Below are 51,365 nucleotides of genomic sequence, written 5' to 3' on the forward strand. Positions count from 1 at the left end.
ACTCATGAGATGATGCTTGAAGATGAGGTGGACCTTGATAAAGTTGAAGAGACACCAAAGGAAAAGGAGAAGAAGAAAAATATTGGAGTTGCTCTCAAATCCATAAAAGATGAGAGTGATTCTAATAATGATGATGATGACGAGGAAATGGCATTGTTTGCCAAACGGTTCAGAAAAATGATGAGACCTTACCAAGGAAGAAAATTCAAACGAAACGAAGGCCTAAAAAATGAACCAAAAGAGAAGGATCCAATCATTTGCTATGAATGCAAAAAGCCGGGGCATGTCAAATATGATTGCCCACAATTGAAGAAAAAGGGTCAATCAAAGAATAAGCACAAGGCTCATGTGGCTACATGGAGCGATGAAGAAAGTTCCGATGAAGAGGAACAAGAAGTAGCAAACTTGTGCTTGATGGCATTCGGGGAATATTCTAAGGTAACCTCTAACTCATCCGATTTTGATGATTTATCTTATGATGAGTTATTTGAGGAGTACAATGGTTTGGCTTCGGATTATGAGAAATTGTTTTTAAAATATAAAAATGATGTTTCAAAATTGAAAAATGAAAACAAACTCATATCCAAAACCAACAACGATCTTGAAAGTAAAATCAAAGATTTGCAAATCAAACTAAAAGAGTTTGAAAAGAAAAATTTAGATTTGCAAAATTTACTTTCAAAGATCAATGATGATCATCAAAAGAAAATTGATGATCTTAAAACTTCTTTTGATAAAGTTGGAACAAAACATTTTAAAAAATGTGGAAATTCAAAATCCAATTTTGTTAGAAAAAGTTTTAGAAACTACAATCATAGAGGTCCCCAAAGAACCTCTAATGGAAAAATCATTAGAAGTATGTGGGTTCCTAAAGAACTCATTACTACTAATGATAAAAATATCCTACACAAATGGATACCTAAAGGGACTAGGATTTTGGAAACTAATGAATATGGACCCAAAAGAATTTGGGTACCAAAAATCAAAAATTAATCTATGTTTGTAGGGAAAGGAGCATTGCTACAAGGCACGGGAAACAAATTCAAATTCATGGTACCTTGATAGTGGATGCTCTAGACATATGACCGGAGACAAAAGCCGGTTCATTGAGCTTAACGCCTAAAATGGAGGAGAAGTGACTTTTGGAGACAATTCAAAAGGTCACATTGAAGGTATTGGTACAATAGGTAATACATCTTCCATACAAATTAAGAATGTTTTATATGTGAATGGATTAAAGCATAATCTATTGAGTATTAGTCAATTATGCGATAAAGGATTCAATGTCTTATTTGAAATTAATGGTTGTAAAGTCATTGACATTGCATCTAATCGGATTATGCTTGTTGGTCATAGAATATGAAACATTTACATGGTGCATTTAGATTCTATTGATATGACTAATTTATGCCTAGTTGCTAAGGATGAGCATGATAGTTGGTTATGGCATAGGAGACTAGGTCATGCTAGTATGAGTGTTTTGCAACGGTTAATTCAAGGAGACTTAGTAAGAGGGTTGCCTAAGCTTAAATTTGATAATGATAAAATCTGTGATGCTTGTGCTAAAGGAAAACAAAAACGAGTTTCTTTTAAATCTATTAATGATGTATCAACTAGTAGAGTATTACAATTGATCCATTTAGATCTTTTTGGGCCAACTAGAACTACTAGCTTGGGAGGAAAACAATATGCATTTGTCTTGGTAGATGACTATTCTAGATACACTTGGGTTCTATTCTTAAGTACTAAAGATGAAGCATTAGAAAATTTCATCACATTTTTAAAAATAATCCAAAATGAAAAAGGTTACTCTATCACTAGTGTTAGAAGTGATCATGGAACTGAATTTGAAAATATTGGATTTATTGAGTTTTGTAATTCTAATGGTATTAGCCATAATTTTTCAGCACCTAGAACCCCTCAACAAAATGGAGTTGTTGAGAGAAAAAATCGAACTTTAGAAGAAATGGCTAGAACCATGCTTTGTGAAAATAATTTGCCAAAATATTTTTGGGCGGAAGCGATAAATACCGCTTGTTATGTTGTAAATCGAGTAATGATTAGGCCAATTTTAAAGAAAACTCCATATGAAATTCTCAAAAATAAAAAGCCTAACATTAGCTATTTTTATCCTTTTTGATGTAAATGTTCTGTTTTAAACAACGGTAAAGAACCTTGGCAAATTTGATGCTAAAAGTGATGAAGGAATTTTTCTGGGTTATTCCTTAAATTCTAAAGCTTATCGTGTATTTAATAAAAGAACTTTAGTTGTAGAAGAGTCTATACATGTTGTTTTCGATGATAATCCCCTTCCGAGGAAGGATTCTTCTGTTAATGATGATGTAGGTATTGTACAAGCAAATGACGTTAGACATAACGTTGGAGAATCATCATCAAAGGAAGAAACAAAAGATGAGGAAACTCATGATCCCCTCGAGAATCCAACCAGTGAAGAAAGGGAAGTATCTTTTCCAAGAGAGTACAACTATGTCAAGGATGGTGAAATTATAAGTGATCCATCAAAAGGGATAACTACTCGATCTTCTCTTAGAAATATCTGTAATTATGTTGCATTTATTTCATGCATAGAACCTAAGAACATCAAAGAAGCATTAAAAGATGAACATTGGATTATGGCTATGCAAGAAGAATTAAATCAATTTGAGAGAAGTAAAGTATGGACATTAGTTGAAAGGCCTAGTAATAAATCTACTGTAGGTACTAGATGGGTTATTAGAAATAAACTTGATGAAAGTGGTAATATAGTGAGGAACAAGGCTAGACTTGTTGCTCAAGGCTATACTCAAGAAGAGGGTATAGACTATGATGAAACATACGCTCCCGTAGCTAGGATGGAAGCAATTAGAATGTTATTAGCATTTGCATGTTTCAATGAATTTAAATTATATCAAATGGATTTTAAAAGTGCATTTTTAAATGGTTTTATAAAAGAAGAAGTGTACGTGGAACAACCTCCAGGTTTTGAAGATTCAAATTTTCCGGATCATGTTTTAAAATTGACAAAAGCTCTTTATGGTTTAAAACAAGCTCCTAGAGCTTGGTATGAAAGATTGTCAAATTTTTTAATTGAAAAAGGTTTTTTAAAAGGAAAGGTTGACACTACATTGTTTTTAAAGAGAAAAGGTAAAGATTTATTAGTAGTTCAAATTTATGTTGATGATATAATATTTGGTTCTACTAATGATGTTCTTTGCCAAGAATTTTCTAAGCTAATGCAAAGTGAGTTTGAGATGAGCATGATGGGGGAGCTCTCATTTTTCTTGGGACTCCAAATCAAGAAAAGAAAAGATGGCATCTTCATTAATCAAGCTAAGTACGTCAAAGATATGCTCAAGAAGTTTGGACTAGAAAATGGGAAACCTCATAACACTCCAATGAGCTCCTCAACAAAGCTTGACTTAGATGAAGGAGGTAAATGTGTAGATATTAAATTATATAGGTCAATGATTGGCTCTTTGCTTTATCTAACCGCAAGTAGACTGGATATTATGTTTAGTGTTTGCTTGTGTGCTAGGTTTCAATCATGTCCTAAAGAATCACATTTACTAGCTGTTAAGAGAATCTTTAGATACCTTAAGGACACTTTTAGTTTAGGACTTTGGTATCCTAGAGACTCTAGCTTTAGCTTGCATGCATTTTCTGATGTGGATTATGGAGGATGCAAATTAGATAGGAAAAGCACCTCCGGTACTTGCCAATTCCTTGGAAATATGCTGATTTCTTGGTTTTCAAAGAAATAAAATTGTGTTGCATTATATACCACTGAAGCGGAATACATTTCAGCCGGTAGTTGTTGTGCACAAGTTTTATGGATGAAACAACAACTTTTTGATTATGGAATTGAAGTAGGTACAATTTCTATCAAGTGTGACAATACTAGTGCTATTTGTCTCACTAAAAATCCCATCCAACACTCTAGAACTAAGCACATTGAAATAAGACATCACTTCATTAGAGACCATGTCACTAAGGAAGATGTAGTTTTAGAATATGTTGATACTTTGCATCAATTAGCGGATATCTTTACAAAACCCTTAGACAAGGAAAGGTTTTGGACACTTAGAAGAGAATTAGGTTTAACTAACCTATCTTCACTTAGTGTTTAAAATAATTTAGCACTTTTAATAAATACTGAAAAATGCTTATAATAATAATTTTTGATTGCATTCTTGCTATTAGTTAGGGGGAGTTTATGATTCTTAGTAAAAATTAATTTTATGTTCAAATAATGTTTAAAGATTAATTTAATTGTTTGAACATAATTATTTTCAATATATGAGTTGCCTATACCACTAGAGAAGATTAATTTAGCATTTTATGTGCTTAAAAGTCAGATTTTAGCATTTTGGTGCAGAGGGAATCGATCCCCCCATGAGGGAACCGATTCCCCCTTTGAAGGGGAACCGATTCCCCCCACAGGGGAATCGATACCCCCCTGGGGTTCTGTTAAAATCAGACAGAACCCTTCAAAACACGCAAAAACCCTCCTTTTCTTCTTCTTCCGCCGTTCTTCATCTCTAAATCTCTCAAATCTCTATTTTTACCTCAAATCAACGATATTAATCGGAATTTGCTTCAAATATCATCTTCTAAACCTGTTGAAATCATTAAAATCGTGCAAACAACATCTAAATCCCCTCAATCTTCATCTTTCAAGGTAAATTTTTCTAAACTCTCTATTTCATTGTTTTTGAACATAGGATTAGTTTTAATTAGTTCTAGGTTGAAATAGTGATCGGGCATTGATTATTTAGTGATTAGAAACTAGATGTTACAACTAATTTCATCAAAAAAACACAAGAATTTTCCAAAATTTTTAATTTTTCGAAATAAAAAAAAAAGTTAATTTTCAAATTATTGTGTTTTGATTAAATTATGTTGTTGTTATAAAAACTATACATATATTGTTTCTCAAAACCATATTTTTCAAAAGTTTTTCAAAAACTTTGCCCATTAGAATTGATTTAGAGAACCTTGAAATATTGAGGACTCATTTGAGTTTTGGGATTAATTGAATTGCATACATTTGTTTTTAAATTTGCAGGTTATTCAATCTATTCCGATTTCCTTCACCATGTCTAATCCTAAACGTGCTAGGTCTTCATCTAGTCGTTCACACCGACAACCAAATCCACCTTCAAATCCTCCACCTATTCCAATTTCTAATCCTAATCCTATTGATCCTAATTTGACTATCCAAAATTCGTGTTTCAATCATCCTGGTCCTAGAAATCATCGTTTTTGGTATTATCAATATTTCGACTCTTACAAAATCCGGGAAGAACGTATTCCTTCTCGTCAAGCTATGTTAGCTATCAATTTTAAATATCTTCCTCTTTTACAAGAGTGGAAATTTGATAAACTCTTTGACCTTGAACCCATCGTTTACCATCAACTTGTTCGTATTTTCTATTCTAATGTTGTTTGTGTTAAAGACCAAACTGAAACCGAAACCATAGGAATTCGTTCCTACCTTCTAGGACAATTCTTATATATTGACTCGGCTTACATAGCCAATACATTCGGATTAGATAATGAAGGGATTTCAAATGAAAAACAGGTTTTAGGATCTCGTTATAAAAGAAGGGATAGTGTAAGTGTCCTAGACCTTCATGAACGTTTTCTTCATCTAATGATTTCTTAGTGGTTTCGACCATCTGGAGGTCGTTATTCTACTCTTAGAGCCTTAGATCTTTGGTGGTTACATTGTTTCGAAAACAATATTAAAATCAACCTACCTCAGATTATTTTTGCTGAAATTGTTGAAACCGTAAATCTTGTTCCTAAAAAAAAACTTTGTTCATCTCTTGTTTATGGTTGTATTTTGAGTAATCTGTTTTCCAAAGCTGGGCTTAGAGTCAGTCTAGATGTTGTTTTTCCTCTTAAGAAACAAATTAACCTTCTTTCCTTAACGAGAGCGGGATGGATTAAGGATAAGGAAACCGGGGAATGGGTTCGATCTTCTGCAACTACTCCGGGAGCTAGTTCTTCACGAGCTCCACCCGAAGCTGACGAAGATCTCGAGCTTGAGCAACTAATGCGAGACATCGATGAAGCTAAAGCTGAACCTGAGCAGGCCGAGGAGCAGCCCGAAGAGCAAGCACAACAATCGACTTAAATGCCTCCATATTTTCAATCTTTTATGGAGACATTTGATTACCGATATGCGACCATGGATTCACGCTTTATTTCTATAGAGTCCCATTTATCCACAATGGGAGCTCAACAATTAGAAATTCTTCGGGAAATGCGTGCAAATAATGAAGCAACCAACGCACATATTAATGACCTCACTAACGAAATGGCCGCTATGCGAGCTCGTTTTCCTCCTCCCGATCCTCCTACGGATGTTTGATTCTATGTTTTACTTTGTTTTCCAAACTTATTGTTTTAACATTTTGAATATTTTGGGATGTTTGAATTTGAGGATTGTGAATTTGTTTGGATTTATGGATGGTTTGAACTTATATGTTTGGTGTGATTTATTTATTATTGCATCATTTACATCATTATTAGCAATATGACCAATTTTGCCATATCACATTATTTATGAATATTGATTACGGAACTAATGGCTAACGTTTCTCTTAATTGTGATCTTAATTGGCTTAATATTTTCACGTTTATTTGAATCTTTTTGATTTAACAAAAAGGGGGAGAAGTGTGTTTTAAGTGTGTTTTTAAAATGATAAATGGGAGAAGTGTTAAAGTAAGGGGGAGTAATTTCAAAACTTGATTTCAAAATCTTAAAATTACTAAAATGTTTTGTTATATCAAAAAGGGGGGATTGTTGAAAACATTTTGATATTTTAATATAACAAATTAAGTTAAATGAATTTTAAGATTTTCCAAAATGATTTTCTAAGTATATTCGATATAATTATTCGAATATCAAAACATTACTCAAAATATTTCAAAAATCATTTTTAATCCTTACTTAAGTGTAAAATTAAGTTTTAATCTTAAAACAATTTCAAAATAATCTTTCAAAGTATTTCGAACCATTTCAAAGCCAAAAATTCCAGATTGCTCAGTGGGAACCGATTCCCCTATAGGGGGTACCGATTCCCCCCTGAATGGTTTGGCTCCAAGATTTCCAGAATGTTCGGAGGGAACCGATTCCCCCATAGGGGGTACCGATTCCCCCCTGTTCAACGGTCGAAATATTTGAATTTTACACTTAGGGAACCGATTCCCCATAAGGGGTACCGATTTCCCCCACGCTCCAAACTGTTTTATTAATTGTTTTCACATTAAAACGGCTATATGATCTTCACTAATCATCCCCAACGTTCAGAAGAGATTCAAGGTGTATTTAAACAAGTTCTGAAGCCCTTGATCAACAAGAAATTATAGAGAAACAAGAGAGAAAGCATCAAACACCAAGTTTGTGCAAATCAAGCCAATTTTCCTTTCAATATTCATTTTGCTTTCAAGAACACCATTTGTGCTCATTTGTAATTATCTTTGAGTGTTCTTTTCTTGTTCTATAATTGTGCAAACATCTTACCTTGTGAGGTTTTCTTGTAAGTTTCCAAATTTGTAATATTCTCTTTGGAAAAAAGAGTGTTCTCAAGAGTTTGGGTATACTCTTGAGGGATTTGTAAGGTTATCTCTTTGGCCTCAAAAGAAAGAATAAATTAGTGAATTTATTGGAAAATCCTTAGTGTGGATAGCTAAGGTAGTGGACGTAGACTTTGTTTGAGAAAGTCGAACCACTGTAAATCGTTGTGCAATTACTTTCAATTTTTCTGCAAAAGCTTCCACGAAATTTTTAATTGCCAATTCACCCCCTCTTGGCCGATTCCGTCGATCGATTAACTCAACAAGGTTAATATTTATTATTAAGGTTTATACTAAATTAAATTTTGAAGCTGATGTATATTAAAGAAGAAACGATATATTTATGTAAGATCGAATATAAGATTAATTATATTTAGGCGACTCGAACACCTTAAAATATTGTATGTTCTAGAACCATATTTAGAGACAACACCGCAAAAATAGAGTTATTTTGCCGAGTGTTGTCTCTAAACGAACTTTAGAGATAAAAAAATAGAATTGTCGAGAGAAAAAATAAAACTTAAGAGATAACGACTAGAATCGTACTTTGTGAAAATAATTTGATAAAATAAATTTGTATAGAAACCCCAAACACCGCTTATTATATCATAAATAGAGTAATGATTGAGCATATAATAGGCTTTGATATGATCATTATTGGTGGATTCTTCCTCCGGCCATTACGGTGCTAGATAGGGGTGTATTCGGTTCGGTTCGGTTCGGTTCGGTTTTTTACCAAAAATTGAACCAAACCGAAATAAACGGTTTTTCAAAATTTAAATCGAAACCGAAACCGAATTGTTAAAAAACCGAAAAAAACCGAAACCGGTTTTTTTGATTCGGTTCTGTTCGGTAAAACGATTTTCCATAAACCTAATACATTATTAGACATACTTGAAAAATATCATTGTCTGTTTTGATTTTCAATGAAAATTTCACTTGAACCTATAAATTCAAAAAAAAATTACTTTGCAGATGCTGAAAACACATAACCCATATATATATAATCTTAGTAAACACGTATATAATCCAACAAAAATTATAATCCACATTGCTATGGATGATCCACATTCCACATATATAATCCATACAAAAACTATAATCTACATATTGTTCGCAGTTCGGTTCACACAACAAATTAAACAACCAAATCAAAGTTAAATAAAAAGTTGCTTGAAACTATAATCATCCATTCATGATAGAACAACCAACATCCTCTAGCTTTTCATTTGCAGATGCTGAAAACTTTTCAGCCTTCAAGTTTAACTTTACAGTCAGCTCTTCATCACCCAGCCTTCAATCTATATTATACGGATAAGATTATCATGCAAAATTTAAATCAGAATTACATTTCAATTGAAATATATTTAAATTTAAACTAATATTTAATATATTATCAAAACAATATTTTAATATCACAAACAAAAACAATATTTAAATATTATCATGTCATAAGCTTTATAACATTAAATCATAGAACTTTCAATCGGTTTGATTTCAAATATTATCATGTCATAAGCTTTATAAAATTAAATCATAAAAATTACCTTTGTAAGTGTTCCATCTTCGATCAATCATCAATGGTCATCATTGTTTCATTTAGCCTTAAATCATCGAAACCTATTAAAAGTCAAAAAAAATATTTAGAAGTAAGAATATTTATAGAAATGAGTCAGAAAATATTTTTACAAGTGTTTATATAATTATTACTTACCACTCTCAATGTTCTCCATTTCTTCAATTTGTTCCTCTTTTTGGATTGTTACAGGTGATGCTCTCAGCCAATTTTGTGCACAAATGAGACACTCAACAATTTTTGGAGTTAAAGAACTCCGAAATGAGTCAAGAACACGACCTCCAGTGCTGAAAGCAGATTTTGAAGCCACTGTAGATACAGGAATTGCAAATATATCTCGAGCCATTACAGAAATTATGGGATAGGTCTGACTTTTGTTCTTCCACCAATCAAGCAAATCAAATTTCTTAACATCAGGTTCTACTTTGTCCTCCAAATACCTTTCAAGTTCAGATTTACCTTCACTAAACACACTTTCAGCCCTCTTCCTTTTGTACTTGGTCTTGGAATAAACAAACAAATCAAACATCTCATCATTTTCAACCCTAGAGACATTAGATTGAGAAGCAACATTTGGTTCCTCTTGGGATTTACCACTTAACAAACTATAATGATCAAACAACTCACTTAAAGTTTGTTTTACAATTTCACTCAACTGCTCAGATTTTTTAGCATCGTAAACTTCTTCAATCACAAAGATTACATAATCCATCTTATGTCTAGGATCTAAAATCATAGAAATGAATAAGAATGGATTAAGATTTTTCACATTCCCCCAATACTTGTGATATTTTTCCCTCATATTTGAAGCCATAAGTTTTATGCTTGAGTTTGAATCATTTAGCTTATCATTAATTCTCATTCCAATGCCAAACACAACATGAAAATAATAATTGCTAGTGACATATGAAGAACCGGACAGCTTCAATGTAGCATCATAAAAGGCTCTTAAAAATGGCAATAAAGCACGAGCATGCTCCCAATCTAAGTCGGTAGGTAGACCCTTCATTTTTGAACTTGAAAGCTCATCTCTATATTTAAAATCTTGCTCTCCCAACCTGTCAAAAGCTGTTTCGAATTTCACGACAGTATCTAACATTAAAAATGTTGAATTCCATCTAGTTTCAACATCCAAGCAAACTAAACCCTTGCTCTCAATTTTTTCTTGCTCAACACACAACTTAAACCTTTGCATCCTAGCTGGTGATGACCTAACATATCTAACAGCCAAACAAATTCTAAAAATCGAGTCATCCAAATCTTTCAAACCTTCTCTGACAATTAGATTTAATATGTGTGCACAACACCTCATGTGAAGGTAATCACTCCCTAAAATGCTATGTTTCCAATTGTTTAGCCTTTTTTATATACTTGATCGCAACATCATTGGAGCTAGCATTATCTACTGTGATTGTGAGAACCTTATCTATTCCCCACTCAAGCAAGTGTTTTTCAATGCATTTCCCTATCACATCACCCGAATGACTTGGAATGGGTGTAAAATTTAAGATTCGTTTATGTAATTTCCATTCATCATCAACAAAATGAACAGTGAGACACAAATAACTAAGGTTTTGCCTAGAAGTCCGTAGTGAGAGAAACCCTTTGATTGAAACTCTTAAAATACTTAAAAAGTTTATCTTTTTCTTCCAAGTAAATTTCCATGCAATCCTTTGTTATAGTGAACCTAGAGGGAACTTGGAATCTAGGCTGCATCATATTGCAAAAATCTCGAAATCCCTCATGCTCAACAACTCTAAAAGGCAATTCATCCATGATAATCATCTTAGCACAATATTTTCTGCATTGTGTTTGGTCGAATTTCCAAATAACTGAACCTGAACTTTGCTGCCCATCCTCCTCTGATTTAAAACACAAATTCTGTTGCTTTTCATTTACCTTGTTAAATGGGTACTTAGGACAACGTTTCATATGATTATGCATGACACTAGTTCCACTTTTAGTTGGACATTTAAGGGGTTTTCCACAATAATTACAGCTACATTGTGGAATATCTCCAACTACACAAGGTAATTTTGTAAAATGTTCCCAAACTATAGAACTTGTAGTACCTAACATGCCTCCTGTTTTTTTTAAAGGCTGCTGAAGATTCGATGGGATGCTTGAAGAAGCTGCAGCTGATTGATCAGTTTTGACAGTAGTATCACAAGGAATCTCAGCATCAGCACAAAAATTGGAGTAGCATTAGATGATGAAGACTTCATTTCTGAAGGAAAAAAAACAGTTTACAATGACAAGAAAATATTGAAGAATGAGAAAGTTGAAGCAAATAGAGGAAGTTGAATCAAAACATGAATTATGAGATAAGCAAAGGGATGAGTTATGTTAACAATTCGGTTGTGGTTTGTTATCTTAATAAAAGAAAAGCATAAGTTTAGTTATTAATATTCTGTTTAGATTTAATGTAAAGCAATTTTATACAATTATATATTAATAATGAGTTAAATGATATTATTTAAAAGGATAAATATAAGTAATATTTTTTTAATTAAATTATGTGAATTATTAATAAATTTGTAATCATGGGACTGGTAAGTGAGCAATTTAAAGAAGTGGGTTTTACATTTCTATCTGTGGCCCCCAATCTGATAGAATAAACCCGTGACTTTTCGCTTCATGTTTGAAACAATTAAATTCAATATCAGTTTTAGCATTTTTTTCTTAAATTATCCACATTCTTTGTAAGAACTTAACATGGCATGTGTCACTGGGTTCATTAAGCTACAAGAAGTTTGACTTAGAGATCAAATTGAGATAAGCGGGAATGAGACTAGGTTGCATAAGGACTGGGAAATGGTAGTACCACATCTAGCAACATCTCTTTATCAATCCAGCTGGTGCTTTTTTATTTGGTTTGAAGAAAATATTATTAATATGAAAAGGATTGATAACTTATAGGCATACTTAAATACCAAAACAACCCTTGGCCCCCTGATTTTGTTTCATGTAAAGTTAATTTTATGGTCACTAGATGTGGAATTCTATTTTAAACCGGGTTAACTTTCCTGGAAATTTGTTTCCTACACTAAGTTTTAATTTTCATATTTTCTAAAATATTTCATATATATGAAGAAAAATACTATCATATCATATCCAGGACATATGTGAAGGACATGAATACCTCAAGAAAATGAGCATAGAATAGATGGATAATTGAAGAACTATGGTGAATAAGCATGAAAGTTTAAAATTGAAATGCAATAAATAAGCTTTCGGAATTCAAAACTTAAGAAACTCTTTGAAATTGAATGCATCTGTGACAGATATATAGCCACTTGAATCAAAAGGGAAAAGAAAAGCACACCATAACCCGGGTAGACCTGAGGCTTTTAATATGTAGTCGAGAATGCTTGCCAACTAAAGATTGCGACATTTTTATCCTATAAAATCTTAGACAAACACCACGCAATGACAGTTTTAAACTATTATTTCTGGTGTTGAGTCACTATCCAAGACACAATGGTGTTGTGGGAGATGTCAAAGTTTCATTATTATAGCACATAGCTAACGAACAAATATTAGGTTGAGTACAGGATCAAGCCAATACCATCACAAGGTAATAGAAAGGTAAGCACACTTGAATCTCATCAGAACGCTCAATCACACTGATCTAACAAGGGTAGTTAAAAATAAAGAAAGGAAAACAGATCCCAGCATGAGAGAGAGTAAATGTGTAACCTTGATTTAGCATAGTTCTTCAACCAATGAAAATAAAATTTTGATTTCATACGAAAAATCACAATTGATATGCAAAAAGCAAGATAAGAAAATAGTAAAGATCGAAGCAATACAAACTCGAATAAGTAGAATTAACAAGGATAAAAGCGGGGAAAACAAATATCACGACCTACAAACTTTGAAACCCACAAAAAAAAACTCTAAATTCACGCCCCAAAATTAACAGACCAAAAATATGTTCGAGTTATTTACCTTATGAAATCACGTTCAAGATGCCAAGATGAAGGGAAAGAGATGAAGCTCTGTCGAATCGTTGCAGTTGAAGACTTGAAGCTCTGTCGAGAGTGGGGAGAGTACAGAATCAAGAACGGCAGAGTGAGGGCCGAGGGGCTGGAGAAGAGTGGAGAAAATATTCCTATTTAGATTTAGGGTTTTTTTATTACAGCAATATCGCTTATGGGTAAGGCCGTAAGGGTAAATGTCCAAGTGAGTAGCAGGCTGGACTGACCCAATTTCTTATTTGGTTCAAATGGAATAAATGGATTCCATATGGAAAACCCGAACCGAACCGAATTAGAAGATTTGAATAATTAAACTAACCCGAAAACCGAACCGTATAAGGTCAAACTGAACCGAACCGAACCATTTTACTCGATTCGTGTCGATTTTTTGGTTTTCTCAGTTTCGTTGCTCAGCCCTAGTGCTAGAGATAGATTCTTCGACCTTCAATTTTTTCAGCTGCTCGTGAAGACTTTCCATCAATAATTGATGATAATGATCAATTTGGCCTAAGGGTAAATTGATAACTTATTCCTAAACTACTTCAAGTTTTAAAAAAATACCTACATTAGTATTTTATCTAAAGATCATGGATTAAAGTGAAAATTAGTATATTTTATTGACATATCATGTCATCAAACTAACAATATTTAACGTTTTAGTGACCAAAACTTAATAAAACGACAATTTAAGTGACTAAAACTTTTTTTTTTTAAGTTGGTGAGTAAAAGTGGACAAAACTGAAAGGAAAATGACCATTTCAATAATTTACTCTTAAAGTTTTTAGACAAAAGTTGAATATTTAAATCATATCGTTTAACAAAAGATGATTTCGTTGTTTGATAAATGAAATTGGTAGATCACAAAAATTATAAATTATACATTTTTAATTTTATAAATATAATCATAATTAAATAAAAATTAATTATAAAATAATTTAATAAACTACAAATTTATAATTTTAAAATTAAATTAAAAAAATTAATATATTTTAAGAGAAACATATTTTAGAGTTATTGTTTAAAAATATTAAAAAACTAATAAATTAAAATTTAGTTATAATTAAAGAGTTAAATGAAATATATCTTATTAATTTAAGTATTACGTTACTCTTTTGATTACAATTAGTTTAATCATATCGTGTTTATTGTATAATAAAATTTAAGATTTATAGTGTATGACTTTTGAAAATTTATTGTTAAAAAAGATTAGTTAATATAATCTAATAATTATTTATAAATTTTATAAAATTAATGATAAATAAAAAGAAAATTAACTAGGCATAACAATACGTCATATACATGTAAGATTTGTTTAAAAAAATAGTAATCATATTGCCAACCGACTCTTCCTATATTTCTCCCTAATTTGCACAAAGAAAGGAGAGAAACAGGGAAGAAACATGCAGGGAAGAAACCTGTCTGGGATCAATTTTTCGTAAAAAAAAAAAAAGGTTTAATTTCGAACTTGATTCAAGCTTATGTTTTTCTATTACAAGAAAGAGAAAGAAGGGTTGTTGATATCTCCTTTTCCTGATCTGGGCCATCTTCCTTCCGCCCTAATCAACCATCAATTTGAAAGCCCCTATTATGGATTTATTGCCCTTTTTGTAAGTTATAATTTGCGCAGTTAAAACCCTATTATTTGACAACTTAGTTTGCTATTTATATTTCCATTTTTTTTTCCTAAAATGGTTATATAGTTTTGTGACTTCGCCTTTGCTCTTAGCTTTCCTTTTTGTACATCTGTCCTTTGGTATTTAGAAAGTTTAGCTTACGTTATATCCAAATTATTCTTCGTGTTGTTTTGGGTTAGCTTTAACTAGTATTTCTTTTTAGTTTGAGCAAAGTCTTCCGAGTTTTTATAAGTTTAGCACGGAATTTTGTGGACTACATAGCAAACTTGGTGCTGTGCAACTTGTATTTACAGGAATTATGAGTTTGTTCAAAGTTAGAACCTTGTTTTTCAATCTACTTTTGGCCTTCAAAATCTGTATTGCTGTTGGTCAACTTCTTGGGCAGTTATATCCAGGATTTCAAACATATCAGACGGAATGGGAGAAATCTGATGGCAAGTTCCTATTTTCTAAAAGTAGAACATTTGCTCTTGGCTTTTATAATTCCCTGGATACTCAAAGTCCAGGTTATCTCTTGGTTATTGGCCATGTTAATACTTGCCAAATTGTTTGGACTGCTAATATAGGCTTGACCGTTGGTAAATCCGATAAGTTTGTGTTTGACAATAATGGAAATGTATACTTGGAAAGAAGAGATGGGGTTGCTTGGGCTACAAACACTACCGGAGAAAATGCCACATCCCTGGAATTGCTGGATTCGGGTAACTTAGTGCTTCGTGGGACTGATGAAGTAATGATTTGGCAAAGTTTTAGCTATCCCACCGATACACTTTTATCCGGCCAAGAGTTTGTGGAAGGAATGAGACTACAAAGTTTTCCCAAAAATAATAAGAGCGATTATCTTGAATTTCAATCTGGGGATTTGGTCTTGTACACAGGATTCCCGACTCCACAAACTTATTGGTCTTTGTCCGACGAAATGCAGGAAACCTATAAGAATTTCACCGGCAAGGTGTATTCTGCTGCAGTTTTAGTTTCCAACACATGGAACTTTTATGATCACAATAAAAAGTTGATATGGCGGTTTAACTTCTCTCAAACTTCTGATATGAATGTCACATGGGCTGCCAGATTAGGAGCAGACGGAGTGATAATGTTCTATAATCTAAACCAGGAAGATACAGCAATTGCTGAGGCAACGAAGATACCACAAAACCCCTGCAACATTCCTGATGCTTGTCCCCCGTTTATGGTGTGCTATTTGGACACCGTGTGCCAATGTCCTAAACCTCTCGTCACTACCGACGACTGCAGCTCACCAGTATTCTCTACTTGTAACTCAGCAGGTCTACTCTACGTTGGTCGGAAGCTTGATTATTCTGTACTTAAGTTTGTCAAACCCAATATGACCTCCGGTATAGATGCTTGCAAGAAAGCTTGCTTGGGAAACTGCTCTTGTAGTGCACTTTTCTTTGACAACGCTACCGGGGATTGCTTTTTGTTTGACCGTGTTGGAAGTCTGAAGCATGCTGAGCAGCATTCTAGAGGTTTTGTTTCATTTGTGAAGGTCTCGATAAATGAGAATGGCAATGGTAAGCGTTTTATATATGTTGTGATAATAGCAACAGCAACAGCAACGGTTCTAGTTATTGCCGGTCTTCTTTTTGTGGGATTCTATTACTACCGCAAAAAGAAGAGATTGCGGGAATCTGCTGAAGAGAAGTTGGAAGATGATAATTTACTGGAGAGTTTTCCGGGGATGCCTGTTCGTTACACTTATCGTGAACTTTGTAAGGCAACTAAAAACTTCTCTAAAAAGGTTGGCCAAGGCGGATTTGGTTCGGTATACCAAGGCGAGATGCCGGATGGCACCCAATTGGCTGTTAAAAAATTGGAGGGCATAGGACAGGGGAAAAAGGAGTTCAGGGTTGAAGTTAGAATCATTGGAAGCATCCATCATGTGCATCTTGTCAAGCTCAAAGGCTTCTGCTCTGAGGGTGTTCACCGTCTTCTTGTTTACGAGTTCATGGGCAAAAAATCTCTAGATAAATGGATATTCAAGAACGATGAAGAAGGTAGCATTTTAGATTGGAATACAAGATTCAATATTGCACTGGGTACAGCAAAGGGTTTGGCTTATCTCCATGAGGAATGCGAAGTCAAGATTGTGCATTGTGACATAAAACCCGAAAACGTTCTTCTTGATGATAATTTCAATGCCAAAGTTTCAGATTTCGGCTTGGCTAAGCTTATTAGCCGTGAAGATAGCCTGGTATATACAACATTGAGAGGTACAAGGGGATACCTTGCACCAGAATGGATTACCAACAACCCTATATCAGAGAAGAGCGATGTATACAGCTATGGAATGGTCTTGTTCGAGATAATCGGGGGTAGGAAGAGTTACGATCCGGAAGAAATTCCAGAGAAATCTCATTTACCTTCTTTCGCATTGAAGATGTTGAAAGAAGGAAATCTGAAAGAAGTCCTTGATCCTCAGCTAGATATCGATGAAAACGATGAAAGCTTTGTTTCTGCTATAAAAGTTGCAGTATGGTGCATACAAGAAGATTTCCGTTCAAGGCCACCGATGACTAAAGTAGTTCAAATGCTCCAAGGTCTCTGTCCTGTACCCGAACCAGCAATCTCTTCGGTCCCGGGCATTTTTAAATGGAACAGTGGCGAGGGTTCAACATTAGGAACAACAGACTACAATAGTGATGAATGGTTGTCTGAGATTAAACTATCAGGTCCAAGGTGATTCCAGCCATTGTTATAGTTGGACACTCGAATATGTATAGATCGAAGTGAAAAAACTGTGCAGTTTCGGTTCCAGTTCATCGATTTAGTTGCTTGTCGGTCGTTATAAGCTCGTTTACATTATGTTTTAAATATGGCCAAAAGCATACCAGATGAAGATGACATCCATTCAACCACTCTTGTTATAGTTGTTCAAAACCTCTTTATCTTTCCAAGCTAGTTTGCAAGACAGCATCCCTTGTTCTTTAGTCTACAGCAACTTACTTTTCTCTCAAGGAATCGTTTTGATGGGATCCCAGTTATTTTTTCTTAATTTAATATTTCAGTTCTTTTTTAAGATTTAGGATTAAAAGTTAAAATAGAAAAAAAAATCAATAAAATTTTAAATTTCGATGTGATTGAATCGAGTTATTTGATTATTTGAATTCGACTCAAATCGAATTATATGTTTGACTAAACATAATAACAAATTTGCATAAAATCCATTTTGGTCCAGTTTCAAAAATACAAATAAATCCCTCAACAAAAATTGTGGGGGGGGGGGAAATCCTCAATAATTCAAAAAATATGTAAAATTTTAAAAATAAAATCCTCTAACGATATGTAGAAAATGTCAAATGATAAATTTGGGACTTTAAACAAATAAAATGTCAAAGCAAGTACTAAAATATTTTAGTTCTCTTATTTCGCTTTAAAAGAAATTTTCAGATGTGCATGGCATTAAATTATGTGTCATAAATTAAAATTTAGTGATATTGTATACAAGATTTTATTTATATATATTAATTTTATCTCATTTGAACATATTTAATCGATTCGAATTTCATTTCATACGACTTTATTAAAAAAGATTGAAAATTAAATTAAAATGATAAATATCTGTTGAGATATAAACTTATAAAAATTCTCAAATTCTATACATAAATCAAGGTATATTAATGTATTTTGTGCTAAAATAGGTTGAAAGTGAGAATTTTAAGAAAAATCAATCGAATGGACATAAGCCGTTGATCCACAATTAGTTGGTATAGTCGGATAAGCATTAGACCTCTTAAGTAAGGTCATGAGTTCGAATCCTGACGGTTGCGAATGTAGTAAATTGAGTTGAAATGATAACTTTTGCCTCTGCAATATCCAATCTAAATTAATCGATCAATAGTTCAGATATATAGGGTTATACTAAAAAAATAAGATGTCAACATTAAAGCCCAAATTATGGGATATATATATATATATATTAACCATTAAATGTTTATTAAAATGTTCATTTTACTTGTATTCTAATTTATTTTTTAGTATTGACTCCAACTTTCATTTTAAGATAAAAAAAATCTCTAACATTTGACAAACTGATCATTTTACTCTTTATTTTATTTTTAGAATATTTTAGCCCCGATTCTATTTTTTTGAGCATTTGACCTCCACCATTTTATTTTAGGACAAAAAGCCCCCTAGCATTTGACAAACTAATTACTGAATCCTTATTATTTTTTGAGACATTTTAGTTCTCAACATTTCATTTTAAGTTAAAAAAAAACTCCTATTTTAGAACGTTAATCATATGTATACTAATAGTTTTTATCTATAGATGGAGCTTTTTACCCAAAAATAAAACGTTGAAGGTCAAAATACTTCGAAAAAAATAAAAACCAAATGATAATTTTAATAAACATTAGAGGCTATTTTTGATCGAAAAATAATAATTTAAATTGTGGGGGATGTATTTTTATTTTAAAAATAGCCTTCATTTTATTCTATATTTTTTTCGTGAACTTCATGCAGCCACTTCATGTTTTCACTTCCATAACTCCAAATATCTATGCATGTTTCTGCTTACTGAAGAAAAGTCTAAGCATGAGAATAACATTATATTACTATTATTAACGACATCAATTTATAACAAAATAACCACTAAGCATGAGAGTAACATTTTATTACTATTATTAACGTCATTGATTTATAACAAGATAATCACTTCACCATCGATCAAACTTACTTTCTCCTTTTAACCGTCAATTTTATCTTCATTTTAGAAGGTAAAAGAAACAGCCTTGAAATTGATCCACTACAAATTACATGGAAAGGTTTCCCAAGAATAACAAAGAAAACCAAGTACACCCTTTATCTATATCTGGATCTTCTTCGTGTATATCTATCTATCTACTCTAGTACTAATCTATCTGACATATTTATATACAGAATCAAATATGTTGCTAGATTATTTTCGAAATCGAGATCCCTTATCGGAGTTCCTGCCATCCCATGCAGAGTACCAGAAGAACAAAGACAACCAGAAAAGAACAGCAAAGAAGATCCATGCTCGGTCCTTAAATCTATATAACTTTCCCACTAACCCTGTTCCACCAGAGAGGAGGACCATGAGAACACCAGAAAATGCCTGCCTTGAAACCAGTTTCAATGGAATCTTGACTTCAAATGCAATAAGCAAACAACATATACGCAAGTTCAGCTACTTGCATGCAGAGCAAGGAATAAGTGTCTTTAACACACTCCTATTGCATTAACTTGTTAAGATTACAAAATTCAATTCGAATCGAAAAAACTGAATTTACCGACTCAATTCAATATCAAAAAACTCGACTCAACTTAAAAAAAATTAAATAAATTATGAAATAGTAATTGAATAATTCAAAAATTTACTAGACATCAACTCTGCATAGTGTATGTTTATCTAATATGAAATATATATATATATATATATATATAGTATATTATTACATCATTTAAATTAGAATCAATAAATATCATGCTATTATAAATATTTATAATTAAATTTAAAATAAAACTTAAACTATTTAATATAAATGAAAAATTAAATAAATTTACATTATAAAAGAATACCAATCAATTCAATTAATTTAAAAAAAATTACTGACTAATGCTATTCATAGCCAAAATAAGGCACTAACGAAAAAGACAAATATGAGAGGAAAATATCCAAAGTCTAAAACTTTCCAGAATGATTCACGAGAATAAATTAATCCCAGTCCAAACGCATGAATATAATTACCAAAACGTTTCTGAAAAAAAAGAGAAAATGGTGGGAACCTGGGGAGTCTGATTCAGGCGGAGGAGGAGGACGGGGGGCGGCGGAGATACAACGTGGAGCGCGCGTTGTGGAAATGGAACGGAGGCGGACGGGGAGAGAGCGAAGGAGGGGATGTAATTTCAGGGGGGGGATCGAAACTTGAGGTGAATCCGAATTCAAAGTTGTGGAAATGGAATAGCTGAAGAAATTATGGTGGCGTGAAGCAGAGAAAATGGTGAGCATTTCCATTCCTGGTTTCCGTTTCACCAAATCGCACGTAAACCGATAACAATGTCGTTTATATACTACTGGGCTTCATTTGTTTTTAAGTATTAAACTGGGCTTAGCAATTTTTAAATAAGTTGAAATTTGTCAATAGTTTATCAGACAATCTTGGTTTCTTTTTGAGGGAGCACGTAGGTAACAATTCATGTTTTCCAAGTCTTCTTCATTATGTTTTCGCTTAATATATGTTATCCAATCTCTCAAGTTAGAATTGTGTTGATAGTTAGAATAGAAAGGTGATGGTTTTAGACGATTGATCCTCTAGCTACAATAATAGATAGTGATCTAGAGAAAATAGAGAAGATTATTAACAATAGGAGTGGAGTTGAAAATTCTGTTCTTCAACCTTATTTGTAGGTGGTTGGTGTTAGTCTTAACGATGATGATTATTGATAGATTGAGAGTCAGGTAAATCCGACTATCAAGTAATAGATATATTAGAGAAAATTTTGGAAATCTCGGTACTCCTTATATGAAATAATTATAACAAAACAGTAACAGATTCAGCAATATTTTTTAAAATAGGTACGTATATATGTTAATAACACAAATTAAATCACCATCATCTTCCCTTCCTCTCACATGGCAATTACCAGAACATAAGATTATCCTATAGTATCTACAACAGTAGTAATATATATATATCAAGGGATTATATTATAGTAAATATTTAACTTGAAAGAGCTGTGTGGTGTGGATGGTGATACGATCAAGGTTGAAAGAGCTGATCCCCACATTTGCATTTCCAGGCCAGGAGATAATAGCTTTCATCTTCATAGGTTAATTTTTCGAAGTTTTTCTTCCATATGTGTGTAGGAATGACAAGAGTAGCCATGCAAGGCCTGCAACTCGAGCACTTGTTCACACAACAGGGAGGCTTCGACCCCAACACCATTTCACTTTGCTGCAACCCACCCGAGTTTACTGCAAAACATTAGCTACAGCCTACACAATTGAATAGGAATCAAAACCAAAAGAAATAGATGAAATATAACCCCAAATAGTTTTTGGATTTTATTACCTGATGGCATCAGAAATACTGTAATGATCAAAGTCACAGTGATAGCAACTTTGAGGCCATTGGTGTAGATTCTTGATGAGGCTGCCATCACTGCTTGCTTAATGTGAGCTAGAAAGGGATATTGTTTTCAAGAGGATGGAGGGATATATATATATATATATATATATATATATATATGTGTGTGTATGTTTAATAAGTTCAAAGTTGTGTGCCTGTAGAAAAGGAGACATGTCTCAGGGGCAGATGGCTTGATTACCAATTAAAAGCTTTTCTTCATTGAAAAAAGCAAGGAAATTGTTTCTCTTGGTCCTTCTGGGAAACTGGTGCACTTGACTTTAAACTCTTCAACGGCTTCAGATCATTGTTTTTGATGACCCTCCTTGCTGACTTGAACCTCCGTTATCATCTCACCCGACAGGAAATATATATATATATATATATATATATATATATCCATTAATGTGACCACCGCATGCTCTTGCATGGATTTAATGAATGGTTTGTTGAGCCGTGTCGTCACATCTAAGGTTGGTTCTGTCGATGGATCTACGGTGCAACACATTTCCTAGAACAAAAAATCGCCTCTGCAGGGCAGCGCCATTAGAGAATTTAGAACCGGGAGCGGCCATCTATCAGTGGCATTCTTAAGGTCAAAGCAAAACCCTTCCTTAAAACCAGTCGGCCGATCTAAGGGCGCTACTTGATCAAAGGTCCCATCCATAGGGATCTGAGCTAAAACATTTCATTTCCAATGGCAAAGATTTGTCTCTTTCCCACTCCCTCAATCACCATTCCCAACCTCCCTCCCAAGATCACCCTGATATTCAGACGTGGGCTGTTTTGGACCTACCCAACGCTCAAAGCAATCAAGATCTTTATTGTCCGTCTCAGTCTTAAGTCGGGTCAAAGGAAAAAACAAAACGTACCCTCTTCCTCCACAGCACTGCCGACGAAAAGAAGGCTTCCTGTGCATGGTCTAATCTCTGCATTGATCCATAAGCAGCAAGCTCATAAGTTATACTAAGAAAGCTGACTTAATCGGTTTCGAATGAGACTTAGACATCCTTAGCGATCCTTACATTAGGCACCACCTTCCAGGTTGGCTCCCAAGATATTCCTTGAACGATAGGAATCTAGGAGAAAAAAGGTCAACAACGATTAATGAGACCTCGTCAAATATCTTGAAACTCGGAAGAGAAGCTCATAACGGAATCAATGTCCTCTGGCAATTGCAAATTCAACAGTTCTCAACTTGTTTTAGCGTGCTGCATGCTTTTTATTTTCATTAGTACATGATTAGATGTTCTTATTAAAAAATGCATGCAAGACAACAGAACGTTTCATACATCCAAAACACTTTTTTTTCTTCATATTTTACTTGTGAAAGCAACCCAACAGGATTGAGGAAGCTGCTTTAATCTGGAGACTTACCTTTACTGTATTGTTAAGAGTACGTATAACAATATCGAAGTTTCTCTCTGAACCAAAAAAAAAGTGTCGAAGTGTCTCAGGGCTTCAGAAATCTCCTGTTTGTACTAGAAACCAGCATCATACTCATGCCATAGTATCAAGTGAATGATGCTGCAATTTAACTCCATACCACAATTATCATATATAAAATCTTAACTACTGTACTTGTAGGATGGTCCAATAACTCAGGAATGATTTTTTTTCTGTTCTCAGATCAGTTTCCTGATTGTTGCAGAAAAAGTTTGGTCTGTATTTAGTATGTATATAATATATATATGCATATTTTTGGGGAAACGGCAACTGCGTGTGTTATTGAAACCATGCATGCATGCAGTGTGTTTATCTGACTTAGGCCTCCCTTTTCACTTTCACACTTCATTTTTGCCTTTGGAATTCTCTATTAATCCCTTCTTCCCTAAATTCGTATGTTTTTTTAATGCATAAATAATTGCTATATAGGTGTTTAAATAATTTTTCGTTGAAAGTATGTGTCTAATGTTTTCTGACGTTACTTTGTTAGGTATCTTATCTGTCACGTCTGTTATAAAAAGAATCCATTGGACGACATGTGTCACATTGATAAAAAATTTAAAAAATTATTTAAATTTAAATTTTATTTTTTAAAATTTTATTTTTTATAAAATTAAAAAAAATCTTAAAACCCAAATTCCAATCCTTAGCATCATCAGCCGTCACCAACGTTGTTAATTGATCAAACACCTAAACGATAGAAACCTCTAACTTCCACAATCAGCTGAACACCTAATGTTGCGTGGATGCATGATTTCATGGCCCACCATACGTATTTCTCCATGCTTCCATCGTCGATTGGTCGCTGCAATTAGGGGTTGGAGCAAGGAGTTTCGGTTATTGAGTATTTTATCTGTCGCACGTTGTTGGGAACTTGGGATTTTAGTCGTTTAGCGGTGTTGGTGGCGGTTGATGGTGGTAAGAGGCTTGAAACTGGGGTTTTTAGGGAAATTGAGATTTTTTTATAATTTCAGAAAAAAATGAGATTTTTTTAAAAAATAATATTAATTTTAAATATTTTTAAAATAAAAATTTATAAATGCGACAAGTGTTAGATAACATAATTTTTTAATTGACATAGGCACTTGAAAGTAAGTAATTTAAAAAATAATAAATATGAATATTAATTGATTTTGAACTCTTTCTCTTCATTCTTTTTCAAAAAAAATTATGAATATTTGTGCATAGGAATGTAAATGAACAAATCATTCAATGAATTGTTCTTGAATCATTCCTATAATATCCGTTTATTATGTTAAATAAACGAGTATGAACAAGATTTGTATGTTCATTTAATAAGTTGAGAAACACAAACAGAGATATATTAGATTCATTTATATTCGTGAACAAACTCGTTTATGTTCACAAATCGAACAAATTATGAACAAATTGTGCATGAACATTTAAGAGGAAAATCATGTAAATAAAACAATTTTCTATAATCAAGATGTTGTAAAGAGTATAATCTATCAATTTTCCTTTTTTTATCTTTATGAAAGAAAATAACTTTTGTTCATTTGCTCAAAGCAATGCCATTACATATTAAAATGAATGAAAAGCAAACAAAGCAACTAAAAATGTTACAACAAAGCATATGGATATTGATATCATCTTTGAAATGCACTCATAGGGTAGTTTCTCAGTCATACAACCCTTCCTGCTCCCATACATCCACCAGAAAATCTATCATTTCCTGTCATTTAACATGGAAACACAAAATCAGATTAGCAAGCAATTCATGATTCCATGAGCTTGCTGGTGCTGGGAGCCTGGGACTTACAGAAAGAGGAATAGGTTGAGCGAATGGCTTCTTGCTACCGAGTAAACTAAGCAGGAATTCCGGGAACAGACAATGAGTCCGACAAGATAACGAAAAAGTTCGTAAATGATCAAAGGATTGTATGCTTATATACCAGATGTAGTTTTCCGTAAGCAGACGATATTCCATTTCAACGTTTACTACATTAGATCCGGATTCTATATGGACAAGCATCCGGATTTTGCTAAAAACGGACTGCTTGAGATAACTCCTAAGACACTCAATCTTTATGCAAGCACCATTCAACATGACAGCAATGAATGCAGAGAACAGAAATGTGACTTAATGAAAGACCAAAAAAGCCTCGTATATAATAACTATAAAAAGGGGCCTCGCTTTTCCGAGCTTATAGACGATATGGTTCTAAATAAAGCAGAGTGGTTGATGTCATGAAGCAAATCCCACATGGTTAAGGTAGTCATTATTGTATTATTAAAACAATGCTATGATTTGGTAGCAAAACTCATCCTGCCAAGGTCAAAGGCAGCTAAAACGCGGAACAGTTAAATCTGCTCCCTTGTCCAGAAGATTTGAAGTTGAAAATTTAATTTTTGAGGAAATGGCAATCTCTTCTTCTTTGTCTTGTGCCTTTGTACAGGCCCGATGAAAGAACTGTTTATAATTCCAGACAAAATGCAGACTAATTAACAACCTATATCTTATTTTCTTAGCTGCATATAAACAAATCCGCGCACAGATCAATTTTCAAGTGGATGAGAGTTCATAGGAAGAACTGTACTTGAAATCACGACAATAACAAAAACACTAATTCAATATTTTCTGACAATAACTCACTTTAGTTTTGGTTCTCGTTCCACTTGCCCCTGATTTTCAGACTTCCTGTTTCCCACCCAGCGCTGCCGAATTTGATTCCAGAGAAGAAGGCCTGCAACCGAGTGCAGTTATGAGATGGAGCATAGACAGCCTCGTCTTATTTTAGTACCAAATGAGGTCCAAAGACGACTATTCAGGCAGGAAGAGGAGGTTCATAAAGCTGTCACATACAAATGCTAATCCAAACGAAATAAAATAAGGGATGGGAACTTGACATGATTCACAAATTCAGTATGGGCATTAGCAGCCGCAACTCTGCCATGTGGAACAAGTGTCTGGTTGCTTCTGCTGATCGATGAAATGCTTCCCTGTGATTGCACTGCACTGTTATCCATATCACAAGTGCTAGTAGTCCAGAAACCTTCCGATATGCTGGCTTTCTTGCCTGTCTCACCTTGAACTTTTAGTCCTTTTGATGATTCGTTCACCAAGGGATTGAAAGTCGTCCTCTCATAGAATCCTAGACAACCACTGCTCTATTACAAATCACACACAATCATACCAGCTGCCAAAAACTCTAGCTGAGGCTACTACCCCGATAATAAGTTTATCAGGAAGATATCAAATGATAATTTCACAAATACATGTCCACATAAAGCATCCTGTAAAAGTTATTTATCAAGTACAATAAACAGCAGCAGAACCATGGTTGCAACAAAAACATACATCAAGATACAGTACTGATACACCTAATAGGTTAATCTATTCGCAAGACAAAGGGATTAGGAACCAAAGCTTATCCTACGTAAATGCAGCGCTAAGACACTTGAATCCAAAGCTTCCAAATGTTGGATCAAAGCTAATTGGGTATAGATCTTACAACTTCCAAGAAAGGCCCACCAAAAGAAGTAAAATTCCTTTCAGGGAAATGTTCAGGCAGTTCCATTTGAAAAACTCAAACAATCAAATCCATGATTGAAACCATGCATTGACCTTGCACAACGATGTCCAGCATGGTGGCAGGGTTACTAAGCAAAACATTTCTCAACAGTGGGTTCAACCATTTGACAATTCGAAGTCCGTGTGTTGCCATATCAATCTCAATCAAAAATCATCACTCGCCACTTGATAAAACAGATGTTATCTGCTACATCAGAACCACTAGATAACATCTGAAAATTTTCCATTTTCTAATCCAACATTAATAGCAAGGCATCAAAATATCCTCTGCCTAAACCAGTAACTTACAATCATTAATTGTTTGGGAAGTGAGAAAACTTTTCCTTTTCTTTATCAAACACAGCCATAGTAGGTGCACAGACACCAGATGCAAAAGAAAGTAACAATCAACATAATAAATCCTACAAAAGCATATTATCAAAGAACCAAGCTGAGCATGTCAATTGCTATAGAACAAAAAGGGGGCAGAACGAAAAAAATGCTCCATCGACTCAACCACAAACAAAGAGGAACCCAAATAAAAAAAACATATCCAACCAAAAAAAAAAATCAATCTTGTCAATAAAAGCCCATAAAATAGAAAAATCATAAGACCCAAAAAGAAAAAAAAAGAAACTTACCCCATATATACAAAGCAAGTACTAACAGAAGCTAAAACAGATCTGCAAATCAATGGGAATCTGATCTCCTGAAATGAAACTGTCGAAACGATTTTTTTTAAAGGTGAAAATGTGAGATTTTAAAAACCACATTAATTTTTAATTTACCTCTTTCAATTGATTTTTAATTTAAAAACAAATGCGATTTAAAAACCTCTCGTTTCGAAAAATTTTGGATTTCCTTTACGATCGGAAAAAAATACAGTTCAAAGAGTCGCCACCAATCTTTGATTAGAATGTGATTGGGCACCCAAAATTGTTTGTTATTTTAAATAAAAATTAATTTTTATTAAAATAACAAATTAAGGTATGCGTTACCAAAATCCGAGTTCGGGAGTCGGTTACGTGCAGGGAAGGATTAGCACCCCCACAACGCCCTAAAATGGTACCTAGTCGATTAATTAACGTCTTTGCAATGAACTTTACAAATTCGAATTTATTTTGATTTTTGATCCCATAAAATAAAAATATAAATTTAAAACATTCAAAAGCACTCAAATAAATTAAATTAAAATTACCGAGTCATTTTAGAAAGATAAAGAATGTTCGATTATTTACAAATATCGAGACCATATCTTAAAAGATATAACAACCTTTTCTCGATATATTTAAATAAACGAACATTTCTTTTTCTCTCGTTCCCAAATTTTAGGTGACGAATCAATTTTTTTGTTTCACTTTCGGGATACACTTTTATTTTAAAATCATTAAAAGCGAACCTCAAATCAGTTATGACTGCCCACTTCAACAATTTTAAATTAAAAGGATATCACCCTTAGTTAAATTATGTAATAATGTCGAGTTATGCACATGATGATATCATACAAATTATGCAAAAAGAATGTCATACCAAAATTAATTAAACAAAATTAAAAATATCGTACAATATGACATAAAAAAAAATCACACACTTGAATGAATGATGGAACCTAAATTAATATATTCGAAAGGATACATGAACACTCAACTACAGCTATATTTTACATATATATATTATGAACATGTTAATGATCCATAAAATTTGAAATTTGGTTAAGCCAATATATACATGCTATAATTACCCCTAAAATGACTTATAACAAAAGTTTTTAATGCTTGCGTGTAATAATTTAAAAAAAGGCTCACCATGTTATATTTGACACACATAAAATATATTATGGAGAGGATTAAAACATATTTACAGTGTATATATATATATACAGCCGATATAGAATACGTATTTTAAATATATGAGTACCTATCGGCGAAGCAAAATGTATCAAACAAGGACCATATTACGCATAATCACGCTCATATATTTATCGATATCACGAAGGATTGAAGCAGCAAATGTTAAAGACAAACAAACAAATTACAAAGCAACAAACAAATAAAATAATATACCAAGAGATTAAAATACAATTTAATAGAATTGCAAGTATTGGAATCCAGATAAACCCAATCACACAAAAATGAAATATAATGGACTCCAATTGAACTACACCGTTTCAAAAAATATTAAATTAAGATATAACATTATAACTAAACCCCTCCCCGCTTCTACTAAATCTAACCATTCTTAGGGCCATTCTTTTCTCCTCTGCCATACTCTCTTCCTCTTCTCAAACAGGCTAACTTACTCTTTCTCTCGGTGATAACCATAAGGCTTCACTCGCGCCACCATAGGATTCAACCAGGTTAGTTCTCTCGGGCCATCACTCTAGCCTTCACTCTTTTTTATTTTAAAAATCCCCAACCTAGAAATTAAACCCTAAATCATGTACAAGGCTTCTTGAGCAATTCCCAACGCTCCAGTTTTAATCCAGGTGACTCAAATATGTAATCTTCTAACCTTTATTTTCTTCCTAAATAAATACCACACATACGAATAATTACTAAAAATAAACAAAATAAGATGAAATACCTCCTTGTCAATGCTTGCTGTTTTTTTATTGTTTTTGCTTAAGAGAATGCTACTGCCTTTTTGTGAATGATTGATATCCTTGCGATTGTGAGAGTGGAATCAAAAGAGAAAAAAAAATTGTTTCCTTTTTATTGCTTTCAAAATGTTGAACCCGAAACTTTTACAAAATTCCCCTCTTTCCCTTTCGTTCTGTCTCTGTAATATTTTTGCTCCTCTCCCCCCTTCTCCTTTTTTTTTTTTTGCTGTGTGATGATTAATAAACCCCCACTTTACTAAGACAGTTTTCCTAATTAATTAAAAAACTGACCCGATAACTACTTTTATTCTTCTAGGGAGTATTCACGTGGACTTGAGTTGGGCCTTCAATTGCTCAGCTTTGAGTCTGCTTCCAATCTAACCTCGGACAAAACGAGTATCTACAGAAACATCAAGATAACAATTGAGGAACCAAAAGTAACGAAATTTACAGGAACCAATGAACCAAAAAAAAAAAACACCATAAACATAGAAACCAAAACGGATTTACCTGTAAAAACAGTGACAAACTGGGTTTTTTTTCTTTTTTATTATATATTCTTCTTCCTCTCAGCCTGCTTTCTAGTAATTTGGGGGAAGAAACAGAGAAAAAGGTGAGAAAATGCTACAGACTTATTATTAGTATTACTATTATTTATTTGGGAAGAGAAAAATATAGCATAGATTAGAGAGGTTAGTAAAAGCTAGCTGAGCCTGAGCTATTCCGTTTAGTATTACAGGGATTACATTGTATTTCCAGTATTGTACAAGGACGTCCACCATACATTTCTTTTTATTTTTCTCCTCTCTCCTCTCCTTTAATATGAACTATATTATTCTTTTATTTAATTATTTTCCATATTTTCTTATGAAGTATATCGGGTGATTTTATCGACTTTTATAATACTTTCTTTTGAATGATAGATCACGATTTAATTATGATAAGATTAATTTGTCAACGAGTCATTATTATATTATGCATTGTTAATGTTACTGTTCACTATGTTTATTTTTATCGTTTCTAATGTGTTATGGTAATTTTGTTTTCCCTTGATCGTCATTCTTTCTTGGGAGATAAATGATCAGATTCTTATCAATCATTCCTTCAAGCTATTACAAAACCTGTCATGAACAATATGATCAATGTACAAGTGAATAAGTAGAGCTCCATTCAGCAAAGATGATGAAAATGCTAAAGCAAGAACCACGGAAAACATAAGACGATCGGATAAACACGAGGATACGATTTTAATTATACCGGTCAGCACTAAAAACCACACCATAGCATCACCGTTGTTTAGGTTCAGATATAAACCATCCGTCGAGAAAAGAAAGCAACACAGCACTGAAACTCTGCAAGCTAGAACACAAGATTTATTACTGCTACAAATGCCAGAACCACTGAACCAGACAAGGTGAGTTGTTATAACTTGAGAACAAGGCAAGGATCCCCTAGGTAGTGAGGATGGGAGGAAGATAGTCGGATTTGGCACCAAGAACACGGGCTCTTGTGTCGGGGAAAAACTCGGTTCCTGGCAATTCAGTGACAGTTCCATCGCTAGAGATGTCAATGGGGTAGCGGAGCAGATGTCCAGGCAAGTCTTGCTCAAGTGACTCACTTGCATATAGATCCCAGTATCTGTCAGCAATCTGGTTCACCTTACGGACACATTCTTCACTTTCTGGAGCAAGGAAAGTATCATCAAGCATGCCGAGATGCTCATACCATAGTGCCAAGCGGAAACCATGGATCTGACCTCGTGCTGGTTGCCTAACTGATAAATGATACGGTTGATATGCTCCCATAGCTATCTCAGTGTCCCTAGCACCGTCCATAGATCGTTGGTTGATGTTGGCTGATCCGATTATTATGTATTCATCATCAACTGCAGAAAGCAAAACAATGTTAAATGAGGTGTAGGTACTAAAGAGAATCATGATAAAGAACTAAAGAGAATTTCATCACCTACCAATCAACATTTTTGCATGAACATAGATCATGAAACGACGGGCCTCCTGGGCTCTGGCATAGTTTGTATCAGCATCTGGTGTTTCAGAAGGTTCGTATTCTCCGCTCCTCTTAACCTCTCTGTTCCCTAGGCAGAAAAAGGTTAAATAGTTTCTGGGATTCTCCTCACTACCTATGTCCCTGAGAGCCTTGACGATATCTTTATACATCATGTCCATGGTCCTTCTCTGCCAATCTAATATTGCCTGAACCGAGGCACTCTCCGGGATTCCTTCCGGCCACATGGGGACAACAACATAAACTGTAAACCTCTCTCCAGCCTTGATCTTGCTAACGATTTTAAGTGAAAGTTCTTTTGGAATCAGATGCAAAGCATTAATATCCTCAGGCTTGATATCATCACGACTCCAGTTAAAGGAGCTTCCGAGAAAATACTGATTTTCAATATAGATGTAATTCTTTGCTCGTCGGATAGCATTAATGTAGGCATCTTGAATACCTCGGTCAATGATATTGTCCTTTCCGCTCACGAGCCCAACCTTGGTAGCATCTTCAGGAGTCTCAGGGAAACCAAAAGCTGCCCCGCCATCAATTGACCTAAACAACTGTACGTTCCAAGTTTCATGGTCATCAGGAAATGTAACTGGAGATGGGGGAATGATGACGTCTTCAAGATCCCTCAGCTGAAGAAGCACATTTTTACCACCTTGTCTTCTCCATCTTTGTTCAAAATTGAACAAGACATCCCAAGCAACTGGCCCCTCAAGTCGGGAGTGGATATCGTGCCAAGGTTCCCTCGGTCCACCTTTGGTAATTGCACCATCAGCAAAATTTGGCTGATGGAAATCATCATGGTGAGCACTATCCAAGGTCCTGAACAAGGAATGGAAAGGTGTGTCGTATCTACCATCACAAAGATCAATACCTCCAACAAAGCTCACAATTCTCCTTTTCTCTGGATCACCATTAGGCAACGCGGCATCCACTACAATAATCTTCTGGTGATGAGTGAACATGGTAGTTATTTGTAAGTCCTGGACAAAACTTCCACCGTCATCTGGATTACGTGGGCATAAGACACAGTTGACCCCAGTACCCTCGAAGAAATTTGTGGTTTCCTCATCGTGGGTGGCCATTAGCCCATCCTTCTTCAGCAAACTAACAGATGTTCTATCATCCCAAACGAGCATATTAACCGTGACACCTTCACTCGCTTTCTTTTTCAGCAATTCGCCAAGAGTGATGGTGTCTCCCCCAGGCTTTGGCCTTCTCGAGTCTCTCACCAAAGTGATCTCAGTATAAACAGACCAACCAGTAATGTAGATCATGTGTTTAGCATTTGAGATAGCATCAAAAACATCTTCCCAACATCTATGAGGCTCATAATACTTTCCTCCAGCAAGAGGAATTTTAGGAACAAATCCGTCTGGTACATGAGCATCCTGGTACAGAAAAACTTTACACCCTTGTCTCTGTGGATAAAATGTATATGGAACTCCAGGATACTTGCGACTTAAGATACCACGGTCCCAGTTGCGGTCCTTTGTCACAGGAAAATACTGAAGCTTAACATGGATTTTACCTCCACTTTTTATAGGCTCACCGTCTTCTTCCAGGATTTCAACACACCTATCCACTTCTTCCCCTTCTATGAGATCCTTAACAGGAAGATAAGCTCTTCCAATCAGAGTGGCTCCAATAGGATTGTCATCTTTAACGGTAAATACCACATTGGTAGCTGAATGGGCACAGTAAATGTGAAAAGATTCATGCCACCTAGGGTTGGAAGTGTCATTTTCTATTGTTCTGGTTCTTCCAACTCTAGCACCTTCAATATCAATAGACGCGTAAATCTTCGGAATTCCTTCGCCTACATTAATAGCCTCTTGAACATGTTGCACAAGCTGCAAGAAGAATTTCATCCAGCAGATACTTAAACAATTCAAAAGAAAAATGAGAGGACAAAAAAAATGAAAAAAGTCAGCATATATATCATGAAACAGGCTAATAATATTTCCAAACCAGGAGAGTGAAAAAGACAAAATATTTGACAAATTTGTTCAAAATAAAAGGAGAAAATATGTTCCAGCAGCATGAATGAACACAAGATGGAAACTTCCAAAAAGGACTGATAAACCTTCCGATAATCCTCAATAAATTTCGCCAACTATAAGAATATCTAAGGATTACATGATGAAGACATGAGTAAAAAGGCAGAAGTCCACTACAAAGCGAGAGGGAAATTAAGGTTTGAAGGTTCCATGCTTTTAAGAGCATAAACCATTGTCTAATTGCTACCAGGTCCAAGATATGATAACTGCAAAGGAAAAAGTACCAAAATAGCACCAAATGCATTTTCAAAGACAAATGTTCATTTATTTCATGTATGTCACACAAGAAATATTTCAGATATATCTTAAAACCAAGAAAATGAATTTATATAATCTGATCACACGAGTATCCAATTCGTACTGGCATTAAAATGAATTGCCCGTCTAGCTCAGTTGGTAGAGCGCAAGGCTCTTAACCTTGTGGTCGTGGGATCGAGTTCCACTGAGGGCAATTCATAACGGAGGTCTTCTACGGAAGCTGCTCTCAACCTGGCGTTGGGGGCAGCCTACTACCCTACCTCCCTTTACCCCATTACATATGGGAATAGGGTCAGCTAATATTAAACTGATATACATGAACACTCAGACAAGAACATGTACACACGAACATACCGACATCTTCTTCATGGATATCATGGTACATTGCCACATCATTATTTCCTTACAACCTAAATTGTCTTGGAAAAGAATGCTTGCTAGGGCCTAGGAGCCATCATAAATCATTTCCTTTCATTAGAATCACCCGAATCGTTTCCCTATATTTTCAAAAGATCAATTGTGTGACTGTTCAGCAGTGAAATCCATTTCAATACACACTCACTTTCAACCAGGGTGAGTATTGGCTACTGGAATTACCGAAAACGAAATATCTTCAGAGCCATTATATAGGCCCCATTGATGGGTTTTCCACAATACAAAGGCCTAGATCTTACCTAACACTCCAACATCTGGAAAGATCTATATATCTATATCAATATAAGATAATTTCGAACTCAGATTATCCGAAAGCAACTTTTTTTAACGTAAAGGTCAATATGTTTTCAAGATCTTAAATTTGTAACACTCACAAGATCAAAACCCATTACTGATTTTTCTCTTAAAAAACGAACCGACTGATTAGTCAACCAAAGAAGTGCAGCAAAAAGTACCCAAAACAACAATATAAAAGAAGCAAGCAACCATGATATTGATCTAGCATAAGAATGTTATACCTTGCCGAAGAAGTTTGAACCCCCACTATGAAGCTTATCAACTTCATAGATCGTAGAATGCAAAGTCCCGTGGAGCAATATATCTGACTCCGTCATTGCTCAACTAAAATAGATAAACCCAAAGATAAAAGAAAGTTAGTTCAACCCAGAAAAGGATATTAAAACAATATAACTTCAGGGAAAAAATGAAGCAGCAATGGAAACAGAGAAGATCAGTGTTGGAAAATTGAGATGCAGGGAGAAGAAGAATAAGAAGAAGAGAAAGGGTAGATTCAAAAATACCAAGTTAAGTGAAAAGAGAGATCTTGATCTGAGAATGTGAAACGAGCAGGCCGAGTAAAGATGTGTTCTTTCTCTTCTCTTACTGTGTAAGAGATTTTTATTAAGATTTGTATTGGGATTTATATAAGTGGAGTTGGGGGAAATTGCAGGAAGGGAAGAGACCCGGAAATTCAGCCCGTGAACATCTTCCGCTTGCAGGAAAATGTCGATCAAAGAGTGTTCAACGAGGCTTAATATATTTTTTGGTACGTAAATTAATATATTTTTAGTTACGTAAAATAAGGATAAATTAATTTTTGGTGTTTAAATTTTTTATTAGAAATATATATTTAATATTTTTTTGTAATATATTTAAGTGTCTATCGTTAAAAATCGTTAATTGATATGTGTCACGTTTATATTTTTTAATTTTTAAGAATAAAATATTTAAAAAAAATATGAACGTGACACGTAATATTTAATAGTTTTTTTAACAATATACATCTAAAAATATAACAGAAAAAACATTAAACACTTATTTTTAATTAAAAGTTCTTTAAGCACTGAAAATTAATTTGAAATATAATTTAGGCACATAAAAGTGTATTAAATCTTTTAATAACACTATTTTTATACAATGTTGGTTGTTTAATCGTTATTTTTATTTTTTTCGTGGTTAAATTTTATATTATTATGATGTTTATTTGTTATAGTGATAATTTTTTCCTTTTCGATACTCGGATTGGATTTGGATGCGTTATTTATGTTCGTGGATAGTTTTCTCACAATGATCAACTCTAATTTACGGTTTATGAGTGATATTTTCAGTAGTTTGACCCTCTTCTATGGTTCATTTGTATATGTAATTAGGGATGGTCATGAGACTAGAACCCGACGAGTTCTGACCCGACTCGATTCGGTTGAGTCGGGTCGGGGTTTTTTTTAAATTGATGTTTGGTTAGGTCAGATTTGGGTTATGGTGAAAATACTCGTCTCGACTCGACCTAAAAATATATATAATTTTACCTTATATATTTAGGAATAACAACAATAATACTCTTCCATCTATTATTTTTTAATTAAATCAATTTTTTATTGAATAAAATAATATTTTTTTATTTCGGGTCAGTTCGGATCGAGTTCGGATTTTATCTTAAAAAATCAGGTCGAGTTCGGGCCAGGTGGAGGATATATATTTTTTGGGTCGATTCGGGTAAAGGATGTAAAATATTCAGGTCGGGTCGGTTGGCCGAAACCCGACCCATGCCCATCCCTAGATGTAATAAGATCTATTTGTATATATCTTTTGTTCGAGTTTTTTATTAAGTTTTTAATATTTTTCTTTTAAGTGATTTTAAGTATTTGACTTTTATATTATTTATTATAAAAATATTTTATTTATTTATTTAATTTACAATTATGAATTTAAACCTTCTTTATAGTTATATATATGTTTTATTTTTAATAAAACTAACAGTTTTTATAAAAGAATTACAAAATAAAATATTAGTAGGGACAGCAATTTTTTCAGTACTTTAAAATGGTACATTCATCTTATTAATCCAATATGTGAATTCAAGAGCTCTGGGTGAATAAAAAAAATCCAAATTTATAATATTGGTCCTTTTTGTTTTGTAATTTATAGAAATGGGTATGAAGTTTATTGAAATTTGACTGTGGAGATGAACAAGAAAAAAAAGTTTTGCTATTATACATACAATGTCTGTGTTTTATATGAAATGGTATGATGCTTCCTAGAATTTAGTTATTGCAACAAATAAATAAGAAGAAAATATGTTTTATTTTTTATTGGCATGGATAAATATAAAATAATATTTGTTCGAGATAATCTTAATTATTTGATAATAAATATTCATATGTTTCTGTAGAAGTCGTGTTTGAACTCGAGATCTCAAAAAATTACAACAATTTATTAACTATTAAAATTATTTGGTTTCTATATTATTTTTTATATATTAATTTATGGGAATTTTGAATATAAAAGTCGTTTGGGTGAAAACTAAAAGTTATGAAAAGGACAATACAAAGAACACGATGACACGTGTGAACTTAGTGGAGCAAGGGGCCAAGCATCCTAAAATAGTTTAATTAATGTAGCATAAATTTTCCGTAAAATTATATTTTGGTCCTTTGAAGTTATATTCTATTATTATTATTTTGGCACTTGAAGATTTTTTTTGTTTCAGATTGATACCTAAGCTTTCCAACCGTTATGTACATTACCTTCAACCAATTTTTCAATACAAAAACAGTTTCACGTGGAATAATAGGAACATGTTGTTTAACACGTCGAAATTTTGCAAAAAACAAAATCATAAAAAGTTAAAATAAGAAAATTAAAAATATTATCAATTTGTTAAATAAAAAAAATATGATTTTTGGATTTTTTTAAACTTAACATATATTATGTATAATATGGGTATTCAAATTAATTTGTTATCGTTAACTATAATCATTAATCGATGTGACCGTTATATTTTGTAAGTTAATTAAACTAACCTTTAAGATTACATGGTTTTGGTTAACCTAACCGTTAAAAATATCAATTAACGATTATGGTTAATGAATTTTAATAAACGGTTAACCATAGGTCAATCGTTAATAAATTATAATTAATTAATTATATTTGTTAGAGAATATAATTAAAATCAAAATGATTCCTCTTATTTTTTATTTTTCAAGTTTATCTTATATAGGATCACATTAAATCAAACATAGATGAAAGAAATACATGATTTTAAATTACAAAATATAAATAAACACACAAGTTTTTAAATTCTAAAAAATAATATATCTCATAATAAATATTTATAAAATAAAAAGTATTTATAAATAAATATGATTATCCTTCTAAAAAAATTAAAGCTGCATGCCAAAACAATGATAAAATTACATTTTTAACCCATAAAAAATTATAATTCAAATTTGGTATAAAAATATATAGTTTCAACCCTAGAAAAAGGGTAAATGCCATCGAGAATCTTTTAGTTTGATTTGATGAGTTTTATTTTCAAAAAAATAATTTCGGAATATTTTTGTTGCATGAGTACGATGAATATTGGTTTTATTATTCTCAATAAATCCCGAACATAAATAATAAAACATGAGAAAATCGTCTCAGTGACCAAAAATGCCTTATAATATACGATTTTAACCAACTTTTTTTGGATTTGCCAAAATGACCAACAAAATCGCAACGCGAAATAAAAATCGCAATGCGGTCCCCAGAATCGCAAATCAGTTTCCAAAATCGCAACGCGATTCTTGAAAATCGCAATACGATAGTACAAATTCGCATTGCGATTTTCCAGAATCGCAACGCGAACACATAAATCGCAACGCGTATCCGTAAATCGCAACGTGTATCCGTAAATCGCAACGCGTATCCGTAAATCGCAATGCGTATCCGTATATCGCAACGCGTATCCGTAAATCGCAACGACAATACGTAAAATCGCAACGCGTATCCGTAAATCGCAACGCGATTTTTAAAGCGCCATTATAATCGCTACGCGTATTTTATTTTCAAATTACAAAAACGAATATTAAGACAAAATCCCGTAATCGCAACTCATAACCTAAAACCTAAAATCACAACTCAGTCCCATCTCCATCTCTCACTCTCTACGGCGAAATCCGTCCCCATCTCCGAAGATTTCCGTCCCCATCTCCGGCGAAATCCCTCACAACCATTCACGGTCAGAAATCCCTCACAATATTCAGAAATGGAAAATCAACCTCCGAGGGTTAGTTTTTTTAATTATTTTTATTTTGAAATTTTTGCATTATTGTAGGTTTTTCATATTGAAACTGATGATAAGTTTACTGGTCATTTCAATAATAGATTAACCATTTCACTTAGATTTCATTTCGCGTTACGATTCTCTCGTTGCGATTTTCATTTCGCGTTGCTATTCTCTCGTTGCGATTTTCAAGTTAGTATTTGTCTTTGTCTTTGTTCTGTCTTTTGGTTGAAGTAATGCAATCCATTCAAGTTTCAATTTGCAGAAGAGTCGCAACGAGAGAAATGAAAATCGCAACGTGAAAATGACTATCTGCAACGAGAAAAATGAAAATCGCAACGAGAGAATCGCAACGCGAAATGAAAATCGCAACGAGAGAATCGCAACGCGAAACCAAAATCACATTGCGATTTTCATTTCGCGTTGCGATTCTCTCGTTGCGATTTTCATTTCGCGTTGCGATTCTCTCGTTGCGATTTTCATTTCTCTCGTTGCGACAGTCATTCTCTCGTTGCGATTTTCATTTCAACCAAAAGACAAAACAGTGTTGCAAATTTTAGTTTCAAGAATAAACTACTACTTTTTATGTTTATTGTTTTTGGTATATCTTCACAGTGTAGTTTTTGGTATATCTAACTTGGTATGTTTATTGTTTTTGTAGAAATTTTTTTCGGCTTCATTGACATTAAGGAATAAAGTTAGCCTAGCCACTACAATTGCTTCGAAGCTTTCACCTGCACTGTAACACCCCCAACCCATACCCGACCCGGATATGAGTCAGAGATACTACATTGACTTTAAAACACAACTCTTAATAAATAATAGTAAAATGTTTGAACTTGTATTAAGAAAATACAATAATATACATACTGTAATATGAGTTTACAAAAATATTCAGAGCATACACAACTTAACCCTTTAATTACATGCCAACTGTTATTTACATAACAAAATGACCTACTGATTAAGTTGCTTCTGATCTGATGGTTGCAGGAGTAATACTGTCAAGCTGCTTCACCTGTCTCTTCTAATTTCCCGGATCCTACGTGTGAAACACTCACACGCTAAGTCATCGACTTAGTGAGGCAATAATAATAAGGCAATGTAATGTAATGAAAATGTCAGGATCATATGAGATGAGATGCAAACATGTACTTAATCAATATAGTATATTTCATCAATATCCATACCTGTAAGCATATGACTGTAACATTCATTATTCTGTATTAATAAGTTTATTGGCCCATGATAGCATATTGAGAACCTAAGGTATTTGAGTAATGTGAGGTTGTGCACTATGCTGTCACCACAGCTCGTATAAATGCACCGAAGTGCCCGTAGAATTGCACCGAAGTGCCCGTAGAATTGCACCGAAGTGCCCGTAGAATTATGTCCATAAGGACCACGTAGGATTCCTTAAGAATCATATACATATACTATGGATCAAGTATGTGTCTTTCAAGACTTCACACAGGTTCCAAAGGATATACATATGTCCTAAAGAACCGAGTATACCCTCTACCCTTGGCATGCCAACTATACCTATAGTTCTCATCTACATAACATGGGCTTATACATTTCCCGTAGTTCATATCGCGTAGACATAGTATTTCCATACCTTTAACACATAAGCATATCATTTACATACCTTTATCACATAGTGCATATAACTTTTCTGCATAATCATGTCATGTAATACATATAATATGAATTCATGTCATGTAATACATTTAATACAAATTCATGTCATGTATCATAATATGGAATGTAATCATATGTCAAAATATGGAATCTAGACTTATCACAAGTCTAGAACTGAATATACTACTATATTCATGCTATGCATATGCACTCACCTATACTTCTTTGCCTTTTCCTCGATCGATCCTACTTGTAGATTGTTCCCGAACTCGAGTAGGCTCGGTATCTACATAAACATAATTTTTAAGATGATCATCAGATGTCTATGTCTTGAAATTAAGCTTTAATAGCTTACTAATTTAAAGAATTTATAGTTTAGTCTTGCTTTCTTTTCTTTCTTCTTCTTTTTCTCATGGGGGAATCGGTTCCCCCCCCTTAGGGGTATCGATTCCCCTCAAGCAATCTGGAATTTCATATACGATGAGGGGGTATCGGTTCCCCCCCCTGGGGGTATCGATTCCCCTCTTGCATTCTGGAAATTCATTTCGTTGAAGGGGTATCGGTTCCCCTTGAATGGGTACCGATTCCCCTAACCCAGAAATCCTATTTTGAGCCCGGAAATCATCTAATTTCAGCTCAAACATACTTATTTCAATCCCTTTACTACTCTTAGCTCTCATACACTTACTTAAACTAACTATTATCCATTAAATACCTCTAAAACTTAGAAATCTAATTCTCCATATAGCATTTAAGAATCCAACCCAAATTCCAATATGTTCTAATTTGAATTCTAACCCCTCATACTTCTTAATTAGCTTATTGACAAGTCAAAAATCTGATTCAAACATCAAAACTCATCCATATCAAAATTTCATCTAAAAACTCATTTTCCAAATCCTTCTCTAAATCACTTATCTTGTTGTTTTAATGTCATATAAGCTTTCCTTTAGCTTATATAACATCCAAGCTTTCATTTCCAATCTTAAAAATCAAAGAAACTACCAAGGTTCAGATTCTTACCTTTAATTGCAAGCCCACGTTTGGAGAAGGAAGAGAAGAAATAAGAAAGAAGGAATGAGAGTATTCTGGAACCAATACTCCACGTGGTTCTCATATATCCCCATAAAATTTTATTTTAATTAAAATTTTCCTTACAAATGACCATTTGGTCCTCACCTTAATCTCATATTTACCAACCTTTATTTTTAAACTATATAATTGTTCTACTTTAATCACCAAATGTTGAAACTTTGCAAATTAATCACTAACCCGGCATGGAGGATGTTACAAATCTCTCCCCCTTAAGAAAATTCGTCCTCGAATTTTCATTGCACGAACAAATGAGGGTATTGATGTCGCATATCTTCTTCACGCTCCCATGTTGCTTCTTCTACTTTGTGATTTCTCCACAACACTTTGACCAAAGGAATGGTCTTGTTCCTCAATTGCTTAACTTCATGTGCTAAGATTTGAATCGGTTCTTCCTCATATGTCAAGTCAGGACGAACCTCAATCTCTTCTGGTGTCACGATATGAGAAGGGTCAGATCTATATCTTCGAAGCATTGAAACGTGAAAAACATCATGTATCTTTTCCATCTCAGGTGGTAAAGTTAGCTGATATGCTACAGGTCCTACTCTCTTTACAATCTCATATGGTCCAATAAACCGAGGACTCAATTTTCCTTTCCGACCAAATCTCAACACCTTCTTCCATGGAGACACTTTTAAAAACACCTTATCTCCAACTTGAAATTCAATTTCTTTCCTTTTAAGATCCGAATAGGACTTTTGCCGATCAGAGGCCACTTTGAGGTTATGCTGAATTTCTCGAACTTTCTGTTCTACATCTTGAATTAAATCCGGACCAAGAACACTTCGGTCTTTGAGTTCATACCAATTTAATGGAGTACGACATTTTCTTCCATATAATGCTTCATATGGGGCCATCTTTATACTAGACTGATAACTATTGTTGTAAGCGAACTCTGCCAGCGGTAAATACTTTTCCCATGATCCTTTAAATTCCATTACGCATGCTCTCAACATATCTTCCAATATCTGAATAGTTCTCTCTGATTGCCCATCAGTCTGAGGATGAAAAGCCGTACTAAAGTTTAAACGAGTCCCCAACGCTCCATGCAAAGATTTCCAGAATCTAGAAGTGAATCGAGGGTCCCGATCAGAGACTATGGAAACAGGTACTCCATGCAATCTAATAACTTCTCTAATATACAGCTCTGCATACTCTTCCATAGAGAAATCCGTTCTAACAGGGAGGAAATGCGCTGACTTAGTTAATCGATCAACAATTACCCAGATTGATTCTCTTTTGTTCGGAGTCAAGGGTAACCCCGAAACAAAATCCATCGTAACATTTTCCCATTTCCATTGAGGAATGAACAGCGGTTGCAATAATCCTGATGGAACTTGATGCTCGGCTTTGACTTGTTGACATATCAAACACTTAGACACAAATTCTGTGATGCTTCGTTTCATCCCTAACCACCAAAATCGATCCTTCAAATCCATATACATCTTGGTTCCACCCGGGTGCATCGTTAACGGACTGCAATGAGCCTCTGTTAATATTTCTTTCTTCAAGTCTTCATTGTCGGGTATTACAATTCTTCCTTTACAATATAGATTTCCATCCGACTTAATCTCAAAGTCTTTAATCTCTTTGTTCTTTACTTGCTCAATTCTTTTCAAACACATTTCATCTTTACCTTGCAATTCTCCTATTCGTTCCAACCATACTGGTTTAAGGGTTAATTCTGCACAAAGACCACCATCTCCCGTTAAAGATAATCTTGCATCCATAGCTCGTAAAGCTGCAAACGTCTTTCTACTCAGAGCATCTGCTACCACATTAGCCTTTCCGGGATGATAGTCAATTATCACATCGTAATCCTTTAAGAACTCTACCCATCTACGTTGCCTCAAATTCAATTCTTTTTGAGTCATCAGGTACTTCAGGCTCTTATGATCCGTATATAAGTAGCAACGTTCCCCATAAAGATAATGACGCCAAGTCCTGAGAGCGAATACTACAGCAGCCATTTCTAGATCATGTGTGGGGTAATTCCTTTCATGTGGTTTCAACTGTCTCGATGCGTACGCTACCACTTTTCCTTCTTGCATTAGTACACACCCCAACCCGTTATGGGATGCGTCACTGTATACTACAAAATTCTTGCCAGATTCCGGTTGAACCAATATCGGAGTTTCCGTCAGAATTCTCTTTAAAACTTCAAAGCTTTCTTGACATCCAGAAGTCCAAACAAATGGTACGTTCTTTCTCATTAGCTTTGTTAAAGGCAGCACAATCATAGAAAAATTCTTAACGAATCTTCGATAATAACCGGCAAGTCCAAGAAAACTCCGAACTTCAGACACATTCTTAGGAACTTCCCAATCCATTATAGCTTTAACTTTATGAGGGTCTACTCTAATCCCAACTGCCGAGATCACATGCCCCAGGAAAATTACTTCCCTTAACCAGAACTCACATTTGGACAATTTGGCATACAACTTTTTATCTTTTAAAATTTGCAAGACGATCCTCAGATGTGTGCTATGCTCTTCATGGGATTTCGAGTACACCAGTATGTCATCAATAAAGACAACAACAAACTGGTCCAAGTAGGGCTGAAAAATCCTGTTCATAAGATCCATGAAAGCAGCAGGTGCATTCGTTACTCCGAATGGCATTACGATGAATTCATAATGACCATATCTCGTTCTGAAAGCTGTCTTCGGAGTATCTTTCTCCTGGATCTTCAATTGATGATAACCCGAACGTAGATCAATCTTTGAAAATACCGAAGCTCCTTTTTGTTGATCAAACAAGTCATCAATGCGCGGAAGGGGATACTTGTTCTTGATGGTCACCTTATTGAGCTGTCGATAGTCAATGCAAAGACGCATTGATCCATCATTCTTTTTAACAAATAACACCGGAGCTCCCCAAGGCGATACACTTGGTCGGATAAATCCCTTCTCTAGCAACTCTTGTAATTAATTCTTTAACTCTTGCAATTCTTTCGGAGCCATTCGATAAGGTGCCATTGCAATCGGAGCTGTTCCCGGCATTATTTCTATTTGGAATTCTACCTCTCTATCCGGAGGTAATCCTGGCAATTCAGCAGGAAAAACATCAGGGAACTCTCGAACTATTGGAATTTCCTCTAACCTTTTCTCTTGAGCTCTTGAATCAATCACATTTGCAAGAAAACCCTGACATCCTTGTAGCAATAATTTCTTGGCAGACATCACTGATATTACATTTGCTAAAGGATTAAACTTTTCACTGCTCACACTTATCTCTATTCCTTCTGGACTTTTCAGAGTTACCTTTTTCAATATGCAGCTAACATCTCCATAATACCGGAACAACCAATCCATTCCCAGAATCACTTCAAACTCATCAAAGGGTAATTCCATCAGATTAGCAGGGAATTCAATTCCCTGAATCTCTATGGGACACCCCTTACAAACTTTATTCACCCGGGCTCTATTGCCTAACGGAGTTGTTACTATAATCTCATTACTCGTAGCTTCTAAGGGAATCCCCAACTCCTTTACTAACTTACTTGTAATATAAGAATAATTAGAACCCGGATCAATCAGTACCAATACTAATTTATCATACAACTGAAAAGTACCTGCTATAATATCAGGGTCATCACGGTCTTCACTTGTCTTTAGGTTGTATACTCGAGCAGTGGATCGAACTTCAGGTTGAGCAGAGAATTCAGACGGGTTCCTTCCTCTGCCTCTTCCTCGTCCTCTTTGTGAGAAGGAACCAGCTCTTCTAGATGGTGCCGGCTCACCAATAATCAATGGACAATCACGGACAAAAATGTCCGGCCTCTCCACATCGAAAACAAGTCCCAGCTGCCATACGACAAGTTCCATAATGGTTTTTCCCACACTGCTGACACTGTCTCCCTTGACCCGGAGTAGATCTCCCAACACCAGATTCCACTGACTGCGTCTGTCTAGGTCTTGCCTGACTTGCTCCCCTAGCAGACGATGCAACTGATTCTGATCTAACTTGTGATCGAAATCCCGAGTCTCTTCCCCTTTTTGTTGGTGTTGAACCAGAATAAGTAGTCGTCCTCTTTGATGTCTGAACTCTCGAGTCCCCAAATCTTTCATTCTGAGCCCTTTCAAGAGCTTTTGCACGATTGATCACCTCCTGGAACGAGGACAGGTTTAATACTATCAACATTTCTTTAAGTCTAGGGCGCAAGCCCTCCACGAACCACTCGCAAGCATCTTTTTCAGTAGGCACAAGCTCGGCTGCAAACCTGCTCAGCTTATTAAACTCACATTCGTACTCATACACAGAGCGGCTCATCTGCTTCAAACTCATAAATTCCTGCTTCATTTGGCGGGATAAACTGATCTCCAATATACTTGCTTTTAAATTCATCTAAAAACAAAGACCAAGTCAACTGGTCGGTTGACATCCTCATGGTGACGTTCGTCCACCATATCCTCGCCTGACCCCTCAATAAAGAAACAGCTCCATCTAATTTCTCCACTTCGGAAAAGTGGAGACCATCTAACATGATTTTCAAATCATTCAACCACAGATCCGCTGACACCGGACCTTCCTCAGCTTCTCCCTTAAACTCGGGAGCTCCTAAACTTCTCAATTCTTTTGCTACATTAATTTTGAAGACGCGTCAGAATAGCGTCTAACGTTCTGAAGAACATATCTTGATCTTGCACAGGCACTCCTTGAGATGCATGTTCTTCACCTTGCCTGGCCAGGGCAGGTGAATTACTGCTTTCAGCATGCCTATCTTCTCCCGCTTCACTTCGGGAGCTATTATGTCCGGACATCTAATAAGAATAACCACATTATCCTATTAGCAAAACAGCATACTCATACTATACCAGATCAGAAGTTCTCACTATTTGTTGGCATGTATTCCATTTAAAGACTCCATAGACTCTGGTTTATGCCTAGAATCGGCTAAACCATAGCTCTGATACCATTAAATGTAACACCCCCAACCCATACCCGACCCGGATATGAGTCAGAGATACTACATTGACTTTAAAACACAACTCTTAATAAATAATAGTAAAATGTTTGAACTTGTATTAAGAAAATACAATAATATACATACTGTAATATGAGTTTACAAAAATATTCAGAGCATACACAACTTAACCCTTTAATTACATGTCAACTGTTATTTACATAACAAAATGACCTACTGATTAAGTTGCTTCTGATCTGATGGTTGCAGGAGTAATACTGTCAAGCTGCTTCACCTGTCTCTTCTAATTTCCCGGATCCTACGTGTGAAACACTCACACGCTAAGTCATCGACTTAGTGAGGCAATAATAATAAGGCAATGTAATGTAATGAAAATGTCAGGATCATATGAGATGAGATGCAAACATGTACTTAATCAATATAGTATATTTCATCAATATCCATACCTGTAAGCATATGACTGTAACATTCATTATTCTGTATTAATAAGTTTATTGGCCCATGATAGCATATTGAGAACCTAAGGTATTTGAGTAATGTGAGGTTGTGCACTATGCTGTCACCACAGCTCGTATAAATGCACCAAAGTGCCCGTAGAATTGCACCGAAGTGCCCGTAGAATTGCACCGAAGTGCCCGTAGAATTATGTCCATAAGGACCACGTAGAATTCCTTAAGAATCATATACATATACTATGGATCAAGTATGTGTCTTTCAAGACTTCACACAGGTTCCAAAGGATATACATATGTCCTAAAGAACCGAGTATACCCTCTACCCTTGGCATGCCAACTATACCTATAGTTCTCATCTACATAACATGGGCTTATACATTTCCCGTAGTTCATATCGCGTAGACATAGTATTTCCATACCTTTAACACATAAGCATATCATTTACATACCTTTATCACATAGTGCATATAACTTTTCTGCATAATCATGTCATGTAATACATATAATATGAATTCATGTCATGTAATACATTTAATACAAATTCATGTCATGTATCATAATATGGAATGTAATCATATGTCAAAATATGGAATCTAGACTTATCACAAGTCTAGAACTGAATATACTACTATATTCATGCTATGCATATGCACTCACCTATACTTCTTTGCCTTTTCCTCGATCGATCCTACTTGTAGATTGTTCCCGAACTCGAGTAGGCTCGGTATCTACATAAACATAATTTTTAAGATGATCATCAGATGTCTATGTCTTGAAATTAAGCTTTAATAGCTTACTAATTTAAAGAATTTATAGTTTAGTCTTGCTTTCTTTTCTTTCTTCTTCTTTTCTCATGGGGGAATCGGTTCCCCCCCTTAGGGGTATCGATTCCCCTCAAGCAATCTGGAATTTCATATACGATGAGGGGGTATCGGTTCCCCCCCCTGGGGGTATCGATTCCCCTCTTGCATTCTGGAAATTCATTTCGTTGAAGGGGTATCGGTTCCCCTTGAATGGGTACCGATTCCCCTAACCCAGAAATCCTATTTTGAGCCCGGAAATCATCTAATTTCAGCTCAAACATACTTATTTCAATCCCTTTACTACTCTTAGCTCTCATACACTTACTTAAACTAACTATTATCCATTAAATACCTCTAAAACTTAGAAATCTAATTCTCCATATAGCATTTAAGAATCCAACCCAAATTCCAATATGTTCTAATTTGAATTCTAACCCCTCATACTTCTTAATTAGCTTATTGACAAGTCAAAAATCTGATTCAAACATCAAAACTCATCCATATCAAAATTTCATCTAAAAACTCATTTTCCAAATCCTTCTCTAAATCACTTATCTTGTTGTTTTAATGTCATATAAGCTTTCCTTTAGCTTATATAACATCCAAGCTTTCATTTCCAATCTTAAAAATCAAAGAAACTACCAAGGTTCAGATTCTTACCTTTAATTGCAAGCCCACGTTTGGAGAAGGAAGAGAAGAAATAAGAAAGAAGGAATGAGAGTATTCTGGAACCAATACTCCACGTGGTTCTCATATATCCCCATAAAATTTTATTTTAATTAAAATTTTCCTTACAAATGACCATTTGGTCCTCACCTTAATCTCATATTTACCAACCTTTATTTTTAAACTATATAATTGTTCTACTTTAATCACCAAATGTTGAAACTTTGCAAATTAATCACTAACCCGGCATGGAGGATGTTACATGCACAAAGACAATTGTTTGAGGAAACCTGCTTCGGGCCATGGCTGAGAGTACAGCATCCGGGTGGAGATGCTAATTTGACCCATTTGTGGCTTCAGACCATGACATCAAATCTACCCGACAGTATACAACGTGGTGAGGAAGAGATATGGTTTCATTTTCCACCAGCGTATACTTGTTTTGGGCGGAAGGAGTTCTGCTTAATCACTGGTCTACGATTCGGACACGATGATGTAGGCCGGTACACTCGTCATATCGCCCACCCATCATGGTTATCCCGGGTTTTTCCGGATGAGTCAATGGAGAAGCCGAACCTACACGTCGACGACCTGAAGAAATTGTTTAATAAGAAAGCTGGTTTCACTCGGATGGATGACGTCGATGTTGTCCGAGTATGCCTTCTACTACTTGTGTATGCCGGCTTTTTAGGCAGAGAGGCCAGACAACCTATTCCTCGGGAGCTAATAATATTGGTAGAGGACCTGAATGCATGGAATCTGTTTCCGTGGGGTTCGTATATATGGAAAGCTACCTGGACTAAGTTGTCTACTGCCTTTGATGACCGCAAAAGTTTGCGTGGCGATGGGTCGAAATACACTTTGTCAGGCTTTGTTTGGGCCTTTAAGGTAAGAATTTCTATATAATGTTTCTAAAATTATAATTAATTATTTAACAATTACTAATTTTGTTATTATATTGTTTGTAGATTTGGATATTCGAGGCTTTCCCCAGCATGCGTACATATGCAATAAAAACGTCAAATGATATTCCCAGGGCTATTTCCTGGAAGAGGAAAAATCTGTTGGATTGGGAAGACTTAATACCATATGCGACAATAAATAATGTAAGTTAACACAAATACTTTCATATAATATATAAACAAGTTATTAATAGTAGACGTTTAACTTTGTTTGAGTTTTTATATTGTTAGGAGGCCAACATTCCATTACAAAGACTGACACCCATGGAGGAAGAGCTTGCCACTGATTGGTGGCAAGCTAGTCAGAGTTTTTTTGATGGCACGGATGATGAGCAGCATCCACTTCCTCCAATTCGAGAGCCATCACCTCACCCAGAGCCATCACCCGATCGACCGACTATACACCTCTAGAACGAGAGCCATCACCTATCCGTCACATCATCGAGCCTCTTCTCCACCATCACCTCATGATAGGCGACCGGTAAAGAGGCCACGACATTTATCTCCTTGTTCTCCACCTCCACGGGATGAGTTACGTGATGAGGTCAATGCCTTGCGTGAGGAGATCGGTACTCTACGCTATAACGATGGTGCATGGCGTGTGGAGGTGTCAACTTTACGTGGTGAGGTTGCCGCTCTACGTGAGATGATAGTATCGTTGCAGAATGAGGTTCATACTCTACGCAACGAGGTAAGTTTAAGATTTTCCATATTTAACTTAATGATAAATTTACTCGTAATTTCACTTAGATTAGCCATTTCACTTAGATTGCTTAGTAAATTTATTCGGTTGCTGCCAATTCTGCTAAACTGTGTATTCTTTAACACTGTGAAATAGTATTTGTCTTTGTTTTGTCTTTTGGTTGAAAGTAAATTTGTTCGGTTGCTGCCAATTCTGCTAAACTGTGTATTCTTTAACACTGTGAAATAGTATTTGTCTTTGTTTGTCTTTTGGTTGAAAGTAAATTTGTTCGGTTGCTGCCAATTCTGCTAAACTGTGTATTCTTTAACACTATGAAATAGTATTTGTCTTTGTTTTGTCTTTTGGTTGAAAGTAAATTTGTTCGGTTGCTGCCAATTCTGCTAAACTAATACCCTGAAGTCAGTATTTGTCTTTGTTTTGTCTATTGGTTGAAGTAATGCAATCCATTCAAGTTTCAATTTGCAGAAGAAGAAATAGTTTACTTTCGCAACACGAAACTTAAAATCGCAACGAGAGAATCGCAACGCGAAATGAAAATCGCAACGACAGAATCGCAACGCGAAACCAAAATCGCAACGACAAAATCGCAACGCGAAACCAAAATCGCATTGCGATTTTCATTTCGCGTTGCGATTCTCTCGTTGCGATTTTCATTTCGCATTGCGATTCTGTCGTTGCGATTTTCATTTCGCGTTGCGATTTTGGTTTCGCGTTGCGATTTTGGTTTCTCGTTGCGATTCTCATTTCGCGTTGCGATTTTAAGTTTCGTGTTGCGAAAGTAAACTATTTCTTCTTCTGCAAATTGAAACTTGAATGGATTGCATTACTTCAACCAATAGACAAAACAAAGACAAATACTAACTTCAGGGTATTAGTTTGAAACATATTTTTCTTTGTTATTTGATGCATTTTGTGAACTATGATAGAATAATGACTTGGGTGAATACAATGCAAGTTTGAAACATATTTGTCTTTGTTTTCACTGTTTAAATATCATGTCTGTTTATTTACTGATTTTTGTATTTAATTATTTAGCGGCCCGATAGAGTGGATGCTTTACGTCGGGTTATGCTTGCACGACGGAGTTCACGCATCAGACAGCGTGCACGTGCTATTAAGTCTCCGTACACCCCAATCGTGCGAAGACACCGCAAGAAGAAGCCCGACTCGCCTGTCAATCCTCAAGAGTCCACTCCTATCGTTGAAGAGGCCCCCCCTATCATTCCTCGAGAGTCCCCTCCCACCGTTCAAGAGGCCACTGTCATCATTGAAGAGGTCCCTCCCACCATTCAAGAGCCCGATTCAAATGGCGTCATATGTAGGCTTCTTGAGAAACCC

At 34.8% G+C, this 51,365-nt stretch overlaps 5 protein-coding genes across 6 annotated transcripts; 1 reads left to right on the forward strand and 4 right to left on the reverse strand.

Annotated features, from left to right (window-relative positions):
- Positions 1–9,154: 9,154 nt before the first annotated feature.
- On the reverse strand, positions 9,155–10,355 carry LOC120169857 (zinc finger BED domain-containing protein RICESLEEPER 1-like). Its single transcript, XM_039177940.1, has 2 exons — positions 9,299–10,355; positions 9,155–9,204 (listed from the first exon to the last, which is right to left on the reverse strand). The coding sequence occupies exons 1-2, from the start codon at positions 10,353–10,355 to the stop codon at positions 9,155–9,157; spliced, it is 1,107 nt and encodes a 368-aa protein (XP_039033871.1).
- A 4,188-nt stretch (positions 10,356–14,543) lies between these two features.
- Positions 14,544–17,490, forward strand: LOC120170010 (G-type lectin S-receptor-like serine/threonine-protein kinase SD2-5). Its single transcript, XM_039178076.1, has 2 exons — positions 14,544–14,747; positions 15,068–17,490. The coding sequence occupies exon 2, from the start codon at positions 15,073–15,075 to the stop codon at positions 17,473–17,475; it is 2,403 nt and encodes an 800-aa protein (XP_039034007.1). The 5' UTR covers positions 14,544–14,747; positions 15,068–15,072; the 3' UTR covers positions 17,476–17,490.
- Positions 17,491–19,502: 2,012 nt separating this feature from the next.
- LOC120170011 lies at positions 19,503–20,783 on the reverse strand. Of its 2 annotated transcripts, none has more exons than XM_039178077.1 (2): positions 20,544–20,783; positions 19,503–19,904 (listed from the first exon to the last, which is right to left on the reverse strand). In XM_039178077.1, exons 1-2 carry the CDS (start codon positions 20,770–20,772, stop codon positions 19,693–19,695), a joined length of 441 nt encoding a protein of 146 aa, XP_039034008.1. In that variant the 5' UTR covers positions 20,773–20,783; the 3' UTR covers positions 19,503–19,692. The 2 variants fall into 2 exon arrangements, with proteins under 2 accessions (XP_039034008.1, XP_039034009.1); XM_039178078.1 differs by having other exon boundaries at positions 19,509–19,829.
- A 734-nt stretch (positions 20,784–21,517) lies between these two features.
- Positions 21,518–21,917, reverse strand: LOC120169858 (EPIDERMAL PATTERNING FACTOR-like protein 8). Its single transcript, XM_039177942.1, has 2 exons — positions 21,830–21,917; positions 21,518–21,732 (listed from the first exon to the last, which is right to left on the reverse strand). The coding sequence occupies exons 1-2, from the start codon at positions 21,915–21,917 to the stop codon at positions 21,518–21,520; spliced, it is 303 nt and encodes a 100-aa protein (XP_039033873.1).
- Positions 21,918–30,688: 8,771 nt separating this feature from the next.
- Positions 30,689–35,148, reverse strand: LOC120169945 (phospholipase D alpha 1-like). Its single transcript, XM_039178013.1, has 4 exons — positions 35,039–35,148; positions 34,751–34,854; positions 31,430–33,332; positions 30,689–31,345 (listed from the first exon to the last, which is right to left on the reverse strand). The coding sequence occupies exons 2-4, from the start codon at positions 34,844–34,846 to the stop codon at positions 30,912–30,914; spliced, it is 2,433 nt and encodes an 810-aa protein (XP_039033944.1). The 5' UTR covers positions 34,847–34,854; positions 35,039–35,148; the 3' UTR covers positions 30,689–30,911.
- Positions 35,149–51,365: the final 16,217 nt, after the last annotated feature.

Source organism: Hibiscus syriacus, unplaced genomic scaffold (genome assembly GCF_006381635.1).
Source record: "Hibiscus syriacus cultivar Baekdansim isolate YM2019G1 unplaced genomic scaffold, ASM638163v2 tig00111769_pilon, whole genome shotgun sequence".
NCBI classification, from domain to species: domain Eukaryota; kingdom Viridiplantae; phylum Streptophyta; class Magnoliopsida; order Malvales; family Malvaceae; genus Hibiscus; species Hibiscus syriacus.

Bases quoted from the DNA above. Each gene is read 5' to 3' on its own strand.
- LOC120169857 (XM_039177940.1), bottom strand. From the start codon at position 10,355: ATGCAAAGGTTTAAGTTGTGTGTTGAGCAAGAAAAAATTGAGAGCAAG. The intron at 9,205-9,298 runs GTAAGTAATAAT...GACTTTTAATAG, and splicing joins AATGGAGAACATTGAGAGTG to GTTTCGATGATTTAAGGCTA.
- LOC120170010 (XM_039178076.1), top strand. From the start codon at position 15,073: ATGAGTTTGTTCAAAGTTAGAACCTTGTTTTTCAATCTACTTTTGGCC.
- LOC120170011 (XM_039178077.1), bottom strand. From the start codon at position 20,772: ATGGAAATGCTCACCATTTTCTCTGCTTCACGCCACCATAATTTCTTC. The intron at 19,905-20,543 runs GTTCCCACCATT...TTGCATTTGAAG, and splicing joins GCCTGAATCAGACTCCCCAG to TCAAGATTCCATTGAAACTG.
- LOC120169858 (XM_039177942.1), bottom strand. From the start codon at position 21,917: ATGGCAGCCTCATCAAGAATCTACACCAATGGCCTCAAAGTTGCTATC. The intron at 21,733-21,829 runs GTAATAAAATCC...AATGTTTTGCAG, and splicing joins AGTATTTCTGATGCCATCAG to TAAACTCGGGTGGGTTGCAG.
- LOC120169945 (XM_039178013.1), bottom strand. From the start codon at position 34,846: ATGACGGAGTCAGATATATTGCTCCACGGGACTTTGCATTCTACGATC. The intron at 33,333-34,750 runs GTATAACATTCT...TTCTTCTTGCAG, and splicing joins GTTCAAACTTCTTCGGCAAG to CTTGTGCAACATGTTCAAGA. The intron at 31,346-31,429 runs GTAGGTGATGAA...TGCTTTCTGCAG, and splicing joins TCATGCAAAAATGTTGATTG to TTGATGATGAATACATAATA.